The sequence below is a fragment of the Heterocephalus glaber genome, unplaced genomic scaffold (assembly GCF_053883595.1).
Source record: "Heterocephalus glaber isolate CG9 unplaced genomic scaffold, H.glaber_assembly_v1.0 deba00001724, whole genome shotgun sequence".
Classification (NCBI taxonomy): Eukaryota; Metazoa; Chordata; class Mammalia; order Rodentia; family Bathyergidae; genus Heterocephalus; species Heterocephalus glaber.
This window is the reverse complement of record NW_028258435.1, coordinates 163,656-235,744: the sequence shown is the minus strand read 5'-3', so window position 1 is coordinate 235,744 and position 72,089 is coordinate 163,656. Positions and strand designations below refer to the sequence as shown.

The window sequence follows — 72,089 nt, the reverse complement described above, 5'->3', positions numbered from 1 at the left end:
ATTATCCATACCCATAACTATGCTAAGCCAATCAACAGACTCATCCAGTACCACACACCCATGATCCAGCCACCTCCCAAAGCCTCAAGTATGAGTGTATGAGGTATTGGGGAGACATCTAGACACAAGCCGTAACAGTGAGGGATATAAAATTGACTCCTGCATCCCACTAGATGGCTGTTCCTCCTGGTGGTGGATACTGACTGTATTCTCCAGAACTTAGAAGCCCTACACGTGCTGCTGAGGCACCAGCCACTCTATGAAGAGAGCATTAGGAAAGGAATTCTAGACTCCTACTCATACCACAACTCATGAACTTGCATTTCTATTTGTTGCATATGATACAATTTCTTGTGAAATTTTGTTTGGAGTTAAAACTCAGTTCTGAAGAATATATGGGAACTGTACGTGAAAAGCCCCAACTCCACACCTAGTATTTAAAAACCTCCATGACCACTCCAGGCCATTCTGTCCAACGGTTAACACCATTGTCCCTTTGCTCTGTCTCTGTTTCCAACAGGCCTTACTCAATATCCTGACAAATGAATACCGCACCACCCACCCCCTCCCTCTGTGTCAAAGACATACTTTTCTCCTCAAGGCCCACCCTCAGTGACGGAGAATAACTCTCAGGAAAACTGGAATCCAGCCTCTGTAATTTGTCATGTTTAATGTTCCCCATAAACGCCAACATCTATGGGTGTTTAATAAAGACGGGCACTCTAAAGAGAAGCATTCATGAAAAAACTCACATAAAAATAAGTATTTTACGTGGATCAGTTCAGTGAACCCTACCATATTTTGAGCTGCTATATTCTTCCCATTTTACAGGTGAGAAGCCAAAGCTGAGAGAGGTTAAATAACTCACTCAAGGTTGCACTCCAGGACTCAGTGCTTTGCTCATGCCTGACTTTACATGGGCTCCAGGTCTGCAGTTGAACCTTTTACAGTGTTACCTGTTGTGTTTTACAGATGAACAAGCTGTAAATAGAAATAAACTTCCTTCCACCCACACAGGTTGTGTATGGAGACACAGTCCAGGTTTGTGGTACCAGCTCATTGGCTTAGCACAGAGCTGTGCCAGCTCTGCCCTCTCTCAGCCCTGACCATGCCTGCCATGCAGGCGCAGCGCTGGTGCCAGGAACCTGGGCAGCAGCGCCTCCTTCCCACTGGCCACAAGTATGTGTGTCCTCTGGGTTTTCCTCTTGCTTACTAGCTCCACCTTGTTTGCTTATGGAGTTACAGCTATGGACAGAAGGAGTCTTGGAGTTCCTCCAGGCCGGAGATGTCAACCTGACAGGCTTAACCTCACCAGGGCATGCTTTAAAAATACCACTAAGCTGCACTCTCAAGGGTTCTGAGTTTCTGTGTGGGATTTGGAGCCAGACATGGGTGCCTTTCATACAGTTCTAGGTGGTTCCAAACTGCAGCCAGGTTGAGATGCTCTGCTGTGCCCCAACTTTGTGCCACCTTACCCATTTCGTAGACACAGAAATGGCTTGTGTGAGTCCTCACATGGTCAAAGTAGAGCCTAGCGTGGAAGTTAAACACCTCTTATTCTAAAGCTCATACTTTGTTTTGTGCCTGCCTGCAGTATATAATGTTTACACTCCTTGTGTGGAGTTAGTACATGGACATAAGACACCCTAATCCCTTTTTTCATCCCTTTTCCTTTCCCTCTCTACCCTTTCCTCTATTTCTTCATCCCCCTCTCATTTGAGAAAGCTCTCTCTCTCTCTCTCTCTCTCTCTCTCTCTCTCTCTCTCTCTCCTTCCTATTAACTATCTTTTATTTCATATTTTATTCCTATATTGAGTTTCTTTGATAAGGGAATCTATGTGATATTCAAGCTTGTGTGTCTGATATATGTCACTTAACATTATGATCTCAAGGTGCTTCTGTCCTCATAGTCTAATCACTTGCCAAAGACCCCATCTCCAAATACTGTCCTAATAAGATTAGGGCTTCTGCTATAAAGAAGGATAAGCTGGAGTTATTTGTAGGAAAATGGGTACGCCTTGAGACCATAATCTTAAGTGACATGAATCAGGCACACAAGCATAAATATCTCATGGTTTGTCTCATATGAGAAACACAAAGTATAAATAATTCAAAGAGAAAAATAAAGGATGGGTAATAGGAAACAGGGAGATAGATCCTTTGCAAATAGGGAAGAGATCTAGCCACAGGAAGGAGGGAAGTAAAAAAGAATTAAGATGTGTTATGTGTATGTATCAGCTCCCCATGATGAACATAATCACGGTGTACTGCAAACATGTGCTAATGAAAAGATTAGGGTTTCAGTGTAAAAACGGGAGGGAATGAACACACTCAGTTTATTTGCAGGCACAGAATCTGAGCCTTTTGGAGGTGGTACACTCGAGTTGTTGAGGAGCAGAAACTTTACACAGCATTTCTGTTACTTCGGAGCTCATCTCCCCTCTCTAGTCCCTCTTCCCTTCCCCACTTGGCACCCTGGGCAGTCCCAGGTCTGTTCCTCTCCCATGGAATATGGGCTGAGATGTGGCTGCCAGCATCACCCCATCCACACCACTCACCCCACATGTTGGATGCAGCACACCCTAAACAATGACTTTAGAAAATGTAGTCAGAGAATTCCTAAATTGCATCATACTTTTTTTACTCTAAGGTCTTTAAAATCTGTTGTGCCACTTCAAAGCAAGCAAACAAGCAAAAAGAGAGAGAGAGAGAGAAAGAAAGAGAGACAGAAAGAAGAAAGAAAGAAAGAAAGAAAGAAAGAAAGAGAAAGAAAGAAAGAAAGAGAGAAAGAGAAAGAGAGAAAGAGAGAAAGAAAAAGAAAGAAAGGTTACATGAGGATGGGCACTCCAGTCTGATTGGAGGTTTAAAATACCTTCACTTTCCCAGCCTCTGGCTCTGTTGTCCCTGGTTACTGTTCTGCCTCTGTCTCCACAGAGACCGCTCTGAGCCAGTAACCATGGTGATGGGAGACTACGTGAGCAGATGGGAGCGCTCCTTCCAGAATTTAAACATCCTCATGTTGGGGGGAGGGAGGGGGAATGAGGGAAGGAGAGGCAAGAGATCTAGGGGGAGAAAGGAATTACAAAGCGCTGAGCCCAGCTGGAATGTGGGACAAACCACAGGTGTGTTTTGTCGCCAAGCCAAGGTCTTCTTGTTGTCATCGGTAATGACTCTCCTCATCTCCTTGTGGTTGGAGCCTTCCAGGCAACAGCATTTTTAGGGAAAGGGGGGAAGGCTCTGACAGCATGCAGACACACAGGCATCTAAACATACTCAAGCATACTGCATTAATAAATTCTTCACAATGAATTAGGTCAGACAGCAGGAGTTGGAGTGTGGATTTAGGGACAGGGTAATTGTGGCATCTGAAGGTATGAGATAGGACTGCGAGCCTCCCTCGGTTACTCACTGGAAACACCAGAGCCTCTCCATGCTCCCAGAACCGTATCCGAAAGAGTCTCTGAAGTAATCTATGGGCTCTTCAATTACATAACAAATATTAAATGCAGTAAAATAAAATCAATTTTATTTTTAAAAATATTAAATGTTAAACAGAGCCATTTGTATCCATTTTTGCTGAGTCCTCAAAGGATGACACTAAAAATTGGCAGTAGTCAACCCTGAAGGGCATAGGAAGAGACTGCAAAATTGGTTTTCCCTTCCATAGCTTGAAAGTAGAGGTGTGGACAACAAAGATTTCTTTAGAGGCAGTTGTGTTTTGCTGAGGATCACTCCTAGCTCGTGGGAGAGAGGAGGGAACAATTTCCCATTACCCATCTACAAGTAAGGGTCCGCCATGTTTATAAACTCATGAGAGGTGTTTGGTCCTTCTCTTGGAATACGGGGAAATTGTAACTGGTACCTGGTATGCTGACTGCTATTCCTTGTCACACTGCATGTGGAAAGATGGAAAGAATGGAGTGGGTTCTTCTGCTTGTCCCCCACTGTGCCAGTTCATTTAATAAACTGGATGTGCAGTATTATTAGATGCGTTGAGTCCCCTGAAAACTCATCGACTGAAGCCCTAACCCCCAGTATCTCAGAATGTGTATTTGAGATATGGCATTTCACTGGTAATTAAGGTGAAGTGAGGAAATATCAGTGATCTCTAGTCCAATGTGAGTGATGAAGATATTACAAGAGGGTGACCAACTACAAGTGAAGGAAAACAGCCTTAGGAAAAAACAGCCTATGGGCACATTGATCTCAAACTTTCAGCCTCCAGGATTGTGGAAAACTTCTGCTGTGTAAGCCACAGTAGAACTTTTTAAGATAGGCCTAGCAAACTCCTGTGCTTGCTGCATGATTTTGGGATTTGGGCAAGGCCCATCCGGGGGCCTCTGCAGAGATACTACTGTATATCTGGAGTTTGAAAGGAGATGTGAGGTCTTACCACTGCTTAAATCCTCTGAACTCACTTCCATCATCTATTCTTGAATCATGCCTCATTGAGTCATTTCTCATTTATCTCCATCATGTGTCCTGGGGTCCTGGCCATTCTGATACTGTCAGATAAATAGGAATGTCTAGTGCTTCCCTGGCTCTCAGGACTAGAAGTCCACATCAAGGCATCCCATGGTGATACCTGAGTCAGAAGGCTATTTGTGCCATCCAAACAGGCAGCTAACCATGTCATCACGCCTGACCACAACCAAAGCCAAGCTGAACCTAAGCCTTAGCCCCTCTGCCACTTGCTCACCAACTCTGAAGATGCTTTTCCTGGAGCTACTTTATGACCCCTTCCAACCTCAGAGCTGGAAAGACCCACAGAGTCTTCTCCACTGTCACAATGACATATAGAACTCCCCATTCATCAGTCTACTCATTCATCTGATGACCTCAAGTAAAGCCATGAAATAGGAACAAGTGCAAATAAATAGAATTTCTAGCTCTCTGTGAGCTCTCTCAAGTGACTTCTAGTTCCACATACTGCTTCTTAAAGGAAAGACATTTCTGGAACAGACAGTCTGTATCTACAAGTGGCTGGGGATGAGGCATGGCCTGCATGATCACAGTGGTATCTTCCAGTGCTGTTGCTCGGAGACCAGGCAGACTGGGACCCAGCATTCTGTAGCCCGCTAAGGACCAAGCCCACAACCAACAGAGTAGGAGCAGTGGAGCAGAATTCTCCCTTCCTAGCGATACAGTCATGGGCTGCTCTGTAGTGCACTAGATGATGGAGAGTTAGTTGGGTGGCTTTAGGAAGTTGGGAGGATTTCAGAAGTGCACTGTGTCTGCAGCCACGGTGCTAGATGCAGAGACACTAAGGTCTCCAGGTGTTGTCCTCTTGGGTTCACGAGCAAGAACACAGCCTGAACCCAAGGCATGGCCAGCCTTGGGCTAAGGAAGTTTCCCTGTTGTCCTTTGTCAATGCAAGAGCCCCGGAAAGTGGGATACTGATGAGGACAATGGTATTTGGAAAGGGCAAGAAGCCAGTCAGCAGGTTTTGATGCCAAGAGCATGGCCATTTCTGGAGGTCAACGCTTACAGATACTGCAACCATTGACAGATTTAGACATGGGCTCACTCCCAAATCCTGGAGACAGGGCCACACTCTGAGAAGGGGAATGTTATAGCAGGCCTCTATACAGCACTGGTTACCACACCTCTCACTCCTCTCCCCATGCTCAGCTGGGCTCCAAGAGTGCGGTCCTCACCGGACTGGTGTATCAGATACTCTCCTGTCACGTGATTCACCATGGGCTTCTCAGGTTGACTTCTTACCACCCCTGATGACCTGGACACAGGTCTTCTTCTGTCTAAGCTAACCTTGCTCAGGTCCTGCCTATGCTCAGCTGGAGAGATTAGCCAGGAAGGGATTTCAGGAGGAGATAGAGTAGGAGTTTCCTTCATGCCCTTCAACTTTCTGTGGATCCCTTCTAAGGACCTATTTTCCAGCCTAAAGGTATGTTTGGGTCCCAGATGGAGGCCCTCTGGGTTAGGGCCAACATCTTTACAATCTTAGCCCTCTTCTTCCAGCAGGCCTGGCTTGGCCCATTCATTTGCAAGTCTTGTACCAGGGACCTCAATGGAATCACCTGTCTTCACATTCCTTATTTAAGCCCAGAGCCACTGTGTCCCCTGTCCATTCTCAGATGTGTCACCTACTCTCTGCTGCCTCTATCCTGGTAGAATAGCCTATCCTTGCCTCTCCTTCTAGACTTTGTCCCTCTGCCTTCAGGACCTTTACAGCTCCCTTGTCCTCTGAGTCTTCACTGGATATCCCATCTCCTGTAGAACTGGAAGCCTTATCACCATGAGGCCGCAGCATCTTTTTATTCCTGTTAAATCTGCTACTGCTCCTCAAATCCACGCATATGGAACAAGGAGGTGTGGTTGTGTCTATGGCAGATGCTATCAGTGCCTTTCTTAGATGTCCTTGTTCACGCAGGGGCAGCAGCCTTCTAAGTGGTATGAATATGAGCTGCCAGCCACTCCCATCTCCTTTCTCTGGAGAATTTCCCTTGACCAAATGGGACCACCTTGTACCAGTGACCAACAGCAGTCTGGCATGGAGCCACTGAATGCTAACTTCTTGCTTCAAGTGCCAACTGTGCCAGTTTTATGGCACAGTTTGTTCTCCAGAGATCAGGCTAAAGTTGATCTCTATGCAAAACCACTTCCTGCTGAGCATTCTTCCCTGAGAATACTCTTTCCACATGAATAAATCATGTGGTTTTTTTAATAAAATGGAGTACTACTCAGCTATCAAAAACGAGAAATTAGAGACATTTATAGCTGAATGGATGCACATTGAGGCCATACTCTTAAGTGAAATAAACAGGACACACACGTGTAAATACCAAATAGTTTCTCTGGTGTGAGAAACTGAAAGTGTACATAAGGACTAAAAGGTATAATAGGTCATGTGAAATAGGAAGAAAAGGGGCAAAGGGGAAGGGGAAGTGGGAGGGTAGGGGAAAGGAAAGAAGAGAATGGAATTAATATGAGAAAATGAAAAAATGGAAACAAAGTCTTTGCAAATAGGGAGGGATGGAGGGGTTGAAGGGAGGGCAGGGGAAGGGGGAAAAGTAAGAACCAAAAGAGGTTATGTAAAGGTGCAAATTTCCAATGATGAATGTCATTATATTGTACACCAAAAATGTACCAATAAAAGGATATACAAAAAAAAAGAAGGAATAAATCACTTCCATATGACTTCAGGTCCTCAGGCTCTGCTTTGGGGGAACACAACCTAAGGCAAAAGCTCGTTGCTCCTTTGGCCTACTGTTTTTCACCCATCAATACTCCCTGCACTCAGAGCTGCTGTCCCTCAGATTCCTAAATTCAAATTCTTAGCCCTCAGCCTCTTATGTTTCTGGAGCCTTTGCTTTCTCCCTACCCCAGGTCCTTTCGTGTAGGAGGGTATCAGTGCCTTGAGCCCTCTGCTCTCTCCTGTCAGGCCTGCTGTTAGGGTTTAGATCTAGAATGTCCTATGGGGTTTCCTGGGTTCAGCGTTAGGGCTTTGGGAGGTGATTGGATCGGGGGGGGGGGCTGCATTCATCAGTGGATTCATTCTTGGTGAATCCTCCATAAATGTGCTGTTAGGAGGTGGGGCCTGGGCAGAAGAGCTGGGTACCTGGAGGCACATCTCCCTCCACAGCTCCTCCCTTCTCCCTCTCTGCTTCCTGGTTGCCATGACATGGGCAGCTGTCCTCTGCCAGGCCCTCCCACTGCCACTCCATTTCTGCATTGGAGTCAGCCAATCATGGACTGAAACCATGAGACAAAATGAACCTCTTCTCCTTTACACTGCGGGTGTTGAGTGTTTTGTCCCAGTGATAGGAGAGTGACTAAGACACCTGCTCTGTCCCTGCTTCCTTATTGAACCCGGACTCCTGGGTCTATCTTTTCCATCTTCTTCCCCATGTCCTTTGTCCCTCCTGGATTTTCCTCAGGTATTCCTGCTTCTTCATCCAGGTAGCTATCTCAGACCCTCTAGAGAAAGGCACACCACAGTGCAGATTGCTGCCTGAGAACATTTATGTTCTCCAACCTAGAGCTACCAGGCAGTCCTTCTGTTTCCCCAGTCAATGTTCTCATCCACAGCAGCTATTTAGAACCTTCATGACAATTCTCAAAGCTCCATCCCACCACTTCCCACTCCTTCCCTGAAGATAACCGTATCTGCTACTTCACAGAGAAAATAGATGCCAGCAGATCCTATCTCCAACTTCCTGCCTTCACACCTACAAGGTACAGTACCTACGCACATCCTCCCCCCCTTAAAACTCCACTTGAGAGCCAGAAAGAGAGCCCTGTTCTTCCTGTATGGTACATGTAACACCGCTAAGATCTGATTGCCTTTCTTTGCCTCACTGACTGTGTTCACTGTGGCTCACCTTTGAGCCCTTTTCCTCCCTGAACTTTCTTCTTTAGCTCCAGTTGCTTCCATCTTTTGCCCATTCTGAACACAGCGCATCTCTCTTCTCACTTTCACAACCAAATTGATGAAAATGTGGCCAACTCTTTCCAAGTGTGACCCCCAACTCCCACCTGAAACAGCGTTCACTAACAACTCAAAATACCTTTGTGCTCAGAATTTTAGACTGTTGCTTGGGATTGCTCCGCTTGGCTGCTCTCACTGTGTTGACCTCCTTCCTCCCGAATCCCTCCCTTCCTTTGTGTTATTCCCCAGGTAGTTTCAAGCCAGCTGGATCATCTTTGCTTATGAGCTCCTCATTCTCATCTTGTTTCTAAAGTTTCATTTCTCTTCACCCTAATTCTCCTTTCTTTGCCCAAAGAGATGTTCCCTGGAGCACTTCCATCCCCTTACTGATGATGTTTGACTTCCCACCATCGACATACACATGACACTTTAGGCTCATCTAACTGCCTGCCTGGCATCACAGAGCTCATTATAGCTAACTCAGTGCCTCTTTCTGTCTCTTTCTCTGTCTTCTTGAGCTTGCTTTGTGTGGCAGACTGAGTGGTGCTGTCCTTTAAATATGTCTGGTGGAATTTGTGGATGTGGCCTTCTTTAGGAAAAGGGCCTTTGCTATTGGAGTTTTGTTAAGGATTTTAAGGGGAGATTGTCTTGTTTTAGGATGGACCCTAAATCCAATGAGAAGAGTCCTTATAAGGGAAGAGAAAGAGAGAAAACCAAGTAGAGATGGAGGCAGAGACTGAAAGGGTAACCAAGAGCTGCTGCAGACTCCAACAGAAGGAGAGAGCTTTGGAAGGCTTTCTCCTCCAGAGCCTCCAGAAGAAACCCACCCTGGCATCACCTTGCCCTTGAACTCCTGTTCTCTGGGGCTCTGAGAGGATGGATTGATGCTGCTTTAAGACACCAAAGTTTTGGGTGATATATCAGTCCTAAGGATAAGCACAGTCACTGTTACAGCCTCCTCGCCCAATGGCAGGCCTGGAAAGTGGGTTTCGTCCTGACATTCCTCTGTCAGGACTCCACCTAGTCTTTCGGCTCTTTTGGCTTTGCTCATTTTCAGCCACGTCTCTCCATTCCTATTCTCTTGGTTCTCTATTTCTGCACAGAGCAGTATACCACTGCTCAAAGACACAGATGTGAGCTCTAGAATGAATAATCCTGGGTGGTCAGAGTGAAGTTTAATAATTTAGTTAGTATTTCAGTGGTTAGTCTCTTAATCTTTAATATGGACATACTAATTGGGCCAACATAGATTGACAATTAGTAAAAATAGGTAATAAATGTAAAATACTTAAGATACTTGCTTAAACTCGTAATAGCTACATCTTGGAAGCAGCCTATATAAGCCAATCAATAGAGGAGTAGAAAATGTAATGTGCATACATGATGGAATACTACTCAGTCATAAAGAAGGATAAATCTGAGTCATTTGTAGGAAAATAGATGCACCTTGAGACCATAATGCTGAGTGAAGTAAATAAGACAGAAAAATAACATATGGTTTCTCTTCTATGAAAATCCCACAATGTAAATAAAGAGCAAAAAAAATAATTTAAAGAGAAAAATAAAAAATAGATGATAGGAAACAGAGAGGTAGACTTGGTGAACATGGAAGGGGAATCTGGGTACAGGGAGATAGGAGAGCAGAGAGAGAAAGGTGAAGTAAAGATGGTTAAGATGCAATAAGCATAAGTACCAGTTCCCCAAGATGAAGATAATTATAATGTATCACAAATGAACGAATAAACAAAAGGAGATGTGTGCTTAGTTTAATAAGCGGTCAAACATCTGTAGCTGTAGTTACTCTCAGCAGCCTCCTGAATTACAGTAGTGGCCAGCACCTGGTCACACTTCCTCCAGCTCAGCCCTGACCAAGATGTGGTCCACAGCTCAGTGTAGTAATGTTTTCAAGGAGCCAATAGCTCCCTGTCTCTCTCTCTCGCACACACACATTCCTGCAATCACGCACACTTGGAGATAAACCCTACCCTTCTTCTGGTGTTGTGCAGGTCCCCATGAATGACTGCTGCTTCTCTTAGCATCCCCTCTTACAGTTTGTATGCCAACCAAACTGAGCCGCCGGAAATGAGAGGTTGCGCATGCAGGTGCTGCGATCTCCCACCTCTTTCTCTTTAGAGAACTCTTCCCCACCCTCTCCTTCCTGTGTGAGGAACTCTGGAGCTAAACTTGGGGGGCCGGGGATGGCTTCCAAAAGAAAACAGAGTGAAGCCAAGACACAATGCTGACTTTAGCAACTGGTGAGGTGGCCCCTCCATGGGCCATGTCGCCTGGGTCCATCATTGACATAGCTCTTTGTCGTGTTGCGCTGCAATCATCCATTCCATTGTCTGGATTTCTCATTCTCTTGAATCCAGGGACTGCTTCTTGTGCACTGCTGAGCATAGCATTAAATACTCAATGACTACTTGTTAAAGAAATTTATTTATTGAATATTTCCTGAGTGTTGGGCATGGTGATAGGTCCTCAAGTGCTGTATCATTAATTACTATAACAGATTAATCTGAAATATCAGTGATGAGTTATAGGAGACATTTATTTCTTAGTCCTGTGAAGGTAATATAGCGTTCTAGGTTCCGTCAAGTTGTCCGAGTACAACCTTAAAGGATTTTTGTTCTACCATCTTTAGGTCTTGGATGGTGAGCTCACTGTGGACATCAACCTCTGGCTGGCATAAAGAGGATCTCTTTGGTGGCACTGGGATGAAATGTAGGATATTTGCAATGAACTATATCTCTAGTGTTTTTTGATTTTTTGCAATATGGGTCTTGCTAAGTTGCCCAGGTTAGCCTTGAACTGTTGATCCTTCTACCTCAGCCTCCAGAGCCTCTGGGATTATAGGAAGAAAGATGATTTTGTGTACCAGACTTCTGCATGTACAACTTGCCCTCAACGTTCTTTTAAAGAAGGACACTCAGTCTCACAGCTTCCTCACGATGTAGTGGAGGCTGGAAAATACACCCCATGTTGGCTGCCACTTCTCAGCAATATGCATGTTTGGGGACCAGTCACCCACCTCTGCCACATAGCCATTGTCTCATTTGACATTTTCTGCAACTCTGTAAGGAATAGAAAATGGAGTCAGAGACATGAAAGAACTCAATCAATAACAACCATACATGGTAAAACCTGACCAAAGGTTGACTGTCCATAACCCTGTGCTCTGGGCCACTTGTAGTCCCTAGCCCTTGTGTTTCAATCTCTGCCCTCTGTTTCCCATGGTGAGCACTGAGAGGTTCTAGTTTTTTCTGGAATTTTCTCCAGAGTTCTGGAATATAGCCATGTGATTTCTGGTTAAACAGCTCCTTCAATTGACTCAAGACTTTCTTGCCTATTGGTTTCCCTGAAAAGGAATGGGAATGACTATTGCTGTAGGCCTTGGACACTCACTGATATACTGACTTTGTACCTAAACCTGGAGGTCATGCCACTCATCTTTACACAGATAGATCTAGGGGCAAGAGTTGGGTCTTGGCTCAGTTTCTCACGCAGCTTTTCCTTGCATGTGGTGAAGCACTGGCATGTGCAGACACAGGAGGTTCATGACCTCTGTTGGTTTCTGGCATAAGTGGGTACCAATGCTAAACTTCTCAGCTTGCAGTCAGGTCACCCATGATCTTGCCTCTGCCTGAACTTTCACACTGGATTTCTATGTCACTCTCCTTTTCTCTTCCTGGGGAGAGAGAATCATCTATTGCTTTTTAAATGATAAACTCTTCCCTGCATCCTTGTCATTCTACCTGCTGCTTCCTCTGCCTGCCATGTCTTATAGGGGGTGGAGAAAAATATGGAAAATGTTTACTTTTTAAAAATTCATTACAGTAAAAGATACGTTGCTATGAGTCTTCTCAAAACCCTCCCCTTGCTTTGAACACACTCATCCCACTGTCCTTGCACTTTCTGGAGCAGCTCTGGACTCCTCTTTCCTGAGGCTTCAGGTGTGATTAAAGATCTGGTGACTGTTGCTACCAAGCGCCATCTAGGAGAAATGTAGGCTCATAAAAGCAGGGTGCTGTGACCTCATCTACTTCAGTCACTGGATCTGGCACTGTGTGACTTCTGGCTTTTCCCCAGAGACAAAATGACTGTGAAAGGGAAATGTTTCACATCCATTCAGGACATCAAGGCAGCCAGGACAGTGCAACTAACGACCCTCAGGAAAGAAGACTCCAGAGCTGCTGCAGAAAGGGGCAAGAACCATAGGATAAGTGTGTTTGAAGCAAGGGGAGGATTTTCAGGGGGATTCAGGCAATGTGTATTTTATTGTAATGGTTTTTAAATTTAAAACACGCCATTTTTTTTTTTTTGGTACCGGGGATTGAACTTGGGTCCTTGCGCTTGTGCAGCAGGCGGTGGAACCACTGAGCTAAATCCCCAGCCCCACACACCATATTTTTGATCACACCTTATATGTGTTACCTGTCAGTACCCTCTTCATCCCTCAAACTGAGCCTAGAGGCCAGAGCTTCCTTGACACCTTCCTAAGCCTTCTGAGTATTTCCACTGTCCTCTGCCTCACAGAGGACAGCATTTATCAATTTCCATCATCATCTTCTATTCATACATGTTTTCTGCTAGACAGGGAGACGCAGAGGCTGATTGTTATCTGAGCTGCATCTTTTGTCTTCAGCCCAAGAATTCCAGTGAAACAATAAGTCAAATTACGCCTGATGGACCCAGAGACTTCTACAGCTGGGAAGAGCTTCGAAACTATTCAGTTAAACTTGGTGATGGAAGGGTAGGAAGACAAACCCCGAGTCTTGGAAAACTTGAGGAACCATTTCAAGTTTGCACAGGGCTGGTCATAAATTCGGGATTGGCAGCCAAGGATCTTAACTCTCAGCCCATCATGAAGCCCCATTGAGCCCAAAGGAGCTCCTGAATCTGGCCTTTCAAAAGACCATCTTCTCTACTTCTTGTCACAGTTTTGGTGAACTTTTCTCAGCAGCATGTCATCCTGAGCAAAAGAGCCCCCTAGCTGGGGCCAGGCTCAGCACTTTGTCCGTTTCTGAGTTGTGGGCATGGCTACCTAGGAAGGAGCTACAGAGAAAGGTGAACACTCAGTCCCATTCTCCGGCCAGGCACTTCCTTCCCTCCTAGCAAGACCCCACAGCGGCAAGAGCAGCCCTGCTGTGTTCAATGTCTTGTAAAGACTTCAAGGAACAGATGGATCCACCAGCTGTGAGCAGCAAGACGTGGGAGCCCTTCTCAAGTATCCAGAAGTTGGCTGGACTCCCTGGTGTCCAAGCTGCCTCTGGAGAAGGCGAGTGTAGGCAGCTTGGAGAATGGATGCAAACAGTAAGTAAAAACAACTGTGAAGCAAAACTGGTCCCAAGGCCCACATTACTTTATTATCGCATTTGTTTGCCTTCTGATTCTGGCTTCATCTCTGTGTGTTTTTCACTGATGCCTGAGAGAGAGGAAGTGATACATCTGAGTACAACTGAGGTTTGGAGAACCAGAAGTCATATTAAACTTGGGATTTTCAAGCAATTTCATCAGAAAACACTGGTGAATAAAGAAAGAGAATGACAGGATCTTCTAATATCATCTGCTATTAGCCAGTGAAACAGAGGCTGATTTGCACATAACTTACATCCTGAGGATTGCTGTCCTGTGGCTTGGCCAAAAAAGATGATCGTGACCAACTCACGGGGCTTGTTTTTTTCTGGCCAACTTCCTGCCCTTTGTCTTGTCCTGGGGCCACAGCTTTGAGTCAGGCTCATGAGCTTTATGTAGAACTCCTACCCATGACCCTGGTTCAGGTCTGGCCCCATGCAGTCTCCCATCATCATCCTCGGCACCTGCTGTGGCTGTATTCTTCTAGACTGCCGGAGCACGGCATTCTCCTGCTTACAGGGCCTGCACTGATGGCCTTCCATTTCTCTCAGGTGATGCCAAGCTCTTACATGGCTTACAACAATCTTATTTGCTGCCTGTCTCTCTACTCCATTCCTGCCTCTATTCTAGCTGTCCCTTCTCTTAAATTGAAAGTCTCCTCTCTGTCAAAATACTGTCTGCCCTCCAAAGCCTAGACTTTCACTGTAGTCCTAGAGCAATGTCTTTGCTAGGAAGATTTGTCCTCCTAGTCTTGTCTTTCAATCCTTACCTGGTAGCACCTGTTCCAGAGCCTTTCTGGACCAACTCAGGTCCCTGCCAGAATTGGAATGATCTGCTCTCTGCCTGATAGACCAGTTGTCCCTCTTTAGCACCTGTCCCTGACCTGTACAGTCTGTCACCTCTGGCTATGCACTTCTGTGTCTCAATGTTGGTGGGACAGTAATAGAAGGTTGAGTCAGCTCCATGTCCCACAGGCCTGGCAAAGATTAAGGGCTCAGTGAATGATTGTTGAATTTGTCAGACTGAGAATGAATCTCAAATGAGATGTACCCTGTTCAGCTCTCTCTAGTTCCTGCCTGCTTTCTCTCCTGTAGAGACACCTGCAGGGCCAAAGCCCCTGGGTCAGAGAAACAACTGTTGTTGTGTTTTTTCCAAAAATGAAGATTGCGACATCCTCCTGACACTGAGTTCACAGCTGTGGGAGGAGGATGGACGGGGTGATGCAGGGTCAGGAGGGCTTGAGTGAGGGTGAAGGGCCAATGGGCAGCACAGCCCTGAGGGAGAGGCCAGCCCCACCCCAGCACCCAGCCACCCCCTGCAACTGGGAGTGCAAACTCAGGGAGGAGCCTGTTCTCCTCAGCTCCCTTCAAAGGCTGACTTCGTCTCTGTATCTGCTTGTGTGTTCATTCCCTTTCGTCTTCTGGGCACCAGCACCCTGTCTTTGCTAAACATCAAATTTAATTTTTGAACGTCATCAAGCTCAGAGACATTCAAAGCCCTTTCTGATGGTGCGGTGTCTTGGAGAGCGGCGCCACCTGGTGGTCACAAGGAGTGAATCTCATTCTCAGACTGGAGGAAGCAGAGAGCCCACCCTGGCCATGCTAGGGGTTTAGGGGCCCAGCTGAGTTTCAGAATATGCTTGCTGTCCCCGAGGAAGTCACTCAGTGGTGACAGGGACGAGTGTGCATGTCCATGACTAGAGGCAACGACTGAACTTTACCTTCTGGAGTCTGAGAACTGAAGAATGGTTTAGAAACCAATAAAGTCCTGCCCACTTGTTTCTCAAATGTATACACTAAAGTTCAGAGAGGGGGAGGCAGTGTCTCAGCGCCTGTAAGCGATGAAGGAGGTGCAGAGACAGGGCGAGAACACAGCTTTCCTGGCTCTTTGTTGAAAATCCCTCCATGCTAGGTCCTTAGAGCCCCTCAAGGTAAACATTGTCCTATACTTTCTTGGAATTGCTGTTTTAGAAGTGAAGGGGCTTATCCTCCAGCCCAGCATCAATCTCCATTTTCTCTTCTAAATTTCTGTATGCCAGGCATGGTGGCACATACCTGTAATCATAACTCTTGGGAGGCTGAGGCAGGAGGATTGCAGTGAGTTCAAGGCCAGCCTGAACTGCATAGCAAGACCCTGTCTCAAAAACAAAAAATTCTGTAAACTAGGTCCCCATTCCAGTCCTGGTTGGTCCAGAGAATCCTCCCTGAGCAATTGAAAATCTCTTTTCCAGAGTTCCAGGGCATCTAGTCATGCATCCAATATGTACAGAGGTTGGGACCTGAACGCAATTATACAACACAAACAAAGCCCTGCCCTCAGGGAGCTCACATTCTAATAGAGGGAGATGAGCGATCAACAGACAGATAAGTAGGTGCATAGGTTATAGATAATTTCAAGAACTGGTAAGTGCTTTTACGGTGATAAGTAGGAAGTAGACAAGTAGATCTGGTGGGATGCATTAGGTCTATGTGCTGCTTGCCACCTGAAGTCACTAGAGGGCTTAAGTAAGACAGTGACACAGCATTATTATTATTATGTGTACCTGAAATGATTCTCAGTTGTGCTCATGCTTAAGAACTCCCATTTTTAACACCTTCTGCAGAAAGTCTTTCCTCGTGCACCAAATTGGGGTCCCTCCTCTTTACCTTGCCATTAACATCTTCATGTCTGTATCACTGGTCTACCATCTTGTTTCAAAAATAATAGGGTGGGGCTCGGGATTTAGCTCAGTGATTCCACTGCCTGCTTCGCAAGAGCAAAGTCCCAAGTTCAATCCCTGGTACCAAAAGAAAAATCAAAAATAATAGAACATGTGTCTTTTTACATTACCAGAAAGTAAACTACATTTAGAAAGACAAAGGTGAAGAGCTCACAACCAGAAAATTGTGCCCAAAGGCAAAGAACCCACATCTAGCATACTGTGTCCAGATGCAGTGTAAATTCGGGCAACTTTCTCAAGTCTCTATGCCTCAGTATCTTTATTTGTAATACAGTTATTTGTAGTAACAGCACATATAGCATAGAATCATTGTTATAATTAAACATGTGCCAAAAATTTCCTCACAGTGGCAGGCATCAAGTGGCCCCTTTAGAAAGAGTAGATGTCTTTCCTAGGTATTTTCTCAGGCCAGCACCAGCATCTCACAGGTCCTCTGGCTGTGCTGTATAGTATTCACTAAGTGACAAGACTTTGGAGGAAGGAGATTCAGCCAGAGCTTAAGGTAAGAGCTGAGGTTGGAGGGCAAAGCTGGAGGAAGTGTGAATACAGAGAAAAGGATGATTACTCTTTTAGCTGACATGAATGAATAACACAAAATTGACTGTAGTCTTTCAGGGCCTTGGGCTGGCTATTTGCAACATATAGCAGTGACCTTTGCCTTGACTGTCTCAGAGCATGGCTGAGGTGCCCAGTATCAAAATAGAGCCAGTGGCTGCAACCAGTGAAGTATCTTTCCCTCTTCACCTTGGAGGCCACAGTGCACTGCACAATGCTGCTGTCTCATTTCTCCATGGTTCCCTTGTCTGGTGACTATGATACAGCTAGCTTAGGTTTCAGCCTCAGGCTTGCATCTATACCACATGTCTGTGTGCATCTAATTCTGGCTTCTCTAGAGGGGAAATAAATCTGTTTTAAGTAGTCTGAATCCTGAGTTCTACACTGAAAGATTTGGTATATGTCTTGGAGTTTGGTGCCGTTTATCTGTAACAAAAAACTAAATCCAGTTGATTGTACTAAGTATATCAATTAGGGGTCATTAGAGGAACAAATCATATATATATATATATATATATATATATATATATATATATATATATATATATATGGCTGGCTGCAGAGTTAGGTGTGGAAGCATGTAAAAGGGCCATCTGTGTGCCACACAGCCGAATAATCCAGTCAAAAGTTGGAGCTCACTCTCACTACAGGATGCCCTATGCATCTATATCATGAAGCCAGAGAGTCTGTGCTGCAAGGTGGAAGTGTCTAAGCCGGAAGCCTGGAGACTGACGTTCAAAGGTGATAGAGAAGACTGGAGCTCCTCCGAAAAACAGAAGCCAGACTTCCTTCTTCTTCCCCTTTTTATTCCACCCAGGCTACAAGCCTGTTGGTTGGTGCCACTCACACCCAGGGTGAGGCTTCAGTAGATCAGTCACTCAGACACACCCAGAACTGTGCTAAACCAATTGGCCAGGCATTTCTCATTCAAGTGGACACCACAGTTAACTATCTCACTAAGTATCTAACAAATTCTTTCTTTCTTCTCTACCTCTCATCTGAAAACTCCTCTACCCTCTTATGGTTTCTTGATCTTCAATATAGTCTTCTTTTCTGCTGCTGGAAGCATCTTTCCAACAGGAAAAGGCAGCAGTATTTTCAATTGCACTTTGGACACATTAGTCACACAGAATGATGAAGCTGGATATTCGAGGTTATCTCTGATGTGGACTGACATCTCCATTCAGCTTTCTCCATTTATATCTCAGCGCTTCAGCTCCTCTGGCCCTTGAACATACCTTTTATTTTTCTGCTTATGTGGTAGGGAGAAGAGGATTATCATTTGTTGAATATCTACTATGTGCCAAGCCTTGCATGGTATTTTGTTTACGTGTGTTCTTACAGTCTCTCAATGAGAATGATTATTCCAATAGTATTAAGAAGCTTAGATAAGAGGTTCATAGCACAGTACTATAGTTTGGGTCTTAAATATGTCCCAAAGGCCAATGTGTAAAAGGCTTGACCTCAGTTTGGAGCCTTTGACAGGTGGTGGACATTTTTTTTTTTAGGTAGTAGAAATTTTAATGTGAGAACTTGGGGCAGGTCTTCAGGACACAGAGCATGCACTCACATGGGACTGTGGAACCTGGTCTCTTCCTCTTCCTAACCACAAGGTGAGTGGTTTTCCTGTACTATGTATGCTCTGCCTTGCTGAGCTGTCTTACCACAGGCCCAGGAGCAATGGGCCAACTGATCATGCATGGAAACCTCTGTAACCATAAGCCAAAACAAATGTTTTCTCTTCATATGTTTATTTAGCTCAGGTGTCTGTATTTTGGGGGGCTTTTTTGGTGTGGGGATCAAACTCAGGACCTTGGGCTTTCGAGGCAGGCAGTGGAACCACTGAGCTAAATCCCTGGCCCAGGTGTCTGTTTTAGTGATAGGAAGCTAACTGACAGGCACAGCAAAAGCCACAAAGCAAGACGGCCCAAGAACCAATCCTCAAAACTCATGAGGGTTTGCTCCAACCCTGTCACCTTTGTCCTCCAATGAGCAGGGATTGTCTCCTGATGTGCCACGGCAGAAGGAAACCTTGATAGAAATCACTGCCTCCAATGTCTGAAAATCACTGGCTCTAATGTCCTCCTCAAGCTTCCACAGGGTTTTCCTTGTGCCCATTTCTTGGTACCAACCCCTTTCTGCAGGTATTATCATTTGAGCTTCATATAGCAGCCTGAATCCAGTCAGGAGCACTTACCACCACTAGTGTGACAGTGATCGAGGTGTCCATGAATGGGAGAGGAGACTAGTCTAGAAGCCTGCCCATGGAGGATGGGACAGACGGGTGTGCTTCATGCTGAAGCAGAGAGGTGAGTGAATAAACTGCCATTCTCTGGGAAATGTGGGGAGCCACATGTCAAGGGAGCAAAGTGGAGGTTGTGAGAGACTGGAAAAGTCATTATGTCTGATCTTCAAGTCCTCCCCAAATGGCAGTTTCCACTTCTCCTTCACATTTCAGGTCTCGTGGGTGTTTCTTGGGAAATCTGGACCTAGAAGTGCTCCAGGAAGGTGATTCTGGGACACAGAGAAGTTAGTATTGGAAGAAAGAGCTTGTAGAGCAGAACTGACAGTAGACCTTCAGGTGAGGAAGAAGTTGTCATTACCTTCATGTCATAGGTGGGCTCAGGGAGGTCACCTGCAAAGTGATCAGGTAGCAAGAGTTGAATCCAGGGTTCAAACACAAGTTTGTTTGACTCTAAAATCTTTCTAGCTGTATTCGTTTTGCTTTGATTTCAGTCATACGGCACCATGCTTAGGTAGCAGCTCACTTGATCCATGGAAAATGTATTGCCCTATGTGATCATGCTCATTTCTGAAATTCTACCCTCCACCCTGTCTGCCTTGTGCCTGTGAGGCTTGGCTTCCTGCTATGGGAATGCTGTGACTTTTAAACTCTAGGTGGCAACACCGTAAAGATGGGATTATGATGTTTCTTTGGGATTGACTCCAAAATGAAGGTAATAGTGCTTCTACATTCACAAAGGCTAAGCCCATGGAAGCTTTAACATGACTGAGAGACCAGAAAATGATTTGGGAACTCTGGAGCCTTTTAAATTTAGAATGTGATGGAAGTAAACACCAAAAAGCAAAAGTGGCATATGAAAAATAAATACTTTTCAGAAACATCAAAAACATGGAATCACATTGAAGTTTGTCTGCAACGCTCCCTTTATCATGTTCAAATTAAAACTATTCATGCTTTTTTAGCTTATGGTCGGCCCTCCTTTAAAATCACAAGAATGCACTCAGGCAGGTTCAGGTTGGGAGGTGCCGAAGATGATGGTTGAGATCAGCGACCCTGAACCTCTAGGATTGGCTTTGATGCTGAGTTCCCACGAATGGGTCTCTGGCTTTATCCACCTTCTTTAATTCTCCGTGCCCAGTTTCCTCTTCATGAGAGGAGGATAAAATAGTCTCTCCCTCCAGGTTATTTGTAATGCTTGGAAAAGCATCAGGTCCACAATGGTGTTAGTGGAATTTACTGTCATTAGTGACTGTAGAGTGATTAAGCCTTATTAAGAAAGAAACATTATATCAGGAGATGAATTCTTGAAATGGAATCCTATGTTTGGTTCTAAGTGAAAACAAATCATACATATAAAGCCAAGCAAAATGAAAAGGAAGCACAATGTTTTAGGTGGTCCCTGTGATAAAAAATTATTAGCAGAATGGGTGTTATCTCCATGACAAAGTGACCTTGAAACTCCAGGGTGGAAACCCCTAGTCTGGAAGGTTCTTTTAATTATCAAAATGAGATTGTTCTTGTGTAAAAGTGTCCTGAGGACATTTGTTTCTGTGAGTGTGGCTAGAAACTTTATGATTTGCCAGAAATTTCACACAGGGAACAGAGGAAAAACCCAGCCCTCAGAACAGACAGAAGGGATACTGGAGAGAAAAAAAATGCTTACCTATTTCACTGAGTCCTGTGTGTTCAAAAATACAGGTTTACCAGGTCATTTTTCATTCTTTCATAAATATTGATTGTAGGAGTGTCTGCTCTCTGAGGGCCTTGTCTACTCTTCTGTTCTTCTGCTCCCTTGGGTACCATGTGCATGTTTTCACTGGGAGGCAAACACTGAGTTGAGTCCCTTGTATGATCTTGAAACTATGAGAAATAGGAAATACAGATGCAGTGCACATATTTCCTGGCTTCAAGAAAATCCTTTCTGCCTTCATGCCGTTTTGTGGGTTATGACTCGTTTGGGGGAAACTCATTTCTTTTCATTCTGATTTTTCTGATTGCTTTTTCTAATTTATTATGGTTTGTATCTAGATGTCCCTCCAAAGCCTCATGCGTTCATAGGTGGAGCTTATGGGATGTGACTGGATCATGGGTGAGTGATATGGGATTAGTTCACTGATTGGCTTAGCACAGTTCTGGGTGTGGGTGATGGATTTACTGAAGAGGGAAGACCCACCCTGGGTGTAGGTGGCACCAGCCAATAGGCTTGCAGCCTGTATGGAATAAAAATGGAAAGAAGAAAGAAGACTGCTATTTCTTGTTATAGGCTGTTTCTTCTCCATGCCTGTCTGCCACGCCACCCTGCCTTGGAGTCAGCCGACCGTATGCTGAAACCTCTACAAACTATGAGCCAAAATAACCTTTCCTAATTTAACTTGTGGGCATTGGGTATTTTGTCCCAGCAGAGAGAAAGTAACTAAGCCACGCCTCATGTTTCAAAGCCCCACATCCTCTATGAGCTCTTCTTTTCCCAGCCCAATGCTTTCGTACGCATCCTTCTCCCAAGATCTGTAACATCGGGGCCGTAAGTCAAAGTCTGGCTGTATCACTTTTCTGTGGATTAATTTCTAACTTGGTCAGATATGTAGCCTTAAACAGTTAACAGAGAATAAGTCAAACCAAATTCTAGTTCCTTACAGTGTTAGATGACCCTCCACTGGACTTGTTACAAAATGCTCCGTGGTGACATTAAAAGGTTACAAAGTGATCCTTTGTGTTATTCTCAACATTAATACAGTTCAGCTCTTAATTTTACTTAATTCTATAAAGATCAGTCTTTCAGCAAATATTAAATTGAACCTGGGCATTAAACATTTAGGTAGGAACCAAATGTAAATTGACTAATTTTAGGTAGATGAAGAGGTAGTTTTTTTTAATAGAGATCTAATTAGCTATCATACTTATGCCCCATGAGGCCACTCATAATGTGCAACTGGCCCTGCAGCTGTCCTCGTGATGGCTTGAACCAATTAGTGTTCTTTATTGAAGTAATGTATAATTAATTACACGACCCTGAGATGTTCAAATCTCATTCCAAGAAAATTGCATCATAAAAATGGGGCATTTGCAGAACTTACAGCAGAAGGCAAGCAAGCATGAATAATTACCTGATGTTAAACTCATAGCATGTATTCAAACAAGATTGGACGTTTTCTGAGAAAGGGTGTCAGTATGTATTACAGCCTGGACTCACACTCACTGCATAGCACAAGCTGGCCTTGAACTTGTGGTGATCCTCCTGTCTGCTAGGATTGCACGTTTGTGCTACCATGCCTGGCTCAAGATTGGATTTCTTGGGGCCGAGGATTTAGCTCAGTGGTTCCACCACCTGCCTCAAAAGCGCAAGGTCCCGAGTTCGATCCCCAGTACCAAAAACCAAAACAAACAAACCAAAAAAAAAAAAAAAAAAAAGATTGGACTTCTTCAGCTTGTCATTGTTTGAGGTGAAAATGTCCCGGAGCTTCAAATATGTTGAATAAGTATTTACTAATAAATAACATATATGCTGTGGGTCTGAAATATAAGGTTACTATGGAACACGTATTACCTTTGTAATGGTCCATTCATTAATATGAAATCACCCTAACCAACTTCAGGTGTGGAATGAGTTATCTGGGATCTTAGTCAAAATAAAGATCTGTGTGTGAGGGACAATTCCAAAAGGTCAGGTCAGACACACCCAGAACACAGGGACACATAAAATCCTCGTGAGCTGAAGCTGTCTCTTGTGTTGTCTCTTACTTAGTCTCCCTAGGATGCAAAGGTACACCTGAGACAAAACACCAAAGAAATCCAGTAGAGTTTCTCAACATCTGTGTCAGTAATCTATAAACATGTTAATGCTATGTAACAAGCCATTCCAAAGTCATTGTCTTAAACTAACTCTGTTGTTGTCCACAGGTCTACAGGGCAGGGAAGCTGTGTGATTCTGAAGTTCTTGGTGAGGTTGCCTGGGCAACTTTTCTGGTTTGGTGGAAGATTTGCCCACCTAAACAGTACAGGGCACATGGAAGTCATCTTAGATGGCTAATATGACTTTGGCTAGAACTCTTGCCTCTATTCCATGGCGTGTTCTTCTGGACATCTCAGGGTAATGAGAGAGAAAGTATAAGCTATGAAGACTTGAGCTTAGGCTAAGAATTGACATGGCATCACTCTTCAAACACTGTACTGCCCATAGTGAGGCAAAACCCAGTGCTGATTCAAGCGGAGGAGAAACAGACTCTATCTCTTGGAGGAAATATCTGAAAGGCTAAAGAACAAAGGTTGTGGAGAAAAATTGGGACAAAATCCCATCTACCCAGTACAGCCTCCAAAAATGAATAGACTTATTCATGCTGCATTTAGAAAATTGGAAGATTTTCGTTATTCACTATAATTAAATTCTATAAAGTTTCTGTGAACACTAAACTAGTGAATCCTGAATTACTTCTCTAAGGGGATATTTGCTTTATACAGGACCATTCAACAGCATCCTTTAAAAAATGTCATCAGGATTGAAAATCTGGTTTTCCAATTCACCCTTATTTTGTATGCTATTTGCAGGTGTTTTTCAAATTTTTTCACAGTCTACTGGTCAGCAGGACCTACCTCACCTGCAGGTTTAACACTTACCATTTTCTGTCTCTATTTAAGTAAGTCTCATGAGCTCACTTCCATTAGCCCAAAACAGTTTTAACATTGTCTTGGTGATGCATAATAATGGCCTCAAATTTTTTGCCTTTTGGCCTCACAACAATTGTATCCACTGTTTTAAATTGGATGTCATCTCATGACTTCATGAATTTAGTGACTTTCTCAACTTTTCTGAAGCTTCACTGCTATTTTAACAATTTCTGGAGTGGCCTCACAAGTATGCTTTTCCTTTTCCTTTCTCTGGATATACATTGTTATTACTTCATTAACAATGAACTCAGTGCCAAAAACATTATGGATGATCCCTGGAGGAAGCTTATCTAAGCATATACCATCTCTATTAGGGCCCGCCATTATCTTTTTGGATTTAGGAACACTGCCAACATGACGCTTGAGGACTATTTTAGACAAAATCACTAACAAAAAGCAAAAGAGAAAAAAGAAATAAAGAAAGAGGGAAGAAAGGAATGAAGATAGAGGAAAGAAAGATAGAGAAAGAAAGAGAGAGAAAGAAAGACAGAAAGAAGGAAGGAAGGAAGGAAGGAAAGAAAAAGAAAGAAAGAAAGAAAGAAAGAAAGAAAGAAAGAAAGAAAGAAAGAAAGAAAGAAAGAAAGTAAATCATGGCACTAGATGGCAAAAAAAACTACACTTAGTTATAGCAAGACAAAAAAACAAGAGTGTCTTATTTGACCTTAGCCAGGAATAACCACTTTGGGAGTCTGAAATTTTTTTTGTCTGCTCAGTGCTTGTCCATGAATGACCATAAAATCACTACAAGTGTTTCTTGGGAGTTACAAGCAAATTTGAACAAGTAAACAAATTCACCCATGTGAATTTGTGAATAATGAGGATGGATCATAGCTGGAAATCTGCTCTGCAACAGTCACCAAGTCCATCCCTGGAAAGTAAGATTTCCAGAGGTCAGTCCAGCCCTCAGCTTGCACACAGTGTTCTGGAGTCAGACAAAACTAGATAGAAATCCTGGCACTGCTCCTTAAAGCTTGCACACTAGGAGAAGTGACTTCTGGTTTTGTTTTTAACCCCAATTATGCCAGCAGAATTACTGTTTCAGCCTTTACTTACAATGCCTCCAGCAGGATTGTTATTGGGTAGTTCCCTCAGAAATGACTAGCCAATTAAATGTATTCAAGTCCCTTTTTGTTTTGAGCAAAGAATTGAATCAGACCAGCCAGAAACAATGCCAAAAGTTTATTTGAAAAATGAGGGATGAAGGGATAAGGGAAAAACTGACTCTTCAGAGGGAACTTGGACTGAACAAGAAAGGAGGAGAGCAAAAATAAAAGTACACCCTGGTCTAAAAGACACACAGTATGCTACTATGAAGAGTCACGATAGCGGGCTCCTCATGGCATCTGTGTCCTTTTATGTTGTCCACATCTTGTGGGAGCCCTTAAGAAGTTCCACATACAGGGTCTTGGGAATTATTTGGCACTGTTTTAGGACTTTGTAATTGACAGGTCCCATTTATTTTCCCAGCCAGCTTTGCCACACCCTAACTCCTATATCATTTCCTCCTCAGAGACATAAATCCCATAATTATTTATGAGGTGCTGAAGGAATGATGGTCCCTGTCTTCTATAGCTTCTTCAAGCTGGGAGGGGCTGTAGACCTTATTTACAAGAGATTATGCAGTCTCCAACGACCTTGCTATATGGTTCACTGGCTGGATTGAAGAAAGAAAAACTTATCAGAAAACAAAGAGAAAAGAGTCAGGCACCCTTGAGCTGCCTGTCTGATGGGAGAAAGAAATTTGACTATTAGCTCAAATGTGAGGAGCACATCAGTTTTCCATGGTTCCTGCACAGAAGAATGTATCTATGTTAGAGAGGTATGTTAGATAAATTATCAAGGGTCTGAGAGCCATGGCCTTAGTAGAATCTCTTTTACTTATCTGTACCAGCACTGGAGCCTTGCATTTTGAAGAAAAGTCTCAAGTCTTCCAGGGGCTCACAGGAGTAGCTTTTCCCTTTTAGGTAATCCTGTTCTTTAGACTGTTCATGTGGGACTAGCTTTAATCTAGAAAGCGGAATCCAATTATCTAACTCTGCCACCTTCAGTGATGGCTGTAAGGATCACTGAAAAAGTGCCATTCCATTTTAGCTTTAACTGGTCTGATGGTGTTCCTTCTTTCCATGTTTTCACAAGCACTTGGTCTCTAGGACAGACAATATAGTCTCTTAGGGCAGAAGCTGGCAGGACTCTGTTTCCATACATTTGGATATCTTGGTGTACTTGGCCCAGATTGATGAGATATTGTGAGAGTCTTGTAGTTCCTGGATCTACTATCATACCAGAGGATAGAAATGGCCTTCTGTATAACATCTGAAATGGGCTCAAACTTAGTCCTAATTTGCGCATGCTGCAAACCCTCATGAGTGTTATTGGTAGCAATTGGAACCAGGTCTCAGATGTCTCCTGGAAAAGTTCTGCCTGAGCTTGCTTTAGGGGCTGGTTGGCTCTCTACCTTTCCAGAAGATTAAGGCTGCCAAGTGGAATGGATATGGCACTTTATTCCTAAAACCTTTGCTGTTCCCTGAATTATTAGAGAGGTAAAAGAAGGTCCATAGTCACTCTACAGAGACTGGAATAGTCCAAATCTGGGGATGATTTCCTTAAGAAGCACCTTGACTACCTCCATAGTGTTTTTGGAATCAATTGAAAAGGGTTCAATTCAGCCTGTAAAGGTATCAGTTAGGACCAACATCTGTTTAAATCTTCCACATGGTGGCATATTGGTAAAGTCTAATTGCCAGTCCTTTTGAGGTTAGATCTCTCTCCTCTGTACAAATTCTAATAGGGGAGGTGGCTTGGGCTTGCCTGGGTTGTTGTAGGCACAAAATGGGCAAGCTTTGCAGACCTCTTGGGTGGTTTTTGCTAGTCCTAGTCCTGTGAAAACTAAAGTGATCATTTCCAATGTAGAATCTCTTCACATATGGAAGGAATCATAAAGTGTTTTTAAAGCCTTCCACTATGTCCCTTGAGGAAGAACCAGTTTTGTTTCCTAAATACCACCAGAGACCCTTTTTAATTCCCCTTTGTCCTAATGCTCATTATCTTCCTTGGGAGTATAGACTGGATTTAATGATTCCTCATTAACTGGGAATAAGGCTAGAGTCTTAAAAGGGTATAGGGCTGCCTTTCATGCCTCCCTATCAGTCTTTTGATTTCCCAAGGAGATTTCAGACATGTCTCTCTGGCACCTTTTACAGCGCATGAATGTGACCTGCCTGGAATGATGGACTGCTTCTAGAAATTGTAGAATTTCTTCCCTGTGCTTTATAGATGATTCTTTATTTGTCAGTAAGCCTCTTTCTCTCTAGATTGCAGCATGAGGATGTAGCACCAGAAAGGCATATCTGGAGTCTCTATAGATGTTTAACCTTCTGCTTTTTCCTAATATCAGTGCTCAAGTAAGAGCTAAAAGCTCTGCCTTTTGAGCAGATGTTCCTGAGGGAAGTGGTTTAGCTTCGGTAACTTGTTGTAAGCTGATAACTGTATAACCTGCCTTTCAATGTCCTTCTCAGACAAAGCTACTTCCATTAGTAAACCACATCCCCTCAGGATCTTGGAGGGGCAGGTAACTGATATCTTTCTTATCTGCTTCCATAGGTCTGGGGGAATACTTGTTCACAAAAGTGGCTATTAAAGAATACCCAATTAGGGGTCTCTTCTAACCCAACTATCTATCCAGAGGAGAGGTTTTCAGAAAAGGAAATCAAAACAGAATGAAGCAATTGAATTGGTTCATCCATGACATCCAGGGTTCCCCAGGGTTCCTCCAAGAAGATAGTGACAGGGGCACTGCAGGGTCCCCTGAGCCACTTTAGTAAATGAAGGTTTTGGCTGGCCTAGCCCCTCTCTGGGAGCAGGGAAACTCAAAGCTCCAATGCCATGAGTCAAGTGCACTAGCTGTCTCACATACAGAGCAGGGCCCAGGGAGAGGCTTGGTGCAATTTTGTGCCCAGTGTCCAGTTACTTTCCACTTGAAATAGGAACCCTTCCTTGGTTGTCCTTCATTTTTTTCTTAGATGACCTGGGTGGGTTTAAAGTATTACCAATTGAGACAGCTATAATCTTAGCCTTTCTCTTTGTCTCTCCTCTGGGTTCCAATTGTTGAAGACAGAAAAGGCCATGTCCAGCATTTGGGCCATAGGTGTGTGTGGCCCCCTCTGAAGTTTTTTAGTCTAAGCCAGATATCTGGGGCTGACTGACAGGAAATGTCCCAATAGTGCCTCTCCCAGGAAGATGGATCTATATTGGTATATTTGCAAAAGGGTTCTGCTAATTGGTTATAAAAGACAGCTGGATTTTCTTCTGCATTCTGTATGAACTTTCACTTTATCATAATTAACAGAATTTTTAGTGTACCCTTTTGTCCCCATGGTAAAAGCAGATAGCAGAGGGGATGTACCTGATTTATTGGCCTGGGGATTATAAGTAGGAGGTGAAAAAGACCTCCCAGTATCATTAGGCAGGTCAGAGAAGCCCACATCCCCGTGAAAGACAAATGGGAAGTCTTAGAACAGGGTCATCCGGGATATCTTTTCTTTGGGGCCCCCACTAAGTACTATAGTTCTTTTTTTTTTTTTTTTAGTACTATAGTTCTTGAACCTTCCCTTTGATAAAGAGTTACAAAAGCCTGAACCTAAGGCATATTACTCTACCTTACATATTCCAAGCAGAAATGCTGTAGCTCGAGAATAGTCTCATAGTCTAAAGTACTATCCCCAAGAGCCTCCCCTGCCGCCATTGCACATTCCTAGGGCAGAGAAGGTGAGCCAATCCCAGTGCCCAGGAAGAGGCTCCCATGCTGCCATTCCACACTCCTAGGGCAGGGAAGGTGAGCCAATCCCAGTGCCCAGGAAGAGACTCCCCCACCACCATTCCATGCTCCTAGGGCACAGAAGGTGAGCTCCGTGGGCACTAGAAGCATCCCCCCACACCCCATGGAAATGAGAAGACATATAAACAAGCCTCAAAAACAGACTTCCAGATCACCTACAGCAACCCCAAAGGGAAATGAGATGGAACAATCTGATACTCAACCATCTGGACTCCCTGAAGTGGCAACAAAAGAGGATCTGGAAAAAATGAAATCAGAACTAATTTCTCGATAACAGCAAAGATTGTGCCCAAGACATGATTAATAAATCTAGAGAGGGCACAGATTAAAAAAATAGAGAATCTGAGGAACATAATGGAATCCCAACATAGGAAACAAATGGAATCCATAAAACACATGCAAACAGATTTCCAGGAGATTAAAAACTCCATCAAAAGTCTATGCAGCAGAATGAACCAATGTGAGGACAGAATTTCAGATATAGAAGATAAGATCGTGATTAGTGACCAGGAAAAGAAAAATTGCTTCAAAATTGTAAGGTACCATGAGAAATCAATCCAGCAGCTGTTAGACGATGCAAAGAAGAATAATATAAGACTGATTGGAGTAAATGAAGAAATAGGAGAGAGTGCAGATGACATAAAAAAGCGGTTCACAGAAGTGATGGCAGAAAACTTCGCAAGCAGGGGAGAAGAATTTGGCATAAAGATAAGTGAGGCATATAGGACTCCAACTAGCCTTGATTAAAAAAAACTCTACACATAGACATATAATAGTTAGGATTCCAAAAACCCAACAGGAGAACAAAGTTCTACAACCAGTTAGAGAAAAGAAACAAATCACATACAAAGGAAAGCCCAACAGAATCACAGCAGACTTCTCAACACAAACCATCAAGGCAAGAAGAGCTTGGAGTGATGTATTTCAAGCCCTAAAGGAGAACAGCCTCCAACCCAGACTGATGTACCCTGCAAAACTATCTTTCAAAATTGATGGAGAAATAAAATATTTTCATGATAAAGAACACCTTAGGAACTTCGTGAATACCAAACTAGCACTCCAAAAAATTTTAGACAATATCCTAGGAAAAGACAGTGAGGATCACAACCCCAGGAAGCCCAGCAGAATGAATCCATTGGGTGTGACAAATTAAACACAAAGGGGGAGAATCCAACAAAAAGAAAAAGTCATGACAATGCTTTTAAAACTTTTAACTTCATCTCCCTAATGAGTGTATAATTCAATCTTGTTATTGTACTGATTAGTATTTTTCTGATTCTAGTGTTGCACACCTTTCCTTGTGCTGTACTGGCTATTTATCATCATCTTGTGTCTACTTTTTTTTTTTTTTTTTTTTAGGTACCAGGGATCAAACTCGGGTCCTTGTTGTGTCTACTTTTTAATTGGGTTGTCTATTAATGAGCTCTAAGAGTTCTTTATATATTCTGGTCATAGGTTATATGCATTGTAAATATGGTCTGTTTAAGGACTACTTTTCATTTTAATGATGTCATTTAAAGTTCTAAATTTTGATGGAATCTCATTTAGCAATTTTTTTCTTTTATACATCATATTTTTTGTGTCCTAGGAAGTTCTTGCCTACCCTAAATTCATAAACATTTTCTCTTATAATTTCTTCTTAAAGTTTTATACTTTAGGCTTTCATATTTAGGTTCATAGATCCTTTCAAGTTACTTTTATGTATGGAATTAAAGGGTTGAGGTTAATTTTTTATATACAGATACCAGTTGTTCTAGTGCCATTTGCTGAAAACACTATCTCTTCCTCGGCTCTTAAATTGTGTTTATATTCTATAAAATGTTAATGTTAAGTAATCTTTCAAAACTCAGTTCACCGTGTATGTGTGGTTCTATTTCTAGATTCTCTGTTTTATTCCGATGATCTATATGTCCTTCCTTACACCAACACTGTCTTGATTACTGTAGCTTTAGAGGAAGTCTTAAAATTAGGTACTAAATGTCTTTCAACACTGTTTTTTTGTTTTGTTTTGTTTTACTTTTCTAGGTCCTTTGTACTCCTACATAACTTTTAAATTTCAATATCCAATTCTTCATTTATAGCAAGTACACATAGACCTGACTTTTTATATATACCTTGTGTTTTCTAATCCTGCTAAATTCAAGTACAAGTTCTAGGGACTCCTAGAGATTTCTTAGTATTTTCTCTGTAGATGATCATTTCATCCACATATAAAGATTTTGCTTCGACCTTGCCAATCCTATCCTAATTGGGTCATTTTATTGCCAGACTGTTTTGGTGGGGACTAGGTTTCAAAGTTTAATGGACAGATAAAGAGTAAGCATATCTGCCCTTGTTCCCCACCTTAAGGAGAAAGCATTGTATCTTCTCCATGCATATAAGGCATTTTTGCTGGAAGTATGGAGTACATGTTGTTAATCTGTTGAGAAGGTTCTGTTCTACTTCTAGTCTCCTGATAGCTTTTACCATGAACAGCTATAGAATTTAGTCTGATACTTTTTCTCCAACTAGTGACAGGATCATATAGCTTTTTCCTTTCCTCTGTTAAAATGATGACTTTTGGGGGTGGATCTTCCAATGCTGAACCAACACTGCCATTCCTATAATAAAACCACCTTCTACATACTGCCAGATCTGACTTCTAATACTTTTTTTTATTAAACAAATTTCTATCTATGTTCATACTTTTTTCTTCTATTATCTTTATCCAGTTTTAGGACTAGCACAATGTTGATTTCCTAAAATGAGGGGAGAAGTGTTCCTTTTTTGTTTTCTGCTTTAAATGTTTGGTGTAATTTATCAGTTAAAATATATACGAGCCTGTTGTTGTCATATAGGTAGGTTTTCAAGCTAGGAATATACTTTCTTTAATAGGTGCTATTCAAATTTGGTATTTCCTCCAGAGTTAGTTTCATTAATTTGTCTTGCAAGGTACTTCTTAGAAGTTGTCAAATTTATTTCAGAACATATTTTTGAAATATGCTTTCCATATCCTTTTAAATTCTGTAAAATCTGTGGTAATGTCTCCTAGATCTTGATATTGAAATTTTAAAAATGTATAATTGATACTGTGTAATAGGAAGAAAAGGTCTAAAGGAGCCAGAGAATTGGGAGAGATAGGGGACAGGAAAGAAGGGAAAAGAAAAAATATGAGAAAAGGAAAAAAATGGAAACAAGGTCTTTGCAAATAGGGAAGGGTGGAGGGGGTGAAGGGAGGGCAGGAGAAGGGGAAAAAGTAAGAACCGAGGTACTCCTGCAATGGTACAAGATCGCAATGATGTATGTAAATGTATTTTATACCTAAAATGTACCAATAAACTTAGTGGGGGGAAAATAAATAAATAAAGTACTATCCCATACTCATCTTTTGCCAGGTCCTAGTTCATATTGAATCCAGACCATACTACAGTAGTAGATAAGCTGATCTTGTTTTAAATTGTCAGGATCAAACCTGTCTTACTCATCAAGGACATGGCTTAGTGGAAAAGTCAGTGGAATCTGTGTAGTGATGAAATCCAATAGATTTCCCATCTGCTTGTCTTGAGTCCTATAGACAGAAGGATACAGCTAGGCCTGCATTCCTTAAGATGGCATCCCATGCATAAGGAGGAGACACAAAGTGCACAAGATGCCTCTTGTGAGGCTTTTACACAACACTGGACAGACGTCTCAGTCTGGACCTTAGGGAACTAGCATCAAGAGCACAGAAGTAGAGAAGAAAGCCTCTTGAGGACTTCTGTCTTCTTATTGAGACCCCTAACTCCTTAGGGACAAGGGAGCTGAGCCATCTGTTGGCTTGGCCTAGTCCTTTAATTCCCATGAAGTAACAGTGGAACTTTCCCAAGCAAAGTTCTTTTAACTACCTAGTTGAACCACTCTTAGACCATATGGGAAAAATATCTCTTGTATTTACTCTGATGGAAAAAGGATGAAAAATAGATGACTCCAATTTTATATATTCAGTCACTTTAATTAGGTTTTAAATGTTGTTAACCATTGTTCTGCTCATGCATCAGGGTATCTTAGCTTAACTTATCTGCATTTAATCAAGGTAGCACAAAAACCAGGTGGCAATGACCTCAGGCAGGCTCTTGGACCAGGAGAGACAAGTTTGAAGCACAGGTAGTGGCTAAGGGGCACAGTTGGCTCTAGTGCCTTTTGTAGCACCAGCACCTACCTGTGCTCTTTGCTGTTGCCTGGGGCAGCAAGGCACCAGCAGCTGGAGCATCCACTTCTACAGGGCCAGTGTCCTATCATCCCTGTTGTTCTTACAAGGCACACAGCCAGCACCTTGGTGCCTTTGCTGTTTAAGTAGGCTCAGCCCTTGGCCTGGCTGTTTAGCCCAGAATGCCCGTACATGGGTGGCTTTGGCCTGTCCATTGCTATTTGGCTTGTCTGGCACTTGGTTCCAGCCAAATGCCTTGGGCATTTAAAAACAGACAAGTTTTTTTCTCTCATCCACATTTTTGACAGAGAGATGCAGTAAGATGGTCATGCTCCACCCAGAACAACCCTTCCTAGTCATTCTTTGGTGCCATTTGGGCAGTGCCTTGTGCAGCCACATCTGCCTGGGACCACAGCTGTGGTCCTCAGGTCGTGGCCTTTTCCCCCAAAGGCTTCACACTGGCAAAGGCCACACGGATTCTTAAAGGGGCAGTACACAGTTTTTCTTTAGTGCAGGAAGAAAGAAAAAGGTTCCTTCTTGTTCTCACAAGCCCATATGCTTTTTAAAATCAGAGGCTTAGCTCACAAGGCCAGTTATTGGTTGGTTCCTCATACTGGGTCACAGATGCCCATACCATACTTTTCTAATGAAAATATGTACTTTAACACAATGGTAGCCAACTGTGCATCTTAGTAGCTGTTCTGGTGGAATACAAGACACAGTCTTTGTGTTCACCCACTTGATACAGTGGATGGCAAGGTATATACACTTGTGCCATAGTGTAAATGGGTGAATTTAACCCACATTTTTGTGTATTTATAATTTTTTATTAAATGTTTTCTTTTGATTTTTCTTGTAGAATTATCCCAATTCAGTACAATGTCACGTGAAAATCCACTTTTACAACTTTGGGGAGAGGTTGAAAGAGAGTCATCAGGTGACTTGGCAACTGATGATGACTTGGATCATGTAAGCCAACAAAATTAGCACAACATGATAGATACAGAAGTACAGAATGAAGACCTTGATTCAGATGAGGAAGAAAACAGTAATGTAAATAAATATTTGACTATTCAAAATACTACAAAATGGTCATGTATATCTGAATGATCCAATGTTAGAACTAGGTCAGAAAATGTTATTAGGCTCTTGCCAGGGGTGAAACCTATTGGATGGAATGCCAACACTGCAATTTAATGTTGGAAACTGTTTGTAACAATGATATGCTACAAGATGTTTTGAAATACACTAATAATGAAATACAAGAAAACATTCTACATGCATCAATCGTAGTACTCAAAAATATTTTTATTATGGCTCCTCACTATCTGAACTAAAAGCCTTCATAACAGGACTTTATCATTCTAATCATCAGAATCTAAAGGATTTATAGAGAAGTGACAGATGTGGTACTGAGAGTTTTTTTGGAATGACACTCAAGAGATTTAGTTTCCTTCAAAATTGGCTACACTTTGATGACAAAAAGACCTGTCAAGAAAGAAAAAAAAATCTGACCATTTGGCTGGTATTCACTCATTTGTTGAAAACTTTGTTTCGAACTGTCAAGCAATTTATACACCATCCAAATACATGACAGTTGACAAACAACATGCATCATTTCATGGTTGTTGAAGCTTTTGGCCATAAATGCCAAGTAAACTTTCCAAATATGATATAAAAATATATGCCCTGGTAGATGCAAAGACATTTGACATCTTGAATTTAGAAATTTATCCTGGAACTCAGCCACCAGGTCTTTCTTCATGTCGTAATAATCCATATGACTTTGTGAACAGACATTTTGCACCTATTTCTAAAAGTAACCCAAATGTCAACATTCAACAACTGGTTCACTAGGCAGCCATTGATGTTATATTTGATAAATGAACACCAGTTGACTAGCACAGGAACTATTTGCAAGAACAAAACCAAGATTTCTGAAAAAATGTTGCAAGTTCACAATACAGAGATGAGTAATACAATCTTTGGATTTCAGAAAGACATAACATTGGCCTCCTATATGGCAAAGAAAAACAAAGTACTATTGATACTGTCATATTACATCATGATAATAAGGTGGATAATGAGGCTAGGTGTGGTGATGCATGCCTATTATCCTAGCTCTCAGGAGACTGAGACAGGAGGATATTGTGAGTTCAAGGTCAGCCTGTGCTAAATAATGAGTTCAAAGCTAGCCTGGACCCTGTCTCAAAACAAACAAACAAACAAATAAAGATTGATAGTGAATCCTCAACACAAATGAAGCCAGAAATAGTCACATTTTTGCAACAAAATGAAAGGCAGAGTAGATATTGTGGACATTATACAGCAACAGTGATGTCACTCAAAACACAAAGCATTGCCCAATGGTTGTTTTACTCTATCCTAAACATGTCAAGCATAAATAGTTTCATAGTTTACAAAGAAAATACCAAGCACAAAATATCATGGAGAAATTTTATTAGAGAATTGCGACTGGAATTGATAAATGATCAATTACAACAGAGAAAGAACAGTATGCATCTTCCAAAGAACTCCTCAACAGAATTCTGGAGCAGATTGGTGAACAGACAGGTGAAGCAACAAAAGAACGTCCTAAGAAAACAGGAAGAACAAGACGACAAGAAAGCAATACACATGCTGTCAGGGTAAGTGATGCTTGTCTGTGGAACATACTATTTTCATGAGTGAATTCTGCCTTAGGTGTGATAATTGAAGCAAAGATTATTTCCGTGGTAAAGTTTTGTTTGTATTTTCATTGTGGTTCACATAAGAATTTATTTCTTCTGTTATTTTTTCGACTTTATAAGCAGGTAAACATTGATACTGAAAATGTTGATGCAGCTGCCTGCCCTCCGAACCTCGCTGTCCACAGCCTGTGTGCCCAGGTTTCGACAGACTTTACCAAAATGCCATCCCAAATGGAACACACCATGGAAACCATGATGCTTTCATTCCACAAATTTGCTAGGGACAAAGGCTACTTAAAGAAGAAGGACCTGCGAGTACTCATGGAAAAGGAGTTTCCTGAGTTTTTGGAAAATCAAAAAGATCCTCTGGCTGTGGACAAAATCATGAAGGACCTGGACCAGTGCCGAGATGGCACAGTGGGCTTCCAGAGCTGCTTTTCACTAATCGCGGGCCTCACCATTGTGTGCAATGATTATTTTGTAGTGCACATGAAGCAGAAGGGAAAGAAGCAGGCAGACTTGAGCATTTACTCCTGCCCTGATGTGAATTCTCCCAAAGGGCCACTTATGGAATCTGCCCCTCAGTTTCTCCGTGTATAAAGATTTCATGAGCACATCAGGACCCTTAGAAAATGTACAAATAACGTCCAACTCTCATTGGACAAGCAGAGAAAGGAAAGTTAATTAAATGCTAGATAAGCTTTTAATTTTTATATTGTTTGCATTCTCTTGCCCTCAATAGTCTTTTTTTTATAAAAAAAGAAAATGTTGATGTTTATTCTATACTCATTACATATTAAAATGTAATATATTATTTTATTGATATTTTATTTTCCTGTTAATATTTTATTTAATGTTTTATTTTCTTTGTTTAATGTAATAAAATTCATAAAATTAAAATTAATAATTCATCAAAGAAATAGTCCTAAAAAATAAACGTGGGCATTATACACTCCTATAATGTGCCTTTTCTAAAAATTTGCTGTGATGCCCCTGGGGCTACAAAAAGGAAAAACATAAGATGCAGAAAAAAATGGTGGCAGCCAGTGACTCATGCACACATACATAAAAATTGTGCACAGCCACGCAATAAGACTAGATGGTGACTGGCCATGTGGCAAGGTAATGTGGAGGTGCTCCCAACCAAAACACAAACCAAGAAAAAGCCATTTACAAACCACAGTAAGCGTGGACCAGACTAACTTACAAAAAGGGTAGCAAAATACACAGCAAACAAATGCATGGACCCACAGAGTGAACACAAGCCACTAGAAAGAAACAAAAGCTTTCATTCCCTTCCCTCATTTCCCATGGCTAGAAAAACAGCAAACAGTTCCCTGTACACCATGGCACCACAAGAAGAGTCCCTGCATTCTAGGCATTAGGACATAGACTGAGGGAGAGAAGGAGAAAAGAAACCTCATGGAAGAAGCTCAGGGGCTGTAGGTTTTCTTAAAACATTGTACTCCACCCTACATTCCCATTTCAACCAACCAATTCTCTGGAAAGCATGTCAGATACCAAAATAAAGGAACTGGAAAGTTAGACAAGAGATTTAAACATTTCCAAAGAAGAGGGCTCCGCTTCCTCAAAAAGCTAAATTCCATTCAACCTGCCTATTCCCCTTCTAGGTATCTTCTCAAAAGAGTAAAAGACATTATTTTACAGTAACACATGCACACCCATGTTTATAGCAGCACAACTCAGAATTTCTAAATCTTGGAAGCAGCCTCTATGTCCATCAACAATGAATGGTTGAAGAAAATGTGGTATACATACATGATGGAGTACTACTCAGCAATAAAGAAAGATAACTTTGGGCCATTGGAGGAAAATGGGTGGATCTTGAGACCGTAAAGTTAAATGAAATAAATCAGACACAGAACCTTATATGTTGGATGGTTTCTCTTTTATGTAAAACCTGAAATATAAATAATTTAAAGAACAAAATTAAAGATAAATAATATGAGTTAGGAGATAGATCCTTTGCAATTGGGAAGGAATAGAAAGATGGAGGGAGGGGAGGGGAAGCGAGATGACTAAGATGTGATATGTACCGCAGCTATTCCTCAAAATCAGTGTATTCGTTGTGTATTGGAACCACGTACAGAAGAAGAGACAGAAGGAGAAGGAAGAGTGGAGAGGAGGAGGAGAAGCAAGGGGCAGGAAGCTGGCAGCTCCAGAAACCTCTAAGGTATGAAACAGAACAACCGTGGGTGATGAAGCCACCTGAGCAGCATATCCCAGACAGCTGAAGAGGCGCAGTGAGGCACCGACAGAGTGGTGTGGAAGGACGAAGTCGAGCAGACAGGCAGTGTGGAGGAGTGGCAGCTTCAGTCTAGCAGCAGATGGGAGTGGCTTGGGGATATTACGGAATGAAGGATCTGAGCCTACGGAAATTCCTGGAGGGAGCAGCAGTAGACTGTTAGGGGAGTCGTCCTGTTGTGCCTAACCCTCCCTCCAACCACTTGAAGGTGCTCAATCAATACTAGCTATGCTCACAGGAGTGTGGGTTGAAATTTAGCAGTTGTGCCTGCAAAGGGCATGAGAAGCTGCTTCAAAGGCCACTTCACTCCCAGAAACAGAAGTGTACAAGTCCATTAGTTGCAGGGAATGAACTGAAGCGCTATTCAGCCTACCCAACATCCCAGCCACAAACAGAGACACGGGGCTCAGCTCCCTGCACGAGCTACGTGGCTGGCCCATATTTGAACTAAGGTGAAGGAGCATTGTGGCTGAATTCAGACTTTAGTACAAACCGGACTGGGTAGGTTTTTCATCCTTTTCTCTTCTTTCTTTTTCATCTCGGGATTGCATTTTGAAAGAGCTGGGAGGGAGGGAGATAAGTGCTGATAAGATTGTGTGTGTGTGTGTGTTATTGCTTTTACCACTATAGCATCTTAATAAGTCACATTAGCTTCTCCCTTGCCAAGTGTTGCTTCGTGGGGTTATTTAAATTAGTGTTTTGGTTTGATCATAAATTGGCCTTGACTTCCCAATACCCTCAACCACAGCCATTTAAGTTCCCTCGCTCTCCTCTTTCCCTACTAACCCTCACACCCTCTCAAATCCCTCCTCCCTGCCCCTGCTTTCCTGGAACACAAATACTGTTAACACAACTTATATTTATCCTTTCCTTTCTTTCTTGTTTTCCTGTTCTCTTAGAATATATAGGTAATGTGTATGTGCGTGTACAACTGCAAATAAGTGTTACTTAGTCCTTTCATTTATTGACCTGTGAGATTTACCTCACCCAAGGTTGTGGGTACAGTCTTTGAACATTAGGTTCCTGCTTAGCATTCTAATTGGTTCAAATTTCCTTAAAGATTCTCTCTCTCTGTGAGAGCACATCGCCACCTGGTGCTCATGGGTGTATGTGCAGAACAATAAACGGCAAATGAACAACCGCAACAACAACAAAAAAAGATTCTCTCACTTCCCAATTATAATTCCCTCCCTCTTCTTCCTTTTTCCCATTCCTGCAAATAACCTCTCAAGCCTCCTGACCCCTTCCCTCCATTCTGGGTATATAAATCATATCTCCAAAGCCCTGTCTTTTCTTCTTACTTTCTCAGTTGTGTCTTTTTTTCTTTACTTCTCAATTGTTTTCTTTTTTTCTTCTGTTTTCCTTCCTATACATCCCAGCCTACTCTTCATCAGTATTAATTCATTGTCTTCCTGGGTTATTGAAATAGTTATGAACTTTTAAAACAAGTTTTAAATTATATGTTGATATATGGTTCATTCTATAAATGCTGATGTGACCCATAGCTGTTCTCTCCTTCAGTGCAGTAGTAGGGGCTGATCCTAATACACGGAATAGGTTAAGTAGGTGACCGTACACTAAATCATGTCCAAGCCAGGGGAGAAATCTACTTACTAAAGAGATAGATCTACACAATAGGGGCAGAGATCTCTATCCTAAGTATGTAAAACCTTCAACACAAAACAAGAGAATCATGAGAAAACAAGGCAACAAAATGCCTCAAAAATTCATATCTCCCCAAAAATGTATCTCACAGGCACTGAAGGGGAGGAATGTTCAGATAAAGAAGATAAAAAACAAATACTTAAAATGTTTGAAAAGATAAATAAGAGACACATAAGCAGATGAATGAGGCAATTGTTAAGATGTTTAATGAACTTAAAAAGAAATATATAAGCAGCTGAATGATCTGATTAATAAAATGATAAATGAACTTAAAGAAGATGCAAGTAAAACAAGTGAATTAAGAAAGACAATGTAGGGTATAAATGATCACTTTAGTAAGAACTGAGGTTTTGAAAAGAAATCAAACAGAAAGCCCAGAAATTTTTTAAAATGCAATGAAAGTTTTGGTAGTAGGCATGGTCAGTCAGAAGATAGAATATCTGGACATGAGGACAAGGTCAATATAGTAGGTCACTGTCTCAGTCACTATCTCCTTGGGGAGACACACTGTAGTCGTGTAGGACCTAACACCCAAAAATTAAAGGAGTTGTTTATTTTGGCTCGAAGTTTGTATAGGTCTCAATCCATAGTTCAGTGCCTCCAAGGCAGGACCTCATGGCCGAGGAACATGGTGCAGGACAGCTGAAGAGAGCTGAGGACTGCTGCTCACAGTCTGATGGTGGGGAAGTAAAGAGAATTTTAAGGGAGGCTGGAGGGAAATAACTTCTTCCAGGCCACACCCCCAATGACCCCCTTTTTCTGATCAGGCCCCATCTCCTAACAAATCTTCTCTAATCCCTATAACATAATCACCTTCCAAAAGTCCCACCTATGAGTACATGAGGCTCTTAGGCGGATGTCTAGATATAAATCACAATAATCATCAACTCAGCAATTCTGAAAAAAATGACACCAAGATGATCTGAGACATCTTAGATGACTCCAAAAGAAGTAACCTAAGGATAATTGGAATTCAAGATGGGTTTGTATTAGAATCTGATGGTATAGTAAACTTATTCACCCAAATTATTGCAGAAAACTTTCCAAGTCTGGGGTTTAAGATAAACATCTAGATAAAAAAGGCATTTAGAACACCTAATACATAAAACCATAAAAGAACTTCTCCACAACACATAATAGTCAAAATCCCTGCAAATCTCTTTGCATAACAAAGACAGAATACTAAATGCTATTTGTGAAAATTTCCAAGTAACTTATAAAGGCAAACTTATCAGAATAACAGTGCATTTCTCAACAAAACCTGAAAGGTTAGGAGAACTTGAAATGAAAATTTCCAAGCCCAAAAAGATAATAATTGTCAACCCAGATTACTAAATCCTGAAAAGTGATCCTTCAAAACTGATGGAGAAGTAAAGACCTTCCATGATAAATCAAATCGAAAGAAATACATAGCACCCAAACCAGCATTCCTGAAAATACATAAGTGAATCCTTAACAGAAATGTGGAGGCTAATATCAAAGAGCCCAAAGGAAAGAGTACTTCCAACTGGTAATGTAGTAAGAAGAATCAAGCATGGGAAAAATAATATAATGACAGGAATCATATACCTTTTAATAGTTATGCTCAGTGTAATGGTCTTAATTCTCCAATCAAAAGATACAGACTAGCAGACTGGATGGAAAAACAAAACCCAACTATCAGTTGCTGGCAAGAGACTTATCTCATCCACAGAGAAAGATACTGACTGAAAATGAAAGGTTGGAAAATGATATTTCATGGAGCCAGAGTCTGACACCGAGTAGGAATAGCTATTATAATTTCTGACAAATTGACTTCAAATAAAAAATTATCAGAAGAGAAAAAGAAGGCCACCATATATTGATAAAATAAACAATACATTGGGAAAATATAACAATTGTATATTTGAAATGTTGGCAACTTAACTTTATAAAACATGAAATGTTGGCAACTTAACTTTATAAAACAAAACCTATTTGACATAAAAGAACACAAAGACATCAATACAATCAGAGCAGGAGACGTAAATACACCATTCTCAACAGTAGATAGGCCAACTAGACAAACAGATCAACAAAGAAATATCAGCGGTAAACCACACCATAGAAAAAATGGGCTTAAAAGATATCTACAAAGTGTTTCATCCAACAACATTTGAATATATATTCTTTGCAGTAACTCACAGAATTTTTTCCCAAAAATAGACCAAATTTTTTTGTCATAAATCATGTCTCAATAAATACAAAGGAGCTGAGGATTTAGGTCAGTGGTTCCACCTCCTGCCTCGCAAGTGCAAGGTCCCAAGTTCAATCCCCGGTACCAAATAAATAAATAAATAAACACAAAGGAATTGGGGCTGACAATGTAGCTCAGTATTAAAGTGCTTGCCTAGCACACATTAGACCCTGAGTTCAACTCCTAGTATCGCAAATAATAGATTATTTAAAACTGGAGAAGAAATTAAAATTTTTCTAGAATCAAATGATGAAAATACAACATAACAGAATTTGTGGGACATAAGGAAAGCAGTGCTAAGAGGAAAGTTTATACCAGTGACCACATCATACATTAAAGAAATAGAGAAAAAAGAAATAGAGCAATCACCAGTAAATAGCCTGATGATACATCTCAAGGGCCTAGAAAAAAGAAGAACAATGCAAACCCAAATTAAATAGAAGAAATAATGGGATTTGAAAAATGTCAGAAGAAAAACCAAAACACAGCCTTTCTGGGATTGACAGGCAGCTCACCCTCTGAAGGTGGGCTCCTTGCCCAACATCAGCTAACCACATCCACAAGAAGGAGCCCAGCTGAGCCCAGCCTGAATTGCTGATCAACTCATTCATGAGTGTTATGGCCTGTGTCAAGATTCTCTCTAAAGTCTCATGCAGTCATAGGTAGAACTTTTTCAGAGATGGCTGGATCTAGTGTGTGACACTGGGTTTGATTCATAGTGCAATGCTAGGCTCAAGGACACTGGGATTAAAGGTGTGAGTGCTCCTTGCCCTAAGTAGCCTGGATAAGATATAAGGGATAGAAAAAGCTGTGGTCATCCCTTGTTGCTTTGCTACCTTCTGCCCACCATGAACTCTTTCTCCTCTGTGATGCCTGTCTGTCATGCCACTGTGCCTTGGAGCCAGCCGATAGTGGACTGAAACCTCTACAAACTGAGCTAAATAAATATTTCCTCTTTTAACTTTCAGTCTCAGATATTTTATCTCAGTAACAAGAAAAATAACTCAGACAATGAGTTAATAAATCTTGTCATGGGGCCAGGGATTTAGCTCAGTGGTTTCAGCACCTGCCTCACAAGTGCAAGGTCCCGAGTTCGATCCCCAGTACCAAAATATAGAAAAATAAATCCTGTCATGCTTATTATCCAGTGACAGAAAACTAAGACCCCCATAATTGGAAAGGGACCAGGATTCAATGTCATATTGATGGATAGTTATTTAAAGTCAGTGCCCCCATTACTAAATTCCTTCTTCTTCAATGTAAAGTTGGATCTCTGTATTAGATGGTGTTCATTCATACAGAAATACATATAGACAAGTATACGTATGATTGGTACTTAAACTCACACAGGAGAAAGCAAGCATTCACAGCCTGACCATTGGGTCCAAGGCCAACACATGGAAGAAGTTTACTTTCAGATCAGGAGCCAAGGCTGTGAACAGGTGGGAAGATGTGGAGCACCTGCCTCCTGGGTCCCATCTTCGTGTAACTGCTTGAGCTCTGGGAGGGGGGTGGCCTGTGCCCAGCAAGATGTGGGAAGCAGTGTTTTACCTCTGTGCATTTCTGGGTGGATCACCTCCCAATGGGTCTCCCTACTTTCTTGGCTTCTCTTTATCCTCCTTGGATCTGAGGGGGAAAATTGGTAAGGACTTGCATTCCCTCATCTGTGGCATAAAGGGAGGGTTTGGGCCTTTCCTTCACTCTGGTCAGGGGAGTCAAAACTCTCCAAGTTCTAATGAGACTGTTCTGTGCAGATTTGCTGGAGGCTTTCTTTTTTTTGAAGCTGTAGTAGCACAATACACACACTTGTAATGACTTTATATTGACCATAAGTTACGATGGTTATATTTTGGATATATTGGATTGTTATTACATACGAGATAGGGCGCGTTCAGGGTGTTATGATAATCACTTTCACCTGACTCAATTTTTCTGGGGGGGGGGGGGGGTTGAATACAAGACCTCCACTAAGTCACTAAGTTTCCCAGGCTGAACTTCAACTTGTGATTTTCCTCCCTCTGCCTCTCACAGTGCTGGGATTACAGACACGTGCTACCATTCCTGGCTTCTTAACTTTTTAAAATGTGAATACTAAAAAGTTAAAAATTATACTTTCCCTCAGTTTATTTGTATCAGACATTGCTGCCTTATGAGATTGCTTCCTATTTCAAATACCCAGCTCCCTTCTCCCAAGGCCAGAAATCAGAAAAGTTCAGTGAAATTTAAAGATAATAATTACTATATGCTATTTGTGAATAATACACACATACATATAATTAATACACTGGTGTGACTTATTTTTGCGGTATTGGGGATTAAGTAGATGCAGCACTGAGCCACATCTCCAGCTCTCCGTATTGCATTTTTTTTCCTTTGAGACAGCGTCTTCCTAGGCTTTCCAGACTGGGCGTGAACTCGGGATCTTCTGGCTTCAGCATCCCAGAGTGCTCCGACATGACCTATAAAGATGCAATCCCCGTTCCCCGGGCAGGTTACATCCTCTCCTACGGAGGAAGTTTTACTTTAAAAATAGGCTCCGCCTAGGGGCCTGGAGTCCAACCCCACCAAGATTTAAAAAGAAAATAACTAGAACTAAGAACCAGCGCTCCGGCGCCATTTCCCGTCATTCAGGACCTGAGGGGCTAGGACCTGAAATCTTGTCCAATCAGAGGCAGAGAGCTGTCCAATCAGGCGCTCAGTCAGAGCGGAAGGGGCGGGCCTCCGTGCTCCCTCGGGCTCTCGACTCCCGTCCCGGGCGCGGTCATCTGACTCGCGGGGCGGGGCCTGGCAGGGCCGGCTGGGCTGTGGGAGCCCAGGACGTTGGGTCGCGGCGGGGTCCTGAGCCGCCGCCAGGGTGAGGAGTTTGGCGCGTGTCGGGGACGGGGCAGGGAGGCGCTGGTCCATCCCGCTGCGCGTTTGCGCGTCCCCGAGCGGGCGCCGGGCGGAGCTTGGAAGCGGGGACCCGGCCAGGGTTGCCGCCCGCCCGGCGGGTCCATCCGCCCAGCTCCGGGACCGCCGCGGGTCTGGGGAGCAGCTTGGGGTCTCTGACGCGAAGCTTGCTGCTCCTGTCTGTTAAACAGCAGTCCCTCGGCAGAGCTCACTAGCGAGTGCTACGGCTAGCTAGCGTCAGTGACCAAGGGAGTCGGATGTGCATGTATATAGTATGTATTTTGCACCTAAAAGGGACTTTGACGTTATATAAAGTAGGGAAAGGAATGATGTTTTTATCAGTGCGTGTTTGCAGTTCATAATGGTTGCATTTATAATACAACTTCTAAAATTTTTTGTCCCCTCCGCTCCCTCCCTGCTCCTTCCAACTCTCGGTCGCCTTCGCATTTGCAAAAACTGTTTTCATATTATCCCTCGCTTTCTTTTTTTTAAACTATCCCCTTTCCCTCTCTTCTCTCCTCTCAACCTCCATGTCTTGTTCCCTCATTCATTTGAAAAAGATCTCCGTACTTCCTATTTATCTTCTGTTTTATTTTGCCTTCTCTATCTCTTTTCCCTCTCCCCTCCTCCTCCTTCTCTCTTTCTCTCTGTCTCTCTTTCATACATACACACATACATACATATATAAAATTTTGGAGCTTGTATGAGACAAACCATGCGATATTTAAGCCTGTGAGCCTGAAAATGGTGTGTTTAAGATATGACAAGTGGTTAGATCATCTAGTGACATTTGCATATTCTTGTAGCTTGCAAGGTCCAGAGTTAATGTTTTGCTTCAGACCTATCCCTTAGCTGCAGGGTAGCCTTAAAGAAACAATGGTAAAACAACCATGACTCCCCATACTGTCCCTGTGCCGTGAGTGACTTCATGCTTGTCTATGTGGGCATCTGGGCCCTTGGTCCCTTCTGGCTGTGTGGTGGGGGCTGGGCCAATGCAGGGACCCTGGGTGTCTTGTCCTGTTCCTGCAAGACTCCAGATCCTACCTGCATCCCTCTCTGAGTAGCACTGCACTGCAACCCACGTTGTGAGCTTCGGGATCCCCCGGATGACCCTAACTCTGTGTGGAGTTGGTGTTCCAGGACCTGTAGTTCACGAGGATCCTCGTCCCCCGTTTTCCTCTGACCCTTGCCCGTACCATTTAAGAGCCTCCTGAATTTGGCAGCAAATTCCTTAAATACTAGCCACCTACCTTTATTTTTGTTGGTGAGGATGGAACCCAGAGCCTTGTACGTTTTGGACAAACACTTTACCACCAAGCTATGTCCCCAGCCCCAAACTCTGCATTTTGATTGTATTAATCCATTTATTTAATGCTGTCCTTGAAGTGGTTGGATTTATATAGGGCTTTCTGGTGCTTGGAATAAGACAGTTATTACACTTATATGGATTTATCTGTGGATATTATTGGTATGGTCTTTAGTATTGCATTATTAAAGTTTCATAATGACAGCTGTCCCTATTTTTTTAATTCAGGAGTTTCTTGGCTAATTTCCGTTGTTTTTTTGTGTGTGTGTGTGTTTTTTTATTGGTATCGGGGATTGAACTCTAACTTATTGGTATCGGGGATTGAACCCTAAGCACCAGGGCCCGAGTTCGATCCCCAGTACCAAAAAAAAAAGAAAAGCATTTACTTAGTACTGGTATCCAATAGACTAAACATTCATTAACAGGAAAATATTCTGATTTTTATTTTTACATATTATTCTCAAGTACACATTTACAATGTCACACATCCCTATATGATTTTCTTTTTATGTATTTTACTTTTTAAACAAAGTATATAAATGTTTTAAAGAGGTACAGATTTTTACAAGGACATAATATGTTATTGTTCTGTAGAAATATCCTGTTAAATATTGTATGTCCCTCCTTCAGCCTGTTGAATTTTTGGTGGGGTAATATAGATTAATTTGGGGGAAAATGGTCAGTTTTGAAGTTAGTTTTATTATCTAATTCATAATATGTGAAATCAAGTTTCTCTATGAGCTTTTGCAAATTTTTATTTTTTATACATTCTGTTTTCTTTTAGAAATATATATGTATGTAATATCACGTGCAAGTCACATCTGTATAGAATTCATTTGGTGTTTTATACTACTTGTTAAGCTGGACATGTAAGACCTAGAAGGTGACTGGTCCAGAGAATGTACCCAACACATTTTTATGTATTTCTTCCTGCATGTGCCTTGTCTTGCACTCTTCCCTGGATTTCACTTGTTTGCACCAACAGTATTGTGTCCTCAGATGCTATCGTGGTACCCATGTGCACTGATTTCTATATATCTGTATCTAAGGTGTCGAATATTGGCTAAACTGTTTTCCAAATGGATAATAACAACTCACGCGGCATGTTCAGTTTGTCAAAGTTCAGTTGTTCCTTGTCTTTATCAATAGTTTGTCTATCTAATCTGATTTTATTTTATGTTTCTCTGACTGAACTCTTTGGTGATCACTGAACATTTGAAATTTCTTATACATATAATCTGACTGTTCAAGTTTCTTGCCTGCTTTTCTTCTAGAACTTCTGTCTTTATCTTATTTAAACTGTTCAGTCATATGTGAGGCAAATAGTTTTTCCCACTATGTCACTTCTCTTTGTACTATTTAATGGTTTAATTTGCTGAATAGAGTTTGTACATTAATGTAGTCAAATTTGTGAATATTTTATTTTTAATATTGTTTAATCTTTCAAAGAATAATTTCCTTTTCTAAAGTAATCTGAATGTCTTACAATTTGATTCTTTATTTAGGTATGGATCATCATTGAAAATGATTTAATTATTTGATACGAGGAAAGGATATGCAAACATTATTTGCCACAAAGATGCCCTGTTTTCCTAGCAGCTTTTTTTCAGAAGGGAGTTTTTTCTAATCCTGTAGTGCAGTCATTGTCCTTTATGTGTGTCTAAAAGGAAAGAGCTTTCTTACTTTTTTTTTTTTTAAGTTCAACAGCTTTATTTATCTCTTTGCCAGGTTTACACTGATTTATGACAGAGTCACGTGCTGCATAGCACATTTTGGTTAGTGATGGATTTCTTATACAACAGTGGGAACAATATTCCCTACGTTGTGCCCTCTAAATTTGTGTAACTACACACTGTGATGTTTGCACATCTAGCCATGTCTTTCCCAGAGTGTATCCCCCTTGTTAAATGAGCCATGATTGTATGTATGCATATGTTACAAGTATAAAATACATGATTCATACATAATGCTCCATTTTCAAATTTACCAGAACTCTTTCAGTTTAATTAGTATTTCTTTTAAAAACCAACATTAAGGGCCGGATATTTAGCTCATTAGCACTGCGCCTGCCTTGCAAGCGCCAGGTCCTGAGTTCGATCCCTGGTATCGCAAAAAAAAAACAAACCAACAAACAAAACCAACAACTTTTGGCATTATTGCTACTCTCCATGATATGTTCATTTTCATTACAGTTAAATTATGCTCCTTTACTAAGAATTCTCTTTACTCTCCTTGTATAAAATTTCCCTTTTCTAAATCATTGAGACTAATGATTAGCTAATGGATTCTTAGCCTCTTCTTTTTACCTGTTTGGACTATGCTTCCTTTTCAGCCTCAGGCTCACATGTGTACTACTTTTTTTTTTTTTTTTTACCAATTTATTGTGGAATAATTGACATATAGTAATTTACATATATTTAAGAAATACACAGTTTCTTTTGGTATATGCACACACCATGTGAAGCCAGCATGATAGTCGGTATAATTAACATACCCATTAACCAGTGTATTCCCTAGTATGCTCTAATGATCCCATCTGCTCCTCCCTGCCACATTTTGTTTAATAAATATATTTATTATTTTATCCAGCAAGTGAGCAGCAGGGCAGACCTCAAAATCATATGGGTCAATAAATTATCACATAAGGAACACACCATATAATTACTAGACCAAAAGACAGAACATTATGGATGCTCCAGAAAACCTCCAGACACCCTCTTTTTCAGTGTCTGGGCCATTGTTTGGAGTGGTAATCACTGGGTTTCTGTCCCATCTAGTACTGTTAGCCGACTCTTGTAGGATCTTTGGTATATTTCTCTTCTGCCTGGCAGAATTGATGGTTCATAGGCCATACATAAGAAGTTACTACCAAACTGTCTTCTAAAGTGGCTCTGCCAGTTCTTACTGACATGAGCAGCATTCGATAGTTCCAGTCACTACGAATCTTTGTGGTTGCCTGTCTGTTGTATTGTTTTATTGCTCTTTCTGGTGATCATCCAGTAGTATCTGTTGGTTTTAATGTTCACATCTTTATAGTGGTACTGATTTGTGCACACATTCATATATTTGTTGCTGCTGGGACCCATCCCAGGGCCACACACATAGTAGGCAAGTGCTCATGTTAATGTATTTATTTTGTTATCTGACTGTCTCTATCTTTGTGACATGCTAGTTGAATTCTCTTAGCTGCAATTTTTTTCTGTGGATGTCAGGGGTTTTTTTCTCAGAAATATGTAGTATTTCATATATTCTGCACTATAATCCCACTCCTTGTAATATTGCTTTATGACTAGAAATTTCCAGTTCTAAAATGTATTACATTTTTTTTCTTCAGAATTTATTGTTTCTAAAATGTGAGAACATTTTCCTAATAAAGTACAAAACTTTTTCTCTACAATTCCTTCTTGCTTTAAGTCTATGGATGTTTTGAATGTTAAGGTATAGGGACCAAACTTTATTTTTCAGACTGGAATCCATTTAGCCTACCAACATTGGCTAAGTCAAATAGAAATTTGTTGCACAATGGAAGAGTCATTTTCAGGACAGCAAGAATAATCTCTGCCATAAGACTCAGGGTGTCTGTTTGGAAAGCAAAGGATGAGATACTCAAATGAGAAATGACCCCAGAGGAAAATGCCATATTGCCCATCACCACTCAGTGAGGGCATGATCTGACTTGGGTCACCATCAAATACTGTGGCAGGTAAAGATAGAAGAGGCATTGCTTGACCATTAAATAGGTTGTTCTAACTCAGTAATTTTAAAATTTCATGCTGTTAATTCTAAGTTCAATGAATTTTCTTATAATAGAAATAGAACATGATATAAAATACACCATAGAGGGCCAGGGATTTAGCTCAGTGGTGCTGACTTCTGCCTCGCAAGCACAGGGTCCTCAGTTCAATCCCCAGTACCAAAAAAAATACATCATAGAGCATCAAACTATATAGAAGTGTTTTATTTAAGTTTTGTTGTCATTCTTCAAAGGTGTGTACTATGTTATCATATTGAATGTATTTCTTACCCTGGTTTAAATCCCAAGACCAACTGAAATCATTTACTCTTAGTCACCTTATTATGAAATGTCTTCCACTTGTAGCTCATTCATCCTGATTCACCACACATATCTCCTTAGCAGAATGGAAAGTGCTGGTCTTAAGGAGACACTTTCTTATGGTGCCTGTGTGTGACTGTGTTTGATGTTCTCTAGTGTATTCTGTAAGTAGTTGGATCACCACTCCATGGCCCAGGTCTGGAATACAGATCTTAGCACAACTTTATCTGTATATTTATTCAATTAGAGTTGGTGGGAGTGGAGCTGCCATAAATAAAACTTGATGACGAGATGACTGACAGGAAACTGAGGTACCTGAGTGTTCAGGGGCATCAAGGACCAATTCAGATGTCCAACACAGAGTGTTCACTTTACCTATGCAGGGCCTTTTGCTCTCTTCATTCCAGAACTCGCTCTTGCATCTCATTCATTATAGCCCAATTAATGGCTCACTTCTGAAAAAGTAAACCCCTGCTCCCTCCTGCCTTCACCACTCACCTATTCATTGCATGAAGCACCAGGGCTCTGGTAATTGCAGCTGCATTCAGAAATCCCCATTCAGTGTCTGGTCCGCTTTCTCACTTTTTGATTCTTGGACTCTTCATCTGCACATCTTATCTCCACACTCAGTTTTTCCTCTTCACTGGAAAAAGAGCTGACTTTTGTCTTATGTACTATTTTTAAAATTCTCACCTCCACAAATTGAAGCTGCATTTACATTACATTAATCAGTATATTCCTGATTAAAGTCTCTCTTTACCAGTTTGATGAATGTCTGGCATTATCTTTCACAAGGGATTATTTTACCACCCCTTTTGGTGCTGGGGAAAACTGCTAATTTGCCTCCAGAAGACACGTCTCCTGCTGTGGGCTGGGTCCACGTTAAGAGTTGAAATCATGATGTTAAACATTCTATTCCATCCTGACATTTCCAAGCCCAGCTGCAATTAGGCTGCTCCAGATACTCAGTGAATCACTTCCAAACAGAATTTCTACCATGTTTCCCACCTGGATCATGGTCCAGATGCGAGAGCTATAACACGGTGCCATCACCAGTCTAGGTGCTGAGTTGCTTTGTGGAGCACCATGCACACATACTTGATCTGCATAAAGATAGCAGTGAGAAGTTAGTTTCTGGATCCAGAAAGATAAGGTCATTATTTTTAGTGGATAGTACTCTGATCAAATCAGATGAATTTCATAATCATCCCAGCTTTAAAACCACATGGGAGGGAGCATGGAGCCAGACTGATGAAAGTCAATTTCCAAGAAATCCAACTACAGAAAATTGCAGGCCAGGGTCTTGGAGAGGAGGCAGTGACACCCACTGTCACACACGCAGAGATAATTGATATGTGTGTATAACCCAGAGATGTGAATATATACATTGCCTCGCATGTGGATCGAGTCCAGGAACTTGCAGAGAATGAAGAAAGCTTTAATTGAGACGATCCATGGCTCCATGGAGCTGGGAAAACATCCATGGCTGTAGTAAAACAGGTAGGGGCCTCTGTCTGAACATGGCTTTTTCCTATACTCTTCATTTGGATTGTCTTTCCAATGAGCTCATCTTAGTTTGGTAATCTCCAAATGTTCTCTTTTCAGAGAGAGGAGTGTCTTGTGTTCTTTGCCATCTCACTCTTGTGGGTCTTTCATCCCATGCTCCGGGCTGTAGGTGAAATGCCCTCTCATTGTCTTGCTCTTTTTCAATCCTGCAAAACCACGTGTGGGAGGACAAACTTATTGGAGGATCCAACATTTCTTATGCTGTGGGGTCCAGATCCTGGGGAGTTTGAAGGTAGCTCTCTGATAGAGTACTATCATCTTCAATGTGACAGAGTCTTGGATGTCTTACTAGTTGGAGGGCTCCATCAATACAGAGAAGAGAAACATTTGTGAGCACAGCCCAGTGATTTTCAGCCACCACTAGAGGCTAGACCAGTTCTTTCCTAGAAACTGTGGAGGGTTGTGGCCTGCTAACACTTGGATGTTAGTTCAGTGTCAGTGATATTGGAAATAGGTCATCCAGAATTGGGAGAGAAAATGTTCCTATTATTTTAACACAATTAATTTTAGATGACTTCTTTTGGCAGCAATAGAAAATGAGGCTTTCTTGCAATTTAAATCTGTGTTATGAAGTTTGTATTACTTATGTAACTGTAGCCAACACTAAGTGGTAGCTCTCAAAGCTGTGCTTATCTGCTGGAAATTGCAGTTGAAGTATTGCTGCCTCTTTTAAAATCAGTGACTGCAGGAACTTAACAAGCAGCTTGTTCACTGTTATCAAATAATGAATAAACTGTGATTCTTTCCTTAGCAGCAGCATCCTTTGCATGTGAGGTATATGGCATTCCTTGAGGAGCTGCTCCCTTTAAACTGGGCATAGAGATCATCTTTGCTATAAAATAGTTGTGATAACTTATGTCTTAACAAATCTGTTGTTAAGCTCATTGAGGGACATTTTATTGTTTTCAGTTAACCCTGTTTTACACACAGGGTTTCTATAATCTGTTCTCATTTTTATGGTTTTTGAGACAGGGTCTCACTGTGTACTTTAGGCTGTTTTTGAACTATATAGCCCAGGCTGGCCTCAGACTTGCAGCGATCCTCCTGCCCCATTGTCCCAAGTGCTGGGATTATAGGTGTGCACCTCCTCACCCGGCCTTATAGTCTGTTGTTGAAGATCATAGATGCTACAGCAAATTAATGGGGACCTCTTTTTCATTATTTAAAATGAGAAAATTAGGCTAAATCATCTGTTTACTTCTAAATTATTTATTAAAATGTAAATAAAAACAATACAATATCCACAAATAAGTAACACATTTATAATATAAAGTTAAACATAGTTTTATTATTTTCAGGTAATTTACATGATTCACAGGACCTCTCTTAAGGACATGATGTTTATGAAAACTTGTATATGTGATCATGAATTTCCTTTGGTTGTATTACGTAATTCAATTCTTTTCTATTCACCAATATGTTAACACATTGAATACTGGAGGATTATTGGCAATAGTGTTTCATACATAATAAATCACAAAAAATACTGCATTTAAAATATCATGTGTTTATGATCCTATTAGTCAGCATTTTGTGCTGGATTGAGCTATTTGATTCTTTTGCCTCTGTGATATGGGATTACAAATGAATGGTTAGTGATCTTGTGCTTTGAGAGCTTGGCTCTTTGAGGCTAAGTTCACTACGTTTGGTTTCTGCTGGTGCCTGGCTAGGCTACATATGTCCCACTGTTCATCTCCAGGGCCCATTCAAAGACGTCAGTATTCCAGGAAGGCAGTTTGCATTGGAAAAATACTTTCTACAAACTATGTTTTAACTCATTTTCAAATGTCCATTTGGCCCAAGGAAATGAAATGGCAGAGCCCTGAGTCATTGTAGGAGGAAAGTACACAAACAGGTGAATATCAAGGGACTTGTGACTGGGAACCATTCCTTTGAAACCAGTAAATGCACATTATGTACATTTGGCCTAAGCAGTTTGGGGCAACAATGTTAAGTTTCAAGATGCATAATTTCTATGAAATTTAAGCATGCAAAACCAATAGATGGTATAATGGAAACACCAGTGTGGAGCCCTGTATGGCACATTAGCATTGACAGAAAGATAATCCTGCTAGGTATTTTCTATGCTTTAAATTTTAGTGACCACATGATATGTCTTCCTTAGGCATACTTTAGTTCAGTAAAGAGCCATCACTACAACTTTGTATCTTCATAACATCTATTTTTACTAAGCCAGTGGCAAATAAATGTCTCCATTAACCTAAGGATTGTTTCACGTTTACCAATTAATAGAAATTGCTATGCTCCTTCAGCAAAATCTTCAGTTGTCATGTATAAGACTGTTTCTCCACACAGAGAAACATTATTTTCTAGTTGTTTCCCTCCCCTCCAGCAGCAAGACATACCAACTCTCTCAGACTCTTTCCATTTACCTTCTCTTTCACCTGTAATTCCAGAGTCCTCTGTGTGTCACCAAGAGCAAAGAAATGAATCCATCTGTGGTAAGTTGTTTATTTGTTCCTTAGCTTGTTTTACACTGTAATTTAGGAGCTTTCTTAGCATTTATTAATTAAACTGGAAAAAGAAATACAAAACATAACATCAGAAAAATACAGAGTCCGCCAAAAAAATGTGTACACACTTCAGCAGTTTATTGTACTAATAAAAGTCTGGAAGCTCATGATCACCACTTTGAGCACCTCTTGTAATTGTTGAGGCCAGAGGTAGCTTGTATTAATCTCGTGATGTCTCAGTAAATTCAGTATTAGAATATTTATACCAGTTTTTTTTTTCCTGATGTGCATTTTTTGGCAGACTCTGTATATGTAAATGTGGTAAAATTGGTAGTAATACAGCCATGTTATAAGACCTTATTGTCATCTTAATTTGGTGCAAATTGGTCTAGGGTCTTGCTGTTACCATTTGAAAATGACCTATTTGTTACATTGCTTGAAGTGTCCCCAAGAGGAATGCATACTGAATTTTTACAGCGTATGAACTCTAATAAAACAGAGGGCTCATGGAGGACATAGATAATATCATAGACATTGCTTCACTATCAGGCCGGAAATAAACAGCATTCTTGGTTACCTAGTACAAAAACACAAATTGAGTAAAAAGATTTTTCTGGATTTGCCAAACTAGTGTGGTTCTAGAGAGCTTCTAGAGGACACCACTTGACACATCAAACATGAAATGTATGGAGCAGAGAATCTACTGTGGGTCCATAAGTAACTCCCATTCCTCCCAGTTTGTCTCTGCAGGTTATAACACAGACTGTTCAGATATACATTTCCCCTGAAATATTTCAGTTGTTCATTTGCCCCTTAACCTACTTGCTCTAGCCTTATTTCAGGCTTTCAAAATTTTACCAGGAACTTAAATTACTATCATATCCAACACCTTTCTCTGGCATCTGCTTTGCTTGAATCTTCTACTATGATCTTCACCTGGAAATTTTTATTTTAATTTTCTGGCATGACATTGCTGATTCTTTATACATTTTTCTCTGTGATTTAGATTATTTGAATGTTGTATCCTGTTCACCATTTGTCTCATTTTACAATTCTTGTAAATGATAGTTTGATCATTTTCTGTTTTCTTTCCACCTTGGACCTCTTCCCCAGCCATTAGCTCATAGTGTCAACTCCCTTGTAGTTATCCAAGGGGCACCTCAAGCTCCACAATCCAAAATACAAAGCACATCCACCATTTTTCTGTTTTTTTTAAACATTTATTTATTTTTATTAGTACGTGTTTTCAGTACTTAATGATCACATGCATCATGGGGGATTTAAACATGGACATGATACATATTAAATCTTTTTGTCCCCTTCACCTCCTTTCCCTTCAACCCTTCCTCCCCTCCTCATTTATAAAAGCTCTATGTCCATTTTTTCCTTCAGTTTTTTCTTTAAACCCCTTTTCCCTTCTTTCCTTCCCCCATTCTTCTAGTATATTTGCTATTATATAATTTGACTCAAATTACTAAAATGAGCCTTTTCCTGAACTCATCCCCTCTTTTGTATCTAACATCATCTGTCATACAATTCTGTGTTTTCTTTGTACAATTTTGATTCTAATGCCTACATTTAATGGCTAAAGATAATGAGGATTTGTTGTTTCTCAAAAACAAATACAGGAAGTTTTATAAAATATTTTATACCAACATTTGGCAGATCTTAAGAAAGAGGCCAAAACATATACTGGAGAAAAGATAGTCCTTTTAGCAAATGGTGCTAGGAAAACTGGTTATTCACAAGCAGGAGAATGGATCATTACATACTCTGTACTGTAATCAAATCAAAATGGATCAGAGACCTAGATACAAGAACAGAAACACTGAATCTGCTGAAAGATAAAATAGGTAAAGCACTTGATGAAAGTCATAAGGCAAGAACTTTGTGAACAGAACCTCAATTGCATAAGAAATAATACCAAGAATCAACAAATGAGATTATAACAAATTAAAAGGCTTCTGCACAGCAAAGAAAACAACCAACAGAGCGATAAGGCAACCCACAAAATGGGAAAAATTTTTGCCAGCTACTCTTGGATAGAAGACTAAACTCTACAATATATAAATAAAAAAATTAGACCCCCAAAGTAAAAGACTCAGTCAAAAAATAGGCAATTGAAATAAACACTTCTCAAAGAATTACAAATGGCCAATAAATCCATGAAAAAATGCTCAGCAGATTTGGCCATTAGGGAAATGCAAATCAAAAGAACACTGAAATTCTGTCTTATTCCAAAAAGAATGGCTATCATCAAGAACATAAAAAACACCAAATGGCTGGTGAAGCTGTTTGGGAAAAAGGAACCATGTTGCATTGTTGATGGAAGTGTAGCTTAGTATAACCACTATGGAAATCAATATGAAGAATCCTTAAAATTCCATTTGACCTAGATATACCTCATCTGGATATCCTCTCTTTAGAGACAAAAACATTACAGACATCCTTGCATATTCATATCTTTATAGGTGTACCATTTTAATAGTTAACTTAAGGAAGTGGCCAACAGATAAAGAAAATGTGCTGTATATACACAATGGAGTTCTACTGAGTCCTAAAGAAAGATAAATTTAAGTATAGGAAAATGGATGCATCTTGAAACCAATAATGCTAAGTGATATAAATTAGACACAGAAGCTCAAATATTCATGTGGTTTCTCTTATATGAGAAGGTAAAAATATGCATGATTTAAAGAGGAAAATAAAAAAAAGATGGTAAGAAACTTGGAGGTAGACATTATGGAGTTAAGGGGATCGGTGAAAGGGGGCAGAGGGGAAGGGAAAGGGAAGTAAAAATATTTAAGATGTGATATGTATGTATACCAGTTCTCCAAGTTGAATGTAATTATTGTGATCACAAACATAGGTAACAAAGTGAGTAAGTTTGTTTTTTTACATAATAACCAGGTAGTGAAATTATGAGGCAGCACAAAATTTTTACTGCCAGCTGGTTTTAACCAGATCACATTGAGAATGAGGAAAAGAAAGTAGAGTTGAAAGATTTAAAAACCTTGAATTTTGGCTAGAAATAAGTGTGTGAAAAATTGAAGGCAGAAGTTGTGGTTGCTGAAAAGAATAGTGCCACTTAAAAGCCAAGTTTCTGGAGGTTTCTTGTTTTTAAACATGAGTGAGTGTTGGACTTTGTCTAACACTTTTTGTACATCTATTGAGGTGATGATGTGGTTTTTGTTCTTGGTGCTGTAAACATGCTGTATTTGTTTATTGATTTGTGTATGTTGAACCATCCCTGCATCCAAAGGATGAATCCTACTTGGTCATGTTGTATAATCTTTTTGATGATTGGCTGCATTCTTTTTTCCAGTATCTTATTGAAGATTTTTGCATCTATGTTTGTTAAAGAGATTGGTACATACTCCTCTTTTTTGTTGGATCCTTCAGTTGTTTTGCTGTCAAGGTAATGCTTGTTTTCAGGAATGACTGAGAGTATTGCTTTCCTTTCAGTCTCATTAAAATTTTGAGGAGTAGTGGAATTAGATTTTTTCTAAAGTTCTTGTAGAACTCAGCACTGAATCTGTCAGGGCCTTGGCTTTTCTTTTTTTTTTTTTTTTGTATTAAATTCTTTTATGGGTACATTGTAGGTATACAACACAATTACATTTCTCATTGGGAATTGTACCTTTACATAATGCATCTTGGTTCTTATTTTTTCCCCATTCCTAGCCCTCCCTTCACTCCCTCCACCTTTCCCAATTTACAAAGACTTTATTTCCATTTTTTCCATTTCTCATCATTTTTCCTTTCCCTTCTTTCCTTTCCCCTGCCCCTCCCACTACCCCTACACCTTTGGACCTTTTCTTCCTATTTTGCATTATCGATTATTCATTCTAATCATTGGTACATTTTAGGTATACAATATAATGACATTCATCATTGGAAATTTGCACCTTTACATAGTCTCTCTTGGTTCTTATTGTTCACCCTTGCCCAGCCCTCCCTTCAACCCCTCCATTCCTCCCTATTTGCAAAGATTTTGTTCCTATTTTTTCATTTTCTCATATTAATCCCATTCCCTTCTATCCTTTCCACTAGCCCTCCCACTTCGTTCCCCTTTACCCCTTTTCTTCCTATTTCACATTACCTATTATACATTTAGTCCTTATTTACACTTTCAGTTTCTCACACCAGAGAAACTATTCGGTATTTACACATGTGTGCCCTATTTATTTCACTTAAGAGTATCTCCTCAATGTGCATCCACTTAGCTGTAAATGTCTCTAATTTCTCATTTTTTATGGCTGAGTAGTACTCCATTGTATTAAAAAACCACATTTTCTTTATCCAGTCTCCAGTTGATGGGCATTTGGGCTGCTTCCAAGTTTTAGCTATTACAAACTGTGCTGCTATGAACATGGGTGCACATATATCACTGTGGTTTGATTCTTTTAATTCTTTGAGGAAGATCCCCAGCAGTGGAATAGCGGGGTCAAATGGGACTTCCAGTCCTAGTTCTTTGAGGTATCTCCATACTGATTTCCACAGTGGTTGCACCAGTCTACACTCCCACCAGCAGTGGAGCAGGGTTCCTCTTTGCCCACAGCCCCGCCAGCATTTGTTATTGGTTCATTTCATGATAGCAGCCATTCTTTCTGGAGTGAAGTGGAATCTCAGCGTTGTTTTCATTTGCATCTCTCGAATGACTAGTGATGTTGAACATTTTTTCGTGTATTTATTTACTATTTCTACTTCTTTGTGTGAGAAATGTCTGTTTATTTCAGATGCCCATTTTTGGATTGGGTCTTTAAATTTGGGAGGTCTGATCTTTTTAAGTTCTTTATAGATTCGAGATAGTAGACCTTTGTCTGAGGAAGAGCAGGTGAAGATTTTTTACCACATTGTGGGTTGTCTCTTCACACTGCTGGTGGTTTCTCTTGCTGTGCAGAAGCTTTTTAATAAGAAGAGATCCCATTTGTTGATTGTTTGTGCTAGTTCATGGGCAACAGAGGTTTTGTTCATAAAATCTTTTCCTACACCGATGTCTTCAAGGGTTCTACCTAACCTCTGTTCCAACTGGTTCAGAGTTTCTATTTTAATATTTAGGTCTTTAATCCATTTTGATTTTAGTTTAGTGCATGGTGAGAGATACAGGTCTAGTTTTAATCTTTGGCAAGTTGAAGCCCAATTTTTCCAGCACCATTTATTAAAGAGGCTATCTTTCCTCCAGTGAGGGTGTTTGGCTCCATTGTCAAAGATGAGATGGCTGAGTGTGTCTGGCATTGTTTCTGCATCTTCTAATCTGTTCCACTGGTCCCCAAGTCTGTTTCTTTGCCAGTACCATGGTGTTTTTATCACAGTAGCTTTGTAGTATAGTTGCAGGTTGGGGATTGTGATACCCCCTGCCATGTCTCTGTTACCTAGAATTGCTTTTGCTATTCTGGGTCTCTTCTTGCTCCAAATGAATTTTTGGATTGTTTTCTTGAGGTCTATGAAGTATGCTGCTGGGATCTCAATTGGAATTGCATTAAATCTATATAGCAGTTTTGGAAGTATGGCCATTTTCACTATATTAATTCTTCCTACCCGGGAGCAGGGGATGTCTGTCCATTTTCTGATAGCATCTTCAATCTCTCTTTTCAGAGTGCCATAGTTTTCAGAGAAAAGGTCTTTGATTTCTTTCGTTAGGATGATTCCTAGGTATTTCAGTTTTTTGGATGCTATTGTGAAAGGAATTATTTGCCCTATTTCTCTCTCAGTGAGTCTGTCATTCGTGTAGAGGAAAGCTATTGATTTTTGTGTGTTGACCTTGTAACCAGCTACTTGAGTGAATTTGGTTATTAAGTCTCGAAGACTTCTGGTGGAGTTCTTGGGGTCTTCTATATAGAGTATCATGTCATCTGCAAATAATGACAATTTGACTTCTTCATTACCTATCTTTATTCCTTTTATTTCTTTCTCTTGTCAAATTGCCGTGGCTAATGTTTCCAGAACTATATTGAACAAGAGTGGTGATAGTGGACATCCTTGTCTTGTTCCTGATTTTAGTGTGAAGGATTTGAGTTTTTGACCATTTAGTATGATATTGGCTGTTGGTTTTTCATAGATGGCTTCTATCGGTTTGAGGTAGAGACCATCTATTCCAATTTTTTGTCAGGTTTTTATCATAAATGCATGTTGGATTTTGTCAAATGCTTTTTCTGCATCTATGGAGATAATCATATGGTTTCGGTCCTTGGCTCTATTGATATAGTGTATTACATTGATTGATTTGTGTATGTTGAACCATCCCTGCATCCCTGGGATGAATCCCACTTGATCAGGGTGTATGATCTTCTTGGTGATCTTCTGCATTCTATTTGCCAGTATCTTATTAAGGATTTTTGCATCTATTTTCATTAGTGAGATTGGCCTATAGTTCTCTTTTTCAGTTGTGTCTTTCTCTGCTTTGGGGATCAAGGTGATGCTTGCTTCCAGGAATGAATTTGGGAGTATTGCTTCCCTTTCAATTTCATTGAAGAGTTTAAAGAGTAGCGGCAGCAGTTCCTCTCTAAATGTCTTGTAGAATTCAGCAGTGAAGCCATCAGGGCCCGGGCTTTTCTTAGTTGATACGTTTTTAATTACATTTTCAATTTCATTAGTTGATATTGGGTTGTTCAGAATTTTTAGGTCTTCTTCGTTCAACTTTGGTAATCATATGTGTCTAGGAATCTGTCCATTTCTTCTGTGTTGTCCATCTTATTGGCATATAGGTTCTGGAAGTAGGTATTGATGATCCTCTGGATTTCTGGTGGGTCTGTTGTAATTTCACCCTTTTCATTCCTAATTGCATGGATTTGGGCCTTTTCTTTCCTTTTTCTGACAAGGTTGGCTAAAGGTTGGTCAATTTTGCTGATTCTTTCAAAGAACCAACTCTTGGCTTCATTGATTTTTTTGTATCATTCTCTTAGTCTCCATTGCATTGATTTCTCCTCTGGTCTTTATAATTTCCTCCCTTGTATGAGCTTTGGGGTTGTCCTGTTATTCTTTTTCTAGAAGCTTGAGGTTCAGCATCAGGTTGTTTAATTGGGCTCGTTCTGTTTTCCTAATATGCGTATTCACTGCTATGAATTTCCCTCGTTAGACTGCTTTCATTGTGTCCCATAGATTCCGATATGTTGTATTGTCCTTGTCATTTAATTGAAGGAACTGTCTGATTTCTTCTTTAATTTCCTCTGTGATCCATTGGTTATTCAGAAGTGTGTTGTTCAATCTCCACGTGTTTATGAAATTTTTTGAGTTTCTTTTGCTATGGATCTCCAATTTCATCGCACTATGGTCTGATAATATACAGGGGATAACTTCAGTTCCTTTGCACTTACTTAAACATGTTCTATGTGTGAGTATGTGGTCTATTTTGGAGAATGACCCATGTGCAGCTGAGAAGAATGTGTATTCTGATTTTGTGGGGTGGAAGACTCTGTAAACATCTGTTAAGTTCATTTGTTCAAGAGTTCGATTGAGTTCTAGTATTTCATTACTTATTTTTTGTCTAGTTGATCTATCTATTTGTGACAGTGCGGTGTTGAGTTCCCCCACTACAATTGTATTAGTGCATATATGACTTTTCATGTCCGTTAGTATTTGTTTTATATAGTTGGGTGCACTAGTGTTTGGTGCATAGATATTTATGATTGTCATCTCTTCCTCTTGGATTCTTCCCTTTACAAGGATGTAGTGTCCTTCTTCATCTCTCTTAATCAGTGTTGATTTGAAATCTACTTGATCTGCCAAGAGGATAGCTACTCCTGCTTTTTTTAGGGTTCCTGTCGCATGGAGTATTGTTTTCCACCCTTTAACTTTCAGTCTATGAGCTTCCTTTTGACTTAAGTGTGTTTCTTGTATGCAGCATATTGTTGGACTTTGCTTCTTGACCCATTCTGCCAGTCTATTTCTTTTGATTGGTGAATTGAGACCATTAATGTTGATGGTTATAACTGAAACGTATTGACTTGTCATTGCCATGACGTTTCCTTTTTGTTGGGTTCTCCCCCTTTACATTTAATTTCTTGTCATGCCAGATGGGTTCATTCTGCTTTGCTTCCTGGGGTTGTGATCCTCAGTGTCTGTTCCTAGGTTATTGTGTAAAATTCTTTGGAGTGCTGGTTTGGTATTCACAAAGTTCCTAAGGTGCTCTTTGTCATGAAAGTATCTTATTTCTCCATCCATTTTGAAAGGTAGTTTTGCAGGGTACATCAATCTGGGTTGGAGGCTGTTTTCTTTTAGGGCTTGGAATATGTCACTCCAAGCTCTTCTTGCCTTGATGGTTTGTGTTGAGAAGTCTGCTGTGATTCTGATGGGCTTTCCTTTGTATGTGATTTGTTTCTTTTCTCTGACTGCTTGGAGAACTTTGTTCTTCTCTTGTGTTTCTGGAATCTTAACAATTATATGCCTATGTGTAGATGTTTTTTGATCAAGGCTATTTGGAGTCCTACATGCCTCACTTGTCTGTATGTCAAGCTCTTTTCCCATGCTTGGGAAGTTTTCTGCCATTATTTCTGTGAAGAGATTTTTTATGTCATCTGCACTCTCTCCTGTTTCTTCATTGAGCCCAGTCAGTCTTATGTTATTCTTTTTTGCATCATCTAGCAGCTGCTGGATTGATTTCTCATGTTCCCTTATAATTTTGAAGCAATTTTTCTTTTCCTGGTCACTAATTGCAATCTTATCTTCTATATCTGAAATTCTGTCCTTACATTGGCTCATTCTGCTGTGTAGACTTTCAGTGGAGTTTTTCATGTCCTGGAAATCTATTTGCATCTGTTTTATGGATTCCATTTGTTTCTTATGTTGGGATTCCATCATGTTCCTGAGCTCCTCTGTAGATTTATTAATCATGTCTTGTACTAGGGGCACAATTTCTCCTGTTATCTGAGAAATTATTTCTGATTTCATTTTTTCCAGATCCCCTTTTGTTGCCAGTTGAGTGGGTCCAGGTGGTTGAGTATCAGAGTGTTCCATCTCATTTCCCTTTGGGGTTGCTGTAGGTGATCTGGAAGTCAGGTTTTGAGACTTATTTACGTTTTTTCTCATTTCGACTGGGGTGGGGGGCTGTTAGCACCTGCACGGATTACCTCCTCTGAGCTGGGTGAGGTGGGACAGGGGCCTGGAGCAGCGGTAGGGATGGTGACCCAAAAGCCCTTTCCTGTGGGCTAGGAGCAGCCGGAGGGATGGTGTCTGGGAAAACCCCTTCCTCTGGACCAGGAGCAGTGGGATGGTGGCTCAGAAGCCCCTCCCTCTGGGCCGGGAGCAGTGGGAGGGATGGTGGCCTGGAAGCCCCTTCCTCTGGGCCAGGAGCAGTCGGACAGAAGGTGGCCCAACAGCCCTTTCCTCTGGGCTGGGAGCAGCGAGAGGGATGGTGACCGGGAAGTCCCTTCCTCTGGACCAGGAGCAGTGGGACGACAGCTCAGAAGCCACTACCTCTGGGCCGGGAACAGTGGGACTCAGTACCTTGGTCTGGTGGTCTGGTGTCCTCTGTGTCTTTGTAGTGTGGAACCAGGTGGCTGCCTGTCTGCAGCGGGGTGATTTGGTGTCTTCCGCCTGACTCAGGACTTCGTTAGGGCATGCACAGACCTGCCTGTCTGCAGTGGGCTGATTTGACGTGTTCTGTGTGACTCAGGACCTAGGTAGGGCATGGGCACACCTTCTTGTCTGCAGCGGGGTGATTAGGCGTCTTCCGCCTGACTCAGGACCTCGGTAGGGCATGCACAGACCTGCCTGTCTGCAGCGGGCTGATTTGGCGTGTGTTCTGCATGACTGGGGACCTTGGTAGGGTCATCCTTGGCTTTTCTTGTTAGTAGTTTTTTAATTACTTGTTCAGTTCCATTGCCTGATATTGGATTATTAAAAAAAATTATGTCTTCTTGATTCAGCTTTGGTGACTCGTATGTATCTATGAATCTGTTTCTTCTGCATTTTTCATCTTATTAGAGTACAGGTTTTCAAAGCAAGTACCAAAGATCTGGATTTCTGGAGGATCTGTTGTAAATTCACCCTTTTCATTCCTAATTTTATGGATTTGGGTCTTTCCTTGTTTTTATAAGATTGGCTAAGGATTTGTCTATTTTAATTAATCTTTTAAAAAACCAACTGTTCGTTCTTTGTGTTTTTTTCTTAGTCTTAGTTGCATTAATTTCTGCTCTGATCTTCATGATTTCCTTGTTGTTTGATAGTTTGGTGTCCTGGTATTTGGTGCATATGTATTTATGATTGTTATCACTTCCTCTTGGATTTTTCCCTTAGTGAGTATGTAAGTGTCTTGTCTTTTCTGATCAGTGTGGGCTTGAAATTCACTTTGTTTGCAAATAAGATAGCTACCCCTGCATTTTCCTGGGTTCCTGTGTTTTTCATCCTTTGACTTTGGTTGGTCTTTTTGGTGTTGTCTAGTAACTGCTGGATGCTCTTTTCCTCTCTCTTTTCTTTGTGGCTCCTTTGACTATTTCTGCATAGTTTACTATTTTGTCCACAATTTCCATCTGTCTTCACATTGCTCAATTCTGAAAATTATGAATTTGATACCCTTTTATTTCAGGTACTTCTACCTGTCATCGTTTTGAAGATTTTGTATCTTTCTTGAATCTGTCATTCATGTTTTAATCCATTCTGGTCAGCTTGTCCAGTTTTTTACTAATTTCCCCTGAATGTATCTTGGGCATATTGAGTGAAGTACTTTTGGTTCATTTCGTCTTTGAACTCATCTAGGTTTTTCACTTCTGTAAAGTTTGTGTAGTGTTCTGCTGCCTGATACTTGCTTTCCTGATAAGTGCTCCCGAGGAGAGTTGGGAGACTTTGGGGGGTCTTTAGTTGACCTTCTTCCCCCAAGGTCCTGTGTGTATGTATATCCATTTTTTGGTTTTGATCTCTAGGAAATCCAGGTATTGGCATAGAGAGAGAAAACTAGTTGTTATCCACAAATATGTTACCTTGGTAAATTCATTGGGATCAGTAGTATCAATGGCATCAGATGACAAGTGGATATTGACAGAACCAGTGAACCACTCATGGACATCCCTTAAAGAGAACTAAAAGGACTATGATTTTATTGAAGGGAGACCATCTGTATATTAGCCTATTGTACTTTGGACCACTACTTTGTGCTGGATGTAAGCAGTAGTGTCAGAGCTCAAAGATACCATTAGACTAACCATCTGCCCTTTAGGACCACCCTTTCTGATTTCATCCTCTAGGCCTAGCCTCTCCTAATGGAATACAGGCCCTGTGAATTTCCTGGTCTGATCCTAGACCTCCCAATGGATCCTAGAAGATCCCTTTTTAGCCCTGCCCTCTCCAAACGTGTCTCCCAAGGCTTCTCTCACCCAGTCTCTATGGGTAACACTTCAGTCCTTCAGCAAAACTCTCCTTTTGGCTGTTTTCTTCCATTGGGTGGGTCTATTGGTTGCCACCTCTGTTGTCACGTGCTGAGAAGACCCCAGGAGCACCCGTGGGTGTGTAGCTGTGGCCAGGGTGCTTGGTCAGTGAGTCTTTAGATTCTCCCTGCACTGGGTGCACAGGCCCAACATTTAGCTAGAGGTGGTGTACTTCGTTGATCATTCCCGAGGCTTTCCCTGGGTTGGACATTAGGGCCACTGTATGTGGCTTAGTCCCAGCATCTTCCCAACACTGGTTGTGCAGCCCTAGCCACAGACACTGGGTTGCTCTGTCTCCACATTTCTCTATTACACCTTAGAAATTTTTACATCTTTGTAACAGGTAAGCATTTCATGTCATTGAGCTACATGTCTTCTTTAATCTAATTGCATTGTTACATTCTCCCATAAAAACTAATTTTTAAAATTACCATTTTAAGTTACCCTTCATGAATTTTACTTTGTGTTTAATTACAGTTTTGTCTAGGAAACCAGTTTCAAGTTTGCATTCCAAATATAAGCACAGAAGGACGGGATCCATTCCCCAAATAAACTTTGAAAATAGAAATATTTTGTTTGATCTATCAGAGAAAGTCATTAGATATTTATCTACCCCAGTTCTTTTTACCCCAAGTCTGATCTCGTACACTCATTCTATGACTCATTCTTTAGACACAGCACAGAAATAAAACTGGGCAGGAGAAGCAGTATTCCTGTTTGCCTGTTTCTTTAGTGATGAATTCCTATCTAGCATCAAAATTCCTATGTGACAAGTACATGTGGATAGAGAATAAGTGTTTAGTGACCAAGGCTTGAAGTAAACATTTGTAGGACTCAGCCTCATTTCAGCTTTTTATGAGTAGCACTGAAGTATTTTGTGAGTCTCACTCTTCTTCCTGGAAATATATTTCTGATGATTTAGAAGGCAGTGACCTTTGAGGATGTGGCTGTGGACTTCACCATGGAGGAGTGGGCTTTGCTGGATCCATCCCAGAAGGAGCTCCACAGAGATGTGATGTGGGAGAACTTTAGGAATGTGGCCTCTATAGGTAAGGAGGATATCAGTTCTCATTTACACAGTCAGACAGCATTGGTTCTTGCTTATCACCGCAGTTTCTTTTATAGGAATATGGAAATATTTTGATGAATCTTCCAGGTATGATCACATTATACCGTGAATCTAACTGGTATGTAACAATATGTAATGTAGTGACTCATCATTATATTTCCTTTTCTATACTTTAGGAAGAAAGTGGGATGACCAACAAATTGAAGATGAGTATAAAAATTACAGGAAAAATCTAAGGTACTTTGCACTCACAAGAAGAACGTTCCTTAAAGGTCAGAACTATTAAGACCACACAAACTGCACAAGTCAGGTCTTGTTCAAATGTTTTTAATCTCACAAAATTCTTCCAAAGATGCATCCTTGTTGGATATGTAGCATCTACCATATATTTGAAATAACCAAATATATGAAATGCGAGGAGTACAGTATTGACATTATGCCACAAGTGACATTATCCAGTGTATAAAAATAAACAGTTATTTTCCATGTGCAAGATTATAAAACAGTTGTATGAAATTACATTTAGGCATTGACTATATGTGTATATAAAAGAAGTTGCCTTTAGACTGAGAGCCAAGTACAGGATATCTAATTACAAATATGTGTATTTTCAAAAGGCCACTTTCTTATCAAATTATGCAAGTACTATATATATTTAAAGGTGGTATACACATTCAGTACTTGCAAAATTGGTAACCTTGGGGAAGTAATCAAAATCCAAATGAATGCCTTTGTTTTGATAATAGCTGTTTTCAAGTAATCCTGTAAAGCATTTGGTCCATTCATGTTCTGAAATAGCAGAAGGCACCTTCCCATAATATTTTTGGGAATGTCACTGTTGTATAACATCTGTGAAAATGTGTGCAGAGATTCCTCAAAAAAGTAAAAATAGAAATTCCATTTTATCCAGCTATACTTCTACTGGATCTATTCCCCCAAAGTTAAAGAAATCATATTACAGTCATACATGCATATCCAAGTTTATAGCAGCACAACTTACAAAAGTGAAACTCTGGAAAGAGCCTAGATTCCCATGCATGGATGAGTAAAAAATGGAATAGCCTGGACAGCTTGTTGTATACTTGGAATCCTAGGACTCTTGAAAAGCTGAAGTAGGAAGATCATACATTTATGGTCAGCCTGGGCTACTTAATGATTGATGCGACTCATTCTCATAATAAAAAATAAATAACTGAGAATGTAGCTCAGTGCTAAAACCCTGGGTTCAGTCTCCAGCACTGAAAATAATGTGGTGTATATATATAACGGAATGGTATTCAGCCATAAAGGAGAATGAAATGATGTCATTTGCAAAAATGGATGTATCTGGAGCCTGTGTTATGTTAAATCAGACAGACACAGAAATTTCAATATCACATGTTATATTTTGTATGAAAAATGCAAAATATGAATTAAGGAGTAAAAAGATGTTACAAAAAAGAGAGGAGACATTTTGGAGAGAGTGAAGAGGCTCAGTGAAAGGTGGAGGGCATTAAGAAAAAGGGTATGAAATGGGGAAAAAAATAAGAACCAAGATGCATCACGTAAAGGTACAAGTTCCCAATGAGAAATGTAATTGTGTTGTATACCTAAAATGTACCAATAAAAGAATTTTTAAAAAAAAAAAAGGGTATGAAAGATAACATATGCTATACATATTTAGCAATTCCTCAAAATGAAAGTAAGTATTATATATTGCAGACCTGTCAGTCACAACCTCCCAAATGGACACTGGTTTGGCAAAAGCTATTTCCAAGCCATCGTCCAGAGTGTACAGTAAATTTATAATCAGATGTTCAGTGAGGACATCAAATCTGGTCTCCACCTTGTAAACTTTTAATATGAAAGCATTTCTACATGTGATTGTTCTTTTTGGTTTTTTCTTTGACAGAAGTGAAGAGGTGGAGAAATGCTGTCAATATAAATTATGGTATCAACATGAAGAAATGGTTTTTATGACTCCCGATACTAATGTGCACTTTAAACTGCTTGGTACAAAACCAGGTGAAGGCCTTGCCTGTAGCAAGCCCATGATTTGTTATTCATCACCAACCATGCCAATTATAGATAACACTGGACTCAAATCACATGAGAATCCTGGATTTGAACAGAAGGTATCTAACTGTAACAGACAATGGAAATCCTGCACTGACGTCCAGTCGTTTCAGAACCATGCAAAGACAAATCCTGGAGTGAAACCCTATGGATGTAAACAATGTGGAAAATCTTACTCTGATTGCACCGAAGGAAGTAATGCTGAAGAGAAGTCTTTCGTATATAAGCAGGATGTAAAAGCTGTCACTTCAGCCAATTATGTTCAAATCCAGCAAAGAAATCACAGGGTGAATACTTGTATACCTATACAAGGTGGAAAAGATTTTAATTCTCACCATGATATTCAGAAACATGAAAGAGCTCACACTGGAGAAAAATCCTATGTGTATAAACAATGTGAGAAGTCCTTTACTAATAACAATTCATTTGGTAATCATGAACAAACTCACACTGGGGAGAAACCGTATGTATGTAAGCAGTGTGGGAAAGCTTTCACCACACAAAGTTATTGTCACATTCATAAAAGAACTCACACTGGGGAGAAACCATATGTATGTAAGCAGTGTGGGAAAGCTTTCAGCCAACACAGTCATTGTCAAATACATGAACGGACTCACACTGGTGAGAAACCCTATGTATGTAAACAGTGTGGGAAAGCTTTCAGCCAACACAGTGTTTGTCGAACACATGAACGAACTCACACTGGTGAGAAACCATATGTATGTAAGCAATGTGGGAAAGCTTTCACTACACACACTTATTGTCAAATACATGAAAGAAATCACACTGGTGAGAAACCCTATATATGTAAGCAATGTGGGAAAGCTTTCAGTACCCTTGGTAGTTGTCGAGTACATGAAAGAACTCACACTGGTGAGAAACCCTATGTGTGTAAGCAATGTGGGAAGGCTTTTGCTATACACAGTTATTGTCAAAGACATGAACGAAGTCACACTGGTGAGAAACCCTATGTATGTAAGCAATGTGGGAAAGCTTTCAGCACGCATGGTAATTGTCGTGTACATGAAAGAACTCACACTGGAGAGAAACCCTATGTGTGTAAGCAGTGTGGAAAGGCTTTCAAGCAACAGAGTAATTGCCGAACACATGAACACACTCACAGTGGTGAGAAACCGTATGTATGTAGGCAATGTGGGAAAGCTTTCAGCAAACACTGTCATTGTCAAGTACATGAAAGAACTCACACTGGAGAGAAACCCTTTGTGTGTAAGCAGTGTGGGAAAGCTTTCAAGCAACAGAGTAATTGCCGAACACATGAACAAACTCACACTGGTGAAAAACCTTATGTGTGTAAGCAATGTGGAAATGCTTTTAGCACACACAGCGGTTGTGTAAGACATGAAAAGAATCACACAGGCTAGAAACTGTAGGGAGTATAGAAAAGCCTTTGGTTACTGTAATAATCATCATTGAAAAACTAAGAAGAAATTAACTTTGAATATAAAAAGTGACTTGTACTGACATCAAAGGACAGTGCAGAGAAGCCTTTTCATATGCAATGTAAATCTGAGTACACAGGTATCATTAGATAACTGAAAGAATTCATAGAAGAGAGAATCTGAACATATGTGAACAATGAGGGAAATGTTTTATTTTTCTTGGTGCATTAAAGTACGTGAATCCACCTAAGAGGGAAGCCATGTGTATGCAGTAACTGTGGGGAACCCTTCCAGTGTTCCACTTACCTTGACTAACATGAGAGAGCTCCCACTGAAGAGAAAGTCTGTAAAAAATGTGAAAAAGTGTTATGATTCTCATAACGTAAGAAAACATGTACAAACTCAATGAGATTTAGTATAAATACAGAAAGTGAGAAAGCCAAGAATCAGAGGGACAGAGACAGAGGTGTATTAGGAATGAAATACACTATTTTAAAGCACATGGACAGGGATATTTTTCCTCCAATAGGTCTTTGGATGAATGCACTGATAATAGCAGAAAGTAGCATAATAATGTTAAATTCAGCACAGCAGCCTTGTGTCCGAGTCTCCAGTACATGGCCTTAAAGGGAAATTTTACATGCAAACCATGACCTTAGTTGAATGGGTAAAGTGAAATCTATTCATAGAATGAAATTTTATGAAAAATGAAGACAAAGGAAATCCTTCATTTGTGATAATGTAGCTTATCCAAGAGGTCATTAAGTGAAATATCAGGAGTAGACAAAGATTGATTGTATTTTTTTTCTTCCTGGGATGGGGAAGTTGAGATGTTAATGAGAAAGCACAATGTGTCTCTCAGAGTACAAAAAAGTGGGGTCTAATAGTGAGTACAGTGATTGATGCAGTGCCACAGGCTAAAAGTTGTTTTTAGGGTTTTCTCTGTATACCCGAAAGGTAATTGTGTTAGGTGATGCAAATGCTAAGTAGAAAGGATGTGGTCATAATTTCACAGTATAAACATGAGGGTCAGATGGCTAAGATGATAGGATGAAGTCTCCTGTGGGGCACTATTGGCTGAGAAGCACAGAGTCTCATGGGCCTTTATCTTACAAATTGCCTCAGAGATTACATGACCAAATGTGCACCTTAGCTGACACTAGTCTATTATGGTTGTTCCAGTACCATTTTGTTAACAGCTTGTGCCATGTTGGGAATCTGACCTGGAGTAATAAATATATGGAATAATTCTTATACCTAAGTTAAATTTGTTTAAATAAAATGTCTTTTTAGGAAAGAGCAATGCTGAGCAATTTTTTTGGCAACTTGGCTGTAATTGTTATTACAATTCATAGGTTCATATTTTATAACATTTAAGAAAATAAAGATGCCCAATATACAATTTTCATCATGACCAAAACTGTTAGATTGTACATTCCACTGAGGTTGTACTTGCCAATAAGCATTTCTATTGTGGTTTTTGTTTGGCATTTTCAATGCCATTCTTCATTTTGATTAGTTTTAATTACTTTCATTTCCATTGTTTACTACATGGATACAGTCATTTATTATCATTTAGTGTTCATATACTGGTATTTAATCCTTTCTGAAATTATAGTACTCCCTGAATCCCATTCTCAGTATTTCTGAAAATTATACCTCTATTGCTGAACCTTGCTTATCAATTCTAGTTGATAGAGTCCAATCTGCTTAGCATCATCCCCAGAAAACTCTTGTGTTTAGCTCTGGCTTTGTCCTCAGTGGAATATACACCTCCAAATTATGGGTTGACTCCTTGGCCAAGATCATTGTAGTACATGGATATGAAGTTTTCAAGATCTGAATAAATTTCTGCCTATTCACATATATGGGTCCTTTTATAGTAGTAAGTAGTCTCTCCTAGAAAGAACAAAGCAGAGTGAAAGAAAATGATAATCGCCAAGAAGATAGTCACCAGAAAACAAATTTGCCAAAATCAATCTTGCAGTATACGGAACCCCAGAAAAGATAAAGTGTGTACTTTGTGCTGCTATGCTTATAACATGTTGTATAGCATCCTGAGATAGCTTTCCTCTTCAGACACTTTTCTGAAAATTAACTACATAATTTTAACGTATTCATGATTATATGATTGTTGCATGTGAACTTAAGTAGTT

General features: G+C 40.7%; 1 protein-coding gene and 1 pseudogene across 5 annotated transcripts; both read left to right on the top strand.

The window, feature by feature from the left end:
• Positions 1 to 35,833: 35,833 nt before the first annotated feature.
• On the top strand, positions 35,834 to 36,214 carry LOC106008166 (protein S100-A10 pseudogene; annotated as a pseudogene).
• An 8,279-nt stretch (positions 36,215 to 44,493) lies between these two features.
• LOC101715577 (zinc finger protein 124-like) lies at positions 44,494 to 71,230 on the top strand. 5 transcript variants are annotated; one of them, XM_021248366.2, is made up of 6 exons: positions 44,541 to 44,614; positions 53,379 to 53,430; positions 53,993 to 54,037; positions 66,332 to 66,458; positions 66,655 to 66,715; positions 68,370 to 71,230. In XM_021248366.2, exons 3-6 carry the CDS (start codon positions 54,023 to 54,025, stop codon positions 69,913 to 69,915), a joined length of 1,749 nt encoding a protein of 582 aa, XP_021104025.1. In that variant the 5' UTR covers positions 44,541 to 44,614; positions 53,379 to 53,430; positions 53,993 to 54,022; the 3' UTR covers positions 69,916 to 71,230. The 5 variants fall into 5 exon arrangements, with proteins under 5 accessions (XP_004869983.2, XP_021104025.1, XP_021104026.1 ...); XM_004869926.4 differs by lacking the exon at positions 53,379 to 53,430 and having other exon boundaries at positions 44,494 to 44,614; XM_021248367.2 differs by lacking the exons at positions 44,541 to 44,614; positions 53,379 to 53,430 and adding an exon at positions 44,635 to 44,921 and having other exon boundaries at positions 66,655 to 66,750; positions 68,370 to 68,629.
• Positions 71,231 to 72,089: the final 859 nt, after the last annotated feature.

Excerpts from the sequence above, each read along its gene's own strand:
- LOC101715577 (XM_021248365.2), top strand. Across the intron at positions 54,038-66,331 it reads AAGAAATGAATCCATCTGTG|AAGGCAGTGACCTTTGAGGA; the intron begins GTAAGTTGTTTA and ends CTGATGATTTAG. Across the intron at positions 66,716-68,369 it reads AATTACAGGAAAAATCTAAG|AAGTGAAGAGGTGGAGAAAT; the intron begins GTACTTTGCACT and ends TTTCTTTGACAG.